This window comes from Petromyzon marinus, chromosome 62, assembly GCF_048934315.1.
Source record: "Petromyzon marinus isolate PM22_M1 ecotype Great Lakes invasive population chromosome 62, UKy_Petmar_22M1.pri1.0, whole genome shotgun sequence".
In the NCBI taxonomy this organism is placed as follows: domain Eukaryota; kingdom Metazoa; phylum Chordata; class Hyperoartia; order Petromyzontiformes; family Petromyzontidae; genus Petromyzon; species Petromyzon marinus.
The window spans coordinates 10,537,256-10,606,408 of record NC_133728.1 but is presented as its reverse complement, the minus strand read 5'-3'; the positions used below and the strand labels follow the sequence as shown (position 1 = coordinate 10,606,408).

At 52.0% G+C, this 69,153-nt stretch overlaps 3 protein-coding genes across 5 annotated transcripts in view; 1 reads left to right on the top strand and 2 right to left on the bottom strand.

The window, feature by feature from the left end:
• LOC142906267 (enteropeptidase-like) overlaps positions 1-6,038 on the top strand; it is a 38,278-nt gene extending 32,240 nt beyond the window's left edge. Inside the window, exons 12-13 of the mRNA XM_076053740.1 lie at positions 595-740; positions 1,715-6,038. Coding sequence (XP_075909855.1) covers positions 595-740; positions 1,715-1,876 — 308 coding nt within the window. The 3' untranslated portion in view covers positions 1,877-6,038. The remainder of the gene's footprint in view (positions 1-594; positions 741-1,714) is intronic.
• Positions 6,039-14,028: 7,990 nt separating this feature from the next.
• Positions 14,029-51,767, bottom strand: QTRT2 (queuine tRNA-ribosyltransferase accessory subunit 2). 2 transcript variants are annotated; one of them, XM_032977283.2, is made up of 10 exons: positions 51,680-51,767; positions 43,724-43,955; positions 38,271-38,326; positions 35,519-35,595; positions 33,757-33,849; positions 28,728-28,841; positions 22,670-22,884; positions 19,258-19,394; positions 17,358-17,505; positions 14,029-16,122 (listed from the first exon to the last, which is right to left on the bottom strand). In XM_032977283.2, the coding sequence occupies exons 2-10, from the start codon at positions 43,921-43,923 to the stop codon at positions 15,813-15,815; spliced, it is 1,350 nt and encodes a 449-aa protein (XP_032833174.2). In that variant the 5' UTR covers positions 43,924-43,955; positions 51,680-51,767; the 3' UTR covers positions 14,029-15,812. The 2 variants fall into 2 exon arrangements, with proteins under 2 accessions (XP_032833174.2, XP_075909854.1); XM_076053739.1 differs by having other exon boundaries at positions 43,724-43,946; positions 51,680-51,739.
• Positions 51,768-66,526: 14,759 nt separating this feature from the next.
• The window catches only part of LOC116955934 (F-box only protein 6-like), a 19,587-nt gene continuing 16,960 nt past the window's right edge, over positions 66,527-69,153 (bottom strand). For both annotated transcript variants that reach the window (XM_032977293.2, XM_032977294.2), the window contains exons 5-6: positions 69,047-69,153; positions 66,527-66,898 (exon numbers count right to left, since the gene is read on the bottom strand). The exon at positions 69,047-69,153 is cut by the window's right edge and continues 32 nt beyond it. In XM_032977293.2, coding sequence (XP_032833184.1) covers positions 66,761-66,898; positions 69,047-69,153 — 245 coding nt within the window. In that variant the 3' untranslated portion in view covers positions 66,527-66,760. The remainder of the gene's footprint in view (positions 66,899-69,046) is intronic.

Genomic DNA, 69,153 nt, shown 5'->3' with positions numbered 1-69,153 from the left:
TTCGGGGCTTCTGGATAAAAACCTGTCGGCCAGGTGACCTTCCCTCCCGGCTCTACGTGGGGTGTGCGTGCATTCATGTGGGGGGGGGGGGGGGGCGGCGAGGGGCGCGCCGCGTCGGTGCCATCACTCTCCGGTGTTGGCGTCACGGCGATGGGCACGGCCCCGGCAGAGCGGCTCCGCTGCGGCGGCCCCACAACTGTGTAGTGGGGAAAACGCGGACGTCTGAGAGAGCACCGGCCTCGGGAGAGTGGCGGGAAATCCGAGGCACCGGCGGCGGCGTCACGGCGGTGGGCACGGCCCCGATGGAGCGGCTCCGCTGCGGCGGCACCACATATTCACAAGTTAATCAATGTACGTGAGCATGCACACATCACGCTCGCACGTCGATCGTTTACTCGCAGGGATGCGGTCTTGGACTCCCGCAGCTTGAGCAACCCTCTCCGGTGGAATCTGTTGAGACGGGATCGAGCGTTCCTCCTCCACGTGGAATCAATCCGCCCCCCACCAACCCCCCCCCCACCAACCCCCCCCCCACCAACCCCCCCCCCCACCAACCCCCCCACCAACCCCCCCATTGCCTGCGTCCGCTGCCAGGCTCCCCCGCGGCCGTGCTGCAGGAGGCTGTCGTTCCGCTCCTCTCTAACGAGCACTGCCGGCCGCTGCTGCAAGACCGCTACGAAATCTCCGCCGACATGGTGTGTGCCGGCTACGAGGAGGAGGGCGGTGTCGACCACTGCCACGTGAGCCTCCCTCCCTCGCTCGCTCGCTCCCTCCACTCCCTCCCCCCCTCTCCCCCCCCTCCCTCCCCCCCTCCCATGCACGCGCGTGGTCAACTGACCCCGCGGCGTCACAACCACGGGGTTAGGCTGTTATGTGACCATCTGATGGAATCCGTGTTGCACGTATGCGTGTTGAACTGCGTGTATTAAACATCAGCATTGGAGGAGACAAAGGCGGCCGGGGCGTGGTGTTCGTGTGCCGTGCCGGTTTTAATCGCTGCAACTCGCTAACGGCACTTTGCCCCAACAGTCTGTTAGTGGTTATATGGGGGGGGGGGGGGTCTATGTGTATTTGTGTGGGGCTGTTATACTTCCACAGAGGGTGTTACTTATTTGATTGGCCTCAGCAGGTAGTGATGATGTATGTACGTTGAACTTCTTTTGCACCATACGTCGCCAACTGCGCTAAATCGGAGGTGCAGGTGAAGGCCAACAAACTTTGTCACTGTGTGACTCGATTGGTCCACGCGTGAGTCTCAAGACACGAAAAGCAGTCCTAGAGAAATTTATTTTCAATCGAGATGATTTAAAAAGGGCCTAACTCTCCATTGCCTGATGCGGCCGAAGAAATGCGGTTGTCCCTGCGGTGTGAGCGTGCGTGCGTGTCGATGCGTGTGGGGAGCGGCGGTGCAGCGGTTAGCGCGCTGCGCTGTGAACCCAGCGGCACGAGTTCGATTCCCGCTCGCGGCTAACACCGGTGACGTTTATCTGAACCGGTCGTTGGCCTCCCCTAGGTCGACTCTGCCTTAACATGAGTACCCGGTGCGGTGCATAAACGTCGCCACTGGGGAGACAAAGACGACCGAGCGTGGCGTTGACCACCCACCCCCCCCCCCCCCCGTGCCAGCCTTCTTAGGCGCTGCTCACTAACAGCACTCGCCGCAACAGTCTGCTAAGGCTACACGGGGGATCTTTGTCTTTGTGGGGGGCTGCAGGGTGACTCTGGGGGGCCCCTGTCGTGCGAGCGGGACGGGCGCTGGTTCCTGGAGGGCGTCGTCTCGTTCGGAGTCGGCTGCGGGAATCCCCGACGCCCGGGGGTCTACGCCCGCATCTCCACGCACGCCGCCTGGCTCTCGGACTTCCTCCACTACCACTGACTCGCTCACACATCATGCACTGACTCACACATCATACACTCACTCATCATACACTGACTCACACATCACACACTCACTCACACATCATACACTGACTCACTCACACATCATACACTGACTCACACATCATACACTCACACATTACACTGACTCACACATCACACACTCACTCATCATACACTGACTCACGCATACACTCACACATCATTCACTGACTCACACATCATACACTCACTCATCATACACTGACTCACACATCATACACTCACTCATCATACACTGACTCACACATCACACACTCACTCATCATACACTGACTCACACATACACTCACACATCATTCACTGACTCACACATCATACACTCACTCATCATACACTGACTCACACATCATACACTCACTCATCATACACTGACTCACACATCACACACTCACTCATCATACACTGACTCACACATACACTCACACATCATTCACTGACTCACACATCATACACTCACTCATCATACACTGACTCACTCACTCATAATACACTGACTCACTCACACATCATACATTGACTCACTCATTCATCATACACTGACTCACTCACACATCATACACTGACTCACTCACACATCATACACTGACTCACTCACTCATAATACACTGACTCAAACATCATACACTCACTCGTCATACACTGACTCACTCACTCATAATACACTGACTCACTCACACATCATACACTGACTCACTCACTCACACACTATACACTGACTGACTCACACACCATACACTGACTCACTCACACATCATACACTGACTCACACATCATACACTCACTCATCATACACTGACTCACACATCATACACTCACTTATCATACACTGACTCACTCACACATCATACATTGACTCACTCATTCATCATACACTGACTCACTCACTCATCATACACTCACTCATCATACACTGACTCGCTCACACATCATACACGGACTCACACATCATACACTCACTCATCATACACTGACTCACACATCATACACTCACTCATCATACACTGACTCACTCATTCATAATACACTGACTCACACATCATACACTCACTCATCATACACTGACTCACTCACACATCAAAAACTCACTTATCATACACTGACTCACTCACACCCCATCCACTCCCACCGACTCACTCACACATCATAAACCGACTCACTCACACCGCACGTCTGCTGTGTTGCTCCTCTACCCCTGCACGATGCTCGACCACGTGGAGTTGAGTCTAGGTGCTCTGTGCTTCGCATCCTTTCCTTGTTGTTGTTGTATATAATGCGCGTGACCCCCGCCTGCCCCTTGAAGCACTGCACTGACTACATTGTTAAAGTAGGCGTTCATTACACGATGTAACATAATTTTTGTTCCTGGGTCGTGAGTGTTCTTTCCTAATTGCTTATGCCTCAAAAGTACATAAAATGGCTATTATTCGGGACAGACTTTGCTTTTGTGACCAGGACAGTGATATTTTGAAATTTACCTATTTTCCATGAGAAAACGGGTGGATATGTGTCTTTTCGTTCACATAAAGTCAGCAAAAAAACAACATATGAATAAAAATTGGCGTTTTTATACTAAAGTAATACAAATATGACAACAAAAGATTTATAGGTGAGTAGTTTTTCGAGATTTTTGATTATGCTGTAAATCACTTTCACGAATCAACCCCCAAATGTAGTCTCCCATCGTGTTCTCGTTATACTGTCCTTGGTAGCGGCGTTCAACGTCCAGTATCCTGGTGGAAGCGCTCGCCTTGCTCCTCCGAGTACGCTCCCATGTTCTCCTTGAATTTATCAAGATGAGCATCAAGGGAATTGACTTTGAGGGACATCCTACAGCCCATTGTGCCGTAGTTCATCACCAGAGTCTCAACCAGCTCCACATAGTTTTCGACCTTGCGATTGCCCAGGAAGCCACGAACCACTTCAACAAAGCTGTTCCAAGCCGCTTTCTCCTTACTAGTGAGCTTCTTGGAGAATTCATTGCACTCCATGATCTTCTTCATCTGTGGTCCAATGACGACACCAGCTTTGACCTTTGCCTCAGACAGCTTAGGGAAGAAGTCTTGAAGGTACTTAAAGGCTGTCAACTCCTTATCTACAGCTCTGACAAATTATTTCAAAAGGCCCAATTTGATGTGCAGTGGTGGCATCAGCACCTTCCGGGGGTTCACCAGTGGCTCCCACTTGACGTTGTTCCTCCCCACAGAGAACTCGGTCCACTGTGGCCAGTCCCGCCTGTGGTAATGTGCCTTGGTGCTGTCCCAAAGGCAAAGACAGCAGGGAAACTTGGTAAAACCGCCTTGGAGACCCATCAGGAATTCCACCATGTATAAGTCTCCGATGACCTCCCAGCCGTACTCATCATACTTCAAGGCATCCAGCAAGGTCTTGATACTGTTGTAATCCTTTTTGAGGTGCACCAAGTGAGCCAGGGGAAGAGACGGGCACTTGTTACCATTATTGAGCAGCACGGCTTTGAGGCTCCTGGATGAGCTGTCAATGAAAAGGCGCCACTCAATCTGGTTACAGGCGATTCCGATTGCCTTGAACAGACTGGTCACATTGTGGCAGAAACAGAGCCCATCTTGACGGGTGAAGCTGCAAAATTGTTGGTGACGCCTCCTCTGAACTGCGACTTGCACACTTTCATCCAACAAGTTCCACTGCTTGAGCCTAGACGTCAAAAGCTAGGCATTGGAATTGGTGAGACCAAGATCTCGAGTCAAGTCGTTGAGGTATATTTGGTTGGGGTAATATGGGTTTCTTTCCTCAGCTCCACCTCTGAAATTGTCATCTGAATCTACGTCTTCCTCGCTCTCTGACTTGCCGCTCTCTTCTAAAGACGGCTGCTCTCTCTCCGGAGGAGTGGGTATGGGGAGCTTATGGCAGTGTGGCACCGGGGCAATGGATGAAGGAAGGTCCGGATACGTGATAGCAGATGCATTCTTGCCAGTCCGGCGTTTGGAAGGGTCCACCATGCCAAAGTAGCAGCTGCTTGAGTGATCAGTGGGTTTCCGCAGATTCTTGGGATAGCGAACTTCATGGATGTATTTTCCCCTCTGTACCATCCTACAAAAATACATTTATTTCACCCATGACTAATGTGTAAGAGATTCTTGCAACATTTTTCATATATGATGTATTTTTTCAATAACATTTTAAATTTTTAAATATTTTGAAATTTAAAACTTTTACAATTGAACAACATCAAATTCCGAGCAAAAATTGTCCATCTTACCTTTCTGAGTTTTTTTGCATTGCTCACAGGTGAAATGAAGTGCGCAGGGTTTGTCTTGATCCCAGAGAAGCATGGCGAAATATGCTTTGTAGGCCTCACACATCTTAGCAGATACTTTCACAGAGAACTTTTTCGCTCTTGTCTTGGCCGCAGACGTAGCAAAATGCTTCTGCCGAATGCTTGCAGACTCTTGATGCCATCTCAGAAAAATGCAGATATGTATCCACTTAGGCAGCTGGAACTAAACAGAACTGGTAGCCTTAAGGCCCTCTGATTTATACTACTATTTATATTACTGGAACGTTATAGAATGTTCGAGAAGTTAATGCAATATTACTCAGCACTGAATCTATCTGGAATGTTCTGTAAAATAGGTAAATTTCAAAATATCACTATCCTGGTCACAAAAGCAAAGTTTGTGGGGAATAACAGCCATTTTCTATACTTTTGAGGCATAAGCAATTAGGAAATCGCACTTACTACCCGGGAACAAAAAAAAATAACATTTTGTTACAAAGTGTTATTATTCAAGTAGCCTCTCGCAGTGCTGGATTAAGCTATTGCGGGGCCTGTAGCATCTTTTATCTCTTCTTTTCTTTATATATAAAAGTCTCTGCGTGCGCTTGCGAGGGATTTGGCTCTCGAACGGTGGGGTTCACGTAGAAAAAAAAATTGCCAGGCAGCACGCCCTAAGCCCCGTGGTGTTTAACACATTTGTGGCATTTTTTAAAAAATATTTACTTATTGCGCTACATCGACCGTACCAACTGACGGCAATTGCCTGGGGGGGACGGACCCTGCCAAGTGATGCGCGTTCGGTCGAGCTCACGGGGGACATTTTATTTTACGGGTTTAACATGCAATAAATATACAAATAACGCTGCCGATTTTTCTTCACAGTCTGATGTCCTCTTTGCCCCCCTCCCCCAACACGATGCGTCCAGTTTATACTACAGAGTCCGTAGATAATTCTATTATACTGCTTGCATAGCATTATTGTTGCACGGGCGGGGGGAGGCTGGGGGGCGGGGGGTCGTGCCACCTCTGCCGGCTCGCCAATGTAGGCCAGGACGGGGGCTGTGCACGAGACTAGGCCTCACCACGCCTATGGTAAGTACACATTTCCATGCTTCTTACGCTACAATCACGTACGTACAAAAGTGTTGTTTTATTAATCACCTTGGAAATATTCCATTACTTTTGTTTGAGTGCTCACAACATTTATTTTTCCTTTAACTTGCCCATTACCTTCAGCTTCTTTATTCTGTGAACTCGCGTTTAAATACACCTCTTTATGCAAATACCACCTTACTATTATTACATTACTTATCTTCACTTAAAACTTTCGTGACTGCACGAATTCATATTTTTTTTTGGCCTGTTTCGGTGATATCACGTAGCTACAAACATTTCAAAACATTTTCCTTTTGTGACTATGCCATACACACCATATAAATCGATCAACAAATCTTTTCGGTGTATTACTTGCCCATTACATCTTCATTATCTTGTGTGAACTCACGTTCAAATCTCATCTTTATTCTTGTGTTAACTCAAGTTCTAATACACCCATTTTTGTAAAGATCACCTTCCTGTTATTACATTATTTATCTTCACTTACAGCTTTCGTAACTGCACGATAACTTGCCCATTGCTTTAATCTTTATTCTTGTGTAAACTCACGTTCAAATGTGTTATTTATTATTGTGTCAACTCACATTCAAATACACCAATTGTTTCAAATCTCACCTTCCTATTCTTACATTACTTATCTTCAGTGACTGCAGGATTTCATATTCTTTGCCGACTGGATCAAACTACATGGCCGGGAGTCTGAGCCATTCCCTCTACACCTTCGGGTGCGACAGGGATGTCCTCTGGCTCCCATATTATTTTACATCTCTTTTTACCACTTACTTCGTGAAGCCTTCAATCTGCTACAGATACAATGGGAGGCTGATCGATGCCCGGGTGCGGTCAAGAGATGGCTCCCTATTGCTCAACCATGGTATGTATGCCCATGATCTGCTAATTGCTGCTCACTCAGAGGACGAGTTGGAGACATCGCTGCTGAACCTGGAGCTTGCCACTAGGAGGTGGGGCCTTGCCATCAGCCCCACCAAAACTAAGCACCTGCCTGGGTATTTTGTACCATCGGACACTCCACCCTCACAACTCACAATTGGTGATGGAGCAGTTGTTGAGAGAGTGGAGAGTTTCCCATACCTGGGCAGTGTGCTCATGACTGGCTCCGGTTTGACAGCAGAGGTCTCCGAATCAGTCGAGCGGTATTTTTTCATCGGTTGCGTAGCGCTGTGCGGAAGCTACCTGATCTGTTGCTCCAAAGGAAGCTTCAGGTCTTCTCGGCCACGGCCATGCCCTCCCTTCTCTATGCTTGCGAAACGTGGACCCCCCTAATGGAGCATCTTCGCCAGTTAGAAACATTTAGGCTGGCCTGCCTACGATCCATTCTGGGTTTAACCAGGCTGGATTGTGTGAGGAGCTCACAAATCCTTTAAAGATGTGGACAAAGTCCCATCCGTGAGCTCCTCCGGCAGCCAAGGCTGCGTTGGCTGGCCCATGTAGCCCGCATGCCCAGCCACCGCATGCCTAAACAGCTTTTGTTCGGCCGGATCATGGAGGCTAAACTCCTGCAGCACGGGCTACAGAGGAGATGGCGTGATGTGCTACAGGAGGATGTGCAGCTGAGCGGACTTCACGATGACTGGTACCAGTAGTCTCAAGATCGGCCTCTGTGGAGAAGGCTCGTGAACGATGCTACTGGCCACTTGGAGGCAGTCATCCTCCAACAACAATGGGGGCGGAGGAGCGACGCTCACAACAACGAGTGGTGCGCCGGGTGGCTAAAGCACAAAGTTACCACAGTAGAGGGCACAGGTGGTGCATCAGCCATACGTCTCAGTCGACCTGTGGCATCTGGGTCTGCCCCATCACCTCTTGCCAGCGGGCGTTTGACACTTCACATGCCCTCAAGGTGCACATAGCCTGGAACAAGCGTTGTGGTGACGTCACCGCCACTTAGTGCCAAATGGCGGTTGTTGTTGTTGTATGTGTGTGTATGTGTGTGTGTGTATGTGTCTGTATGTGTGTGGGGAGCGGTAGTGTAGCGGTTAGCGCGCTACGCTATGAACCTGGCAACACGGGTTCGATTCCCGCTCACGGCCAACACCAGTGACGTCACCGCCACTTAGTGCCGAATGGCGGTTGTTGTTGAGTCTATGTATGTATGTATGTTCAAGTCGATATGTGTGTGTAAGTCTATGTGTGTGTGAGTCGATTTGTGTGTGTTACATTGGGGAAAATAAGCGACATGTCTCGGACCATGTTCGTGAACATAAGGCAGATCTGAAACATGGTAGGACCAATACCTCGGCCGTGGCTGATCATTGTTTTAATGCGATGGGCTCACACGAAATTGATTTCTCTAAGACGAAGGTACTTTGCAAACCCACTGGCTATCAACAAATATTCGTTCATGAAGCCATCCATATATATAGACACAGACACAATTTCAATCGAGAAGATGGGTATAAACTGAGCAATAATTGGAAGGTAATTATCAACCAGTTAATCTCTCACATTATGCTAATCTCTCACTTGAACATGCTAATCTCTCACATTAACATGATAATCTATCACACTAACGTGCTAATCTCTCACATTAACATGCTAACCTCTCACATTAACGATCTTACATTATCATGCACATTTTTAGTGGGCAGCCCTTTGGTGGGAAAACCCACCACCATCGCGGCCGCTGCCCACCACTCACATTAACACATTAACCACCACTCACATTAACACATTAACCACCACTCACATTAACACATTAACCACCACTCACATTAACACATTAACCACCACTCACATTAACACATTAACCACCACTCACATTAACACATTAACCACCACTCACATTAACACATTAACCACCACTCACATTAACACATTAACCACCACTTACATTAACACATTAACCACCACTTACGTTAACACATTTCAAACCTCTATAAGCAGTTTACCTTTAGAAGCTCACCCCCTCTTCCTGATGACGAACGCTTGTGTTGCGATCGAAATGTCGTAGTTTTTTCTTATTTTTTGTTGTTTCTTGAACCTATCTACGTCACTTTACCGAAAGAACCAAAGAATATGAATTTGAAAGCTTTAAGTCAAGATGGATATTAGTCCGCAATTTTATAGGCCACCTTTTCCCGGAGAGCCAAGCTATACAGCTTCTCGATGGGAGGGTAATTGGAGCAGGTGTATATTAGTCCACAATTTGCTGGGCCACCTTCTCCTGGAGAGGCAGGGCTATGAGGCTCCTCCTCAACGCCCAAAGGGGTGTTTTGTAACCGTCTGCATGTGTCACCAACCCTCGCTGCTGCCTCCTTAGTGCTGAACCTTTCGTCTCGGGCTACAACCTCTCTTGCGACCAAATCGGGACATTTTTTGCTCAGTCGGCACAAAGTGTATTATCAACACTGCGAAGTCTCCTGTGATAAAGTTCAACACAATACCACCACCAGATCATTGTGTAATGACTCGGACGACAAAGTACTAGGAGCCACTTTATTAACACAGAACAATCAAGGTCCGGGCTTTGTACTTGAAGCTGTACTTTCCCTCGAACGTCCCCTCCCCTTGTGCTCTGCCATTTTATATCGTTCCAGTCCCTTTTCTCGATTGTTTCATCACTATATTTCCCTAAGCTAATCCCTGTCATTCCCCTCTAATGGCTCCCAACCGTCGCCTCTGGGTTCCACTCTGTTTCCCGCCTATTCTCATGCAAACCCATTTCTCCAATAACTTCAAAAGCCCTGCATCCCGACCAATACCAGTGGAGGCCTATTTCCACCAATTGGAGACCTTGGTTTATCTTTGAATAGCCGTTAGGCTGCACAATGTATTGGGGCAATTTTTCGGTCATTACAATTGTACACAAATCCTTCTTGTCATTTGGCTGCTGATGTAGATGCAGAGCAACAACTTACAATTTCACATTCGGGTGGTCAAGCCAGACAACCACGTTAGCGGTAAACGCATTGCCCTACAAACCCGACGACCCGAGATAGATTCCCGCTCACGGCCAACACCAGTAACGGTTGTCTGAACCGTTCCTGGACCTCTCCTAGGTCAACTCAGCCTCAAATAAATACCTGGTTTGGGGTGTGTTAACATCGTCCCTTGGGAGACAAAGGTGGCCGGGCGAGGTGCTGGTCACCCACCCCTTCGTGTCCCGTGCCGGCCATCATAGATGCTCGCTAACATCACTTGCCCCAACAATCTGTTAAGGCTATAAGGGGGATCTTTTTCTTTCGGATTGGTGACCTACAGCTGCCACTAATTTTACCAATAACCATAAAAAATCGACCCTGTACCCCAGAGTTACAGGCGTTTATGATGCTTTCTGGGCTGTACCCCTCCAGTAACAGGAAACCGCTGTGGTTGTCCACGTGGAATTTTCTGAAAACTCACTACAGAGGAAAGGCTGCCATTCCTTTGACGGGAACTGGACCAGACCTCTGTGCAATATAGCAGGTCCAGTGGACTGGTTCTGGCTCCAGCATTCATGAAGGCTGGACAGTCCTCCACTAGGGGCAAGAAAGTTGAAGAAACTGCTAAATAACAAAGAGTGGCTCTGCTTATGAACAAAATAAGCGTGGAGGTGAGATGTGGTTGTGGCTTACACTCTCACGGAAGATGAACTTCAGTGGAGGTATGCAGACAAGTCCGATGAGTCAGATGCCATCTATGACTTGTCCTGTGTGCTGGCTAAATTGCCCCCTCAGGATAGAGTCATCATTTTATGTTCGAGTGGGTCATAACGGAGGCACCTGAGCTGGAGAGATTGGAAGGCATGGGCTAGATCAGCTCAATAATAACGGGAGGTTGCTCGACTTTTGTGCAGCCCATGGGCTCGTAATCACTAACACGCTGTTCGGGCATCGGTGCATCCACACAACATTATGGATGCACGCCGGGTCCAAGCCAGAACATATGCTGAACTACGTCGTGACGGAACGGAGAATGCACTCCCATTTCCTTCGCACCAAGACCTCCTTTTGGAGCCGATTTTCCCATTGGCCATCTGATCCATCACCTGTAAGATGCGCCTGCCATTTTACCACTGTGGTGGTGGGCGTCCACTTAAGACTGCATTCAAACCCACAATAGCCATGCGCTCGGCTTGCTGATGAAGGCTGCGAGTGTGAATGTCATCATCGCTTGCAGCGGGCATTGGCATCAGCATCGTCCATAAGAGGGTTTTTTTTGGCTTGGATTGCGTAAATATGAACGTGTTTGTTAAAGCCGCCACCACCACCACCAACCGACAGCCAATCAGTAAGGTTTGTCATGTAAACAAAAGATGCCAATTCGTTACTCGTGCAGCGAACCGGTGTGTTGGAGAGTAAACCCACAGCATTTACGATTCGAGTACGACGTTTCGTCGGTAGTTACAACCAGCATCATCAGGCGACAGCCAGAATTGTGGAGAAATCCTCCTCCTGTTTCAGTCTTAGAGGTGGGGGTAAATGTGATGTCATCACTCGTGAGCCAAACAGGTGCGAAGGCCAGAGGTGGGGGCCATATAAATTACACTTTCAAGCACGGGGCCCTTGAAAGTGCGGGGCCCGTAGTTACGACTACACGTGTAGTAGTGGCTACGACTCTACGTGTATAGTAGCTACGACTACATGTGAAGTCATAACTACGGGCCCCGCACTTTCAAGGGCCCCGCGCTAAATGCTTTCAAGCTATCAACTCCGGTTCAGTGATTCTGCACTTTTGCCCCAAGGGGTTTGATGAAACAAAGTAAGTTGCACTCACGTGCCCCGTGCTTAATTTGTGTTGTTTATATTTAAAGTTGCGCATTTTGATGTGACGTCACATTTCTCAAACCCCACCCCCCCCTTGTCACACATCGTCACAAATGACTGACTCCCCTCCCCCCCCTAGGTGTGTGACGTCATTTATGGACGGCCCCTTACGTGCCCCTGTGTTTTCCATTTACCTTCTAATAGAACCTGGCCATGTGTCGCGCACCCAGCGGATGCGTGCAGCCCACGTGAAGAAGAATCACTGGACGTGATCCACGTGATGGGGGTTCTGCAGGATTAGAAGGGGGACAACACCGATTGTAGGGGGGTGTGGGGGGGGGGACCACACCAAATAGGGTGTGGGGGGACCACACGACTTGTAGGGGGGAGGGGGACCACACTAATTGGAGGTGTGGGGGGGACCACACCGATTGGGGGGTGGGGGGACCACACCAATTGTAGGGGGACCACACCGATTGGGGGGTGGGGGGCAGGACCACACTGATTGGGGGGTGGGGGGCAGGACCACACTGATTGGGGGGGGGCACCCTGTGGCCATGTGTGTAACAGCAAGACACAGCAACGACGAGTTCATCCGATGACTTTTATAAAGAGTAGAAAAACGCCACGCCCACGCAAAGCGAAGCTAATCCGAGTGTCATTTAAAACCACCTCAAGTCGCACACGAAATATGAAGATTCCTACCCCCGTATAACCGAATCAGCCTGTGTGGGGCCTAGTTCCGCGAGGTACCCAGCCACCTTTGTCTTCCCAGCAGTGTTGGTTATTTACACCTCGCACCTGGTACTCATTTATGGCCGAGTTGACCTACAGGAGGTGGTGGCCCAAATCCGGTTTCAATATTTGCCCCCTTGGATGGATACTGGGCCCTGAGTGGGAATCGATCTTGGTTCGGGTTCGTAGCGGAGTGTGCTAACCACTGCGCCACCGGTCCATAAAACAAAGACCCCCATATAGCCTGTAACAGACTGTAGGGGCAAGTGCTGTTTGCGAGCAGCAGCTATGAAGGCCGGCACGGCACACGATGGGGTGGGTGGCCAGCACCACGCCCGGCCGCCTTTGTCTCCCTAGTGGCGATGCTTCCACACCGCACCAGTTACTCATTTGAGGCTGAGCCGACCTATGGGAGGCCCATAACTGGTTCAGATAATCGTCACTGGTGATGGCCGTGAGCGGAAATCGAACTCGGGTCGCCAGGTTCGCAGCGGAGTGTGCTAACCCCTGCGCCACCGCTCCGTAGCAACCCCCGCCATTCGCCACGAAGTGGTTGGTGATGTCTCAAGGGCGCCTGTGCCAGGCTAGGTGCACTTTGAAGCCACGTGGAGTGTCGAAGGCTCGCTGGCAAGGGTCAGGGGAAAAACCCTGCAGGTGCCATGTGTTGACTGAGATGACTGGCAGATGCACCCCCTGTTGCCCCCAACTGTGCCCACCGTCCATACACACACAGACACGCGCGCACAGACACACACACACACGCACATTGTACTTCTGTCTCTAAGCTCAACGTGGTCCCACAAATTGGTCCTCTGATCAACCCAGGTCGTTATGAACACCGGCGTGACGTCAACTCCTCAAAGCACGTCACTTCCCTTCGTATTAAAACTCACGCACACACTCGCACGCAAGGAGCTGCTAGACTGGTCTAAAAGCAAGGGTCTCACACAATGGAGTGTGGGGTATAAGAGGCCTGTGAGTCCTCGTGCTCACGCGTGGGTTTGTCTGTTGAGCCGCAGTCACCACTGCAGGCAGCAGCAGCAGCTACTGAAGGGGCGTCTAGAGAGGTGCGCGCCAGAGTGTGCACCTCAACCTGAATGACCACATCTTTAAAAAAATGATCGTCAACTTGCAATGCGGTGCCACTGCCGCTCGCTCAATGGCTCGCGTGCCCGATCGCCTGCCCGCCCGCCTGCCCGCCCGATCGCCCGCCCCATTGATCGCCTGCCCGCCCGATCGCCCGCCCCATTGATCGCCTGCCCGCCCGCCTACCCGCCCGATCGCCCGCCCCATCGATCGATCGCCCGCCCGATCGCTCGCCCGATCACTCGCCCGCCCGATTGCTCGATCGCTCGCCCGCCCAATCTGTCGCTCGCCCGCATCCGGAAGAAACCAGGAAGGGCAGCCGCAGCAGCCACACGGTGGTGAGCAGACGCCGTTACGAATTGCCCCAAGCTCTGCGGTCCTCTATATATATATAAAGGTGTTATCGACCGATTAATGGCGACTGTTCACACGTGATAGGAGAAAAAAACCCGTTGCGTGCAAAGGGGGGAACTCTCTATCCCGCACAGATTGAACAGGTGGGAGTTCACGCTTTTGCCACACTTGCCTTCACCTGGCAAGCCAGGGTTCGGCTCCTCCTCGTCGCCCACGGCGGAGGAAGGGGGTGGGGTTTCGCAACATCTGTGTGCGTGCGACCCACCAACTCCTCCCTGCTGCTGCCTCCAGTGCTGGATGACAACATGCCACGTGCGACATCATTTTTTCCATCAGGATGATCGATATTTTCAAGTGTTAAATTATAAGTTGTACGGTAAATGTATAGAATGGAAAAAAATAAAATACAAAATCCTCGACTTACAGACTTTCAGAGATATACGAAAAAATCGTCCGGGTGGCCAGTTGCCTGTTTGGACCGAGAGTCGTGAGTTCAACCACCGTGCAACAGATGGCGGTGGGAGCATCTACATCTGCAGAACGTGAAGAACCAGTGGCATCTATATCTGCAGAACATGAAGAACCAGTGGCATCTACATCTGCAGAACGTGAGGAACCAGTGGCATCTATATCTGCAGAACATGAAGAACCAGTGGCATCTACATCTGCAGAACGTGAAGAACCAGTGGCATCCATATCTGCAAAAAATGAAGAACCAGTGGCATTTACATCTGCAGAACGTGAAGAACCAGTGTCATGTACATCTACAGAACGTGAAGAAGCAGTGGCATCTACATCTGCAGAATATGAAGAACCAGTGGCATCTACATCTGCAGGAGATTATACAACTTTTAAAGCCATTCCCTGTGTTTAGTGGACACGCCGTACAACTCGTTTGGAATTGACAGGGGTAATAAAGTTGGACTTAAGAACAAATCGACTTACGAACAGACCTCTGGTACCCAACTCGTCCATACGTAGAGGAGTCCCTGTAATGTATTGTGCAATATTGTATGCGTATCCGTGTACAGTCGTGTGCACGACAGAAAGAAAAATCGTGCAGCTGAACCTCACTGCCTGCTGGGGGGCTGGGAAAAAAAAACGTTATTTTAATTTTACCAGGTAAGGTCAACTGAGCTGTGTAGCTCTTTGTCAGAAGAGGCCTGTCCACAAACGATAGCTCAACCAAGTGGCTTGTCATCATCGTGTGGCAATGTATCGCAGCCAGGTACTCAAAACGCACTTTTCTAATGCGGAGGGAAAAAAACTGGAGAAAAAAATCCACGCGACCAGGAGGACAGAGATAACGCGCAAACTCCAAATATACAGCAGCAGCAGCAGGCGTCAGGGTCGGGATCGAACCCACGACCTCCTGTACGCCAGGCGAGGCAGTTAACATCTCCTAAACACCGCGGCGCCTAGCTTACATAACCAATCTCACACTCTCACACTCGCCCACCCACTCTCACCCATCCACTCACTCTCACACTCATACACACCTCCCGCATACCGGACGAGGTAGTCAACATCTCCCAAGCCAGCGCGGCAGCCTTTCGCCCCACGCAGGCCTCTAACCCCACTCCCAACCCCCTGCCCCTTACCGCCCCCCCTCCACCCCCGCCGCGAGTGGAGGCAGCGGTGAGTCAACCGTGAGAGGTGGCGGGGGGCACGGGGGAAAGGGAGGGGGGGGCTCCGGGGGAGGAGGAGAGGGGGGGGGGAGGGGCGGCGGCGAGGACGGCCCCCCGGAGGCGTGCAAGAGCGGCGGGCCCCCGTCGCAGAGCCCCCCTGAGGGCCGCGAAGAATCCGTGGTAGCGCGTCACGTTGTGGATGGAAAGCAGCACCCCGGCCAGCAGCTCCCTGGTGGCCAACAGGTGGTGCAGGTAGGCGCGCGAGTGGTGGGCGCACGTGTAGCAGGGGCAGCCGGGCAGCAGTGGGCTCAGGTCGCCACGGAACCTGAACCGAAGGTGGGGGGGGGAGGGGGGGAGGGTTACGGCAGAGACACGGCAGTCGCCATCGGTGGTCGCGATCGGGAGGACCCGGAGAAAAATCCAAGCGACCATCACGAGGAGAGAGTGACCGATAGATGACACGCCCCCGAGCAATCTTCAAGGCCACGGGCCCCCCCAGGATTTTGTTCGTCTGCTGTTCCAGTGAAGCAGCACAAATATCGAGAGAGTCCCTTCAAAAATATAACCGGTGTCTCTAAAAGGAACAACACTTCACCCTCAAGCTTTGTCCTCATCGGACTGCGCACGAGCGTCACCGTGACACCACGCGGCAGACGGACGCTCGTTGCAGAGATGTTCGTGGCTTGAACCCGGCAGGCCACCCCTGGTTAATACTCCAGCTGCATATTGCCCCGTCCACTCCACGCCTGTCGCGACGCTCACAAAGGCCGGCGGGAAGCCATCGTGTGTCGCTAATCCAGAGTCGCCCAAATTGTATTAATATATTTAATTACCACAAACTACTGAATTGGGATTTCACACACACACACACACAGCAACCACATCGCCCCCGGACCCCCCCGACCCCGCTACTGGTAGCAGACGAACATCATGCCCCGCTTGCAGTGCCCTCGTCACCTTGTGCCACACAGGGACAGCTGCCACTGGGCGTGCCCGAGGCTAGACCACAGAGCGATCATCCCCCATCACGCTCCTACCGGTAGAATAATGCCAGACTGCAGGCTCAGTTGCCCGAGTAAACTTTTGACAGCTGCAACTGGGGGTGCCCCCTTTCAAATCTTTACTCCCTCATCGTGGGTTCGATCCGGACCCTGATGCCTGCTGTGGTTGCGAGGATTTTTTCCTCCGGGTCCTCCGGTTTTTACCCTTCACATTTTGCATCAATTTGGCTGCTATAAATTCCCACGTGATGATCTGCCACTTTGTTGAGCTATCGTTTGCGGTAAGGTCACTTCTGAAAAATAGTTACATAGGCTCAGAGGGCTCCACCTGGTAAGATTTAAAAAAAAAAGTTTAGTTTTAGTCGTAGATTTTTTTTAAAGTAACTTCATTACTTTGCACTCCTATCGTGTTTTTGCGTCGTGTTTGTTGTTGTAGCGTTCTGACCTCCGTGCCCCTAATGGAACATTTGTGAAAAAAGAGCTTAATAGTTATCCGATTCCCCCTCCTGCAGTCTAAATAACGATTCTGATTTTAGGAAAAGGAAGGCGCTGTAATTGCCTCTCTTCACGCAGGTTCATCTCGAATCGCGTGGGGATGCGGACATCCTCCTCCTCTTCATCCTCCTCCTCCTCCTGCGTCACCTCGGGGATCACGCTCCCCCCGGCGTCGTCGCCCTCCTCGCCCGCAGCGTCCCCAAGCGCTGCCCCTGTGCACGGTAAAAGCCGACATCAGTTCACCAAGGCAACTCCGGCCGTCATCATCGCAGCAGCAGCGGCGGCGGCAGCTTTTGGCTCGGCCGTCGAACAAAGACGCAGTCGCGCTTTCAGATGCGCTTATGCGACCGTCTGGAATGCTCTTTCCTTCAAATAGTAGGAAGCCACTGGAGCTGTGCGCTTTTAGATCATCATCGTCTAGATTGACAAACTCATTTCTTCAGAAGTTTATTTTTGTGTGTTAATTTGTTGACCTTCCACCCCGCACTTCCGCTTAGCACGGTAGGCTACGTGAGGTGCAAAAAACGTTCAGCATACAGACACACACATATACACATACACACATACACACACACATACCCACACATACACATACATACACACTCATACACACGCAAACATACACACACATACACACACACGTACACACATACATACACACACACATACACAACAACAACCGCCATTCGCCACTAAGTGGCGGTGACGTCACCACAACGCTTGTGGCAGGCCACACACATACACACACATACACACAAATGTAAAAAAGATCCCCCATATAGCCTTAACAGACTGTAGGGGCAAGTGCTGTTAGCGAGCACCTATGAAGGCCGGTAATGGTACACGAGGGGGTGGGTGGCCAGCTCCACGCCCGACCACCTTTGTCTCCCTAGTGGCGATGTTTGCACACTGTACCAGGTACTCATTTGAGGTTGAGTCGACCTAGGGGAGGCCCGGGACCGGTTAAAATAATCGTCACTGGTGTTGGCCGTGAGAGGGAATCGAACCCGTGTCGCCGGGTTCATAGCGCAGCGCGCTAACCGCTACACTATCGCTCCCCACACACATACAGACACATACACACACACACGTACACACATACATACACACACACATAGGACACACAAACACATACATACACACATACAGACACCCACGTACGACTGAGATCACACAGCAGCAGCAGCAGCAACTTTGCCCACGACTGCACGGTGAGCCGTGGTGATGTGACGTGACAGTGTGACGTGACGGTGTGACGTGACAGTGTGCCGTGATGGTGTGACGTGACAGTGTGACGTGACAGTGAGCCGTGATGATGTGACGTGACAGTGTGACGTGACAGTGTGACGTGACGGTGTGACGTGACAGTGTGACGTGACGGTGTGACGTGACAGTGTGCCGTGATGGTGTGACGTGACAGTGTGACGTGACAGTGAGCCGTGATGATGTGACGTGACAGTGTGACGTGATGGTGTGACGTGACAGTGTGACGTGACGGTGTGACGTGACAGTGTGCCGTGATGGTGTGTGGTGTGCCGTAACAGTGTGTACCATGACAGTATGTCGTGACGGTGAGTACCGTGACGGTGTGACGGTGAGTACCGTGACGGTGTGACGGTGAGTGACGTGACGGTGTGACGGTGAGTGACGTGACGGTGTGACGGTGAGTGACGTGACGGTGTGACGGTGAGTGACGTGACGGTGTGACGGTGAGTGACGTGACGGTGTGACGGTGAGTGACGTGACGGTGTGACGGTGAGTGACGTGACGGTGTGACGGTGAGTGACGTGACGGTGTGACGGTGAGTGACGTGACGGTGTGACGGTGAGTGACGTGACGGTGTGACGGTGAGTGACGTGACGGTGTGACGGTGAGTGCCGTGACGGTGTGACGGTGAGTGCCGTGACGGTGTGACGGTGGGTGCCGTTACGGTGAGTGCCGTGACGGTGAGTGCCACTCCTCACCCGTCTCCCACTCGTAGGAGAAGTGGAGAGCTCCGCCGCGCTCCGTCACCAGGAAGGGGAAGTGGCTCTCAAAGAGGTCCACGCCGAGCGCGGCACAGCGGAGCACTTGGTCCGGACGTCCCACCCCACACACCATGCTGCTCACCACGACACCACACACACACCATGCTGCTCACCACGACACCACACACACACCACGCTGCTCACCACGACACCATCACCACACACATACCATGCTGCTCACCACGACACCACACACACCACGCTGCTCACCACGACACCACACACACACCACGCTGCTCACCACGACACCACACACACCACGCCGCTCACCACGACACCATCACCACACACACACCATGCTGCTCACCACGACACCACACACACCACGCTGCTCACCACGACACCACACACACACCACGCTACTCACCACGACACCACACACACACCACGCTACTCACCACGACACCATCACCACACACACACCATGCTGCTCACCACGACACCACACACACACCACGCTACTCACCACGACACCATCACCACACACACACCACGCTACTCACCACGACACCACACACACACCACGCTACTCACCACGACACCACACACACACCACGCTGCTCACCACGACACCACACACACACCACGCTACTCACCACGACACCACACACACACCACGCTGCTCACCACGACACCACACACACACCATGCTGCTCACCACGACACCACACACACCACGCTGCTCACCACAACACCACACATACACCATGCTGCTCACCACGACACCACACACACACCACGCTGCTCACCACGACACCACACACACACCACGCTGCTCACCACGACACCACACACACCATGCTGCTCACCACGACACCACACACACACCACGCTGCTCACCACGACACCACACACACACCACGCTGCTCACCACAACACCATCACCACACACACACCACGCTGCTCACCACGACACCACACACACACCACAACACCATCACCACACACACACCATGCTGCTCACCACGACACCATCACCACACACCACGCTGCTCACCACGACACCACACACACACCACGCTGCTCACCACGACACCATCACCACACACACACCATGCTGCTCACAACGACACCACACACCACGCTACTCACCACGACACCATCACCACACACACCACGCTGCTCACCACGACACCACACACACCACGCTGCTCACCACGACACCACACACACACCACGCTGCTCACCACGACACCATCACCACACACACACCACGCTGCTCACCACGACACCACACACACACCACGCTACTCACCACGACACCACACACACACCATGCTGCTCACAACGACACCACACACACACCACGCTGCTCACCACGACACCATCACCACACACACACCACGCTGCTCACCACGACACCACACACACACCACGCTGCTCACCACGACACCATCACCACACACACACCATGCTGCTCACCACAACAACCGCCATTCGCCACTAAGTGGCTGTGACGTCACCATGACGCTTGTGCCAGGCTATGTGCACATTGGTGTCGAACGCCCGCCGGCAGGAGGTCACGGGGCAGACCCAGGTGCCACGGGTCGACTGACTGAGACGACTGGCTGATGCACCACCTGTGCCCCAAACTGTGCCAACTTGCTGTGCTTTAGCCACCCGGCGCTCCGCTTGTTGTTGTGAGCGTCGCTCCTCCGCCCTCCGTTGTTGTTGGAGGGCGACTGCCTCCAACTGCCCAGTAGCGTCCTTCACAAGCCTCCTTGACCGAGGCCGATCTTGACACCGCTGGTACCCGTCATCGGCAAGTCCACTCAGCTCAATGTCCTCCTGTACCACATCAGCTCCATCTCTTCTCTAGCCCGTGCTGCGCCCGTTTAGCCCCCTCTATCCGGCCAAACAAAAGCTGTTTAGGCATGCGGTGACTGGGCATGCGGGCTACATGGCCCAGCCAATGCAGCCTTGCCTGCCGGAGCTCACCAATGGAACTTTGTCTAGATCTTTCAAGGATTTGTGAGCTCCTCACACAATCCAGCCTGGTTAAACCCAGGATGGATCGTAGGCAGGCCAGCCTAAATGTTTCTAACCGGCGAAGATGTTCCATTAGGGGGGGTCCACGTTTCACAAGCGTAGAGAAGGGAGGGAATGACCATGGCTGAGAAGACCTGAAGCTTCGTGCGGAGCAACAGACCAGGTAGCTTCCACACAGCGTTATGCAACCGATGAAAAGATAATGCCGCTCGACTGATTCGGTTGAGACCTCTGCTGTCAAACCAGAGCCGGTCATGAGCACACTGCCCAGGTATGGGAATCTCTCCACTCTCCCCACAATTGCCCCATCATCAATTGGGAGTTGTGGGGGTGGAGTATCCGATGGTACAAAATACCCAGGCAGGTGCTTAGTTTTGGTGGGGCTGATGGTAAGGCCCCACCTCTTAGTGGCAAGCTCCAGGTTCAGCAGCAGCGCCTCCAACTCCTCCTCTGAGTGACCAGCAATTACCAGATCATCGGCACACAAAACGTGGTTGACCAATAGGGAGGCATCCCTTGACCGCAACCGGGCATCGATCAGCCTCCCATTGTATCTGTACACACACCATGGTGCTCACCACGACACCACCACACACACCATGCTGCTCACCACGACACTACCACACATCGTCCTGGGCCTCTGCTAGGTAGACTCAGCCCTAAATGAGTGCATGGTGTGATGTGTAAAAACACTGCCACAAGGAAGCCCATGGTGGCCTGGCGTGGTGCTTGTGTTTGCGTGCGTCACCGTGGTCTGTGTGTGTGCAGCGTGCGTGTGTGCGTGTTTGCTGAGCGGTGGTGCAGTGGATAGCGCACGCCGCTACGAACCAGGCGACCCGAGTCCGATTCCCGCTCGCGGCCAACACCAGCGACGATTATTTGAACTGGTTCCTGAGTCTCCCCTAGGTCGACTCAGCCTCAAACGAGTACCTGGTGCGGTGTGCAAACATCGCCACTGGAGAGACGAAGGCGGAAGGGTGTGGAGCCGGCCACCCACCGCCTCGTGTGCCGTGCCGGCCTTCATTGGCGCTACTCGCTCACAGCACTTGCCCCAACAGTCTCTTAAGGCTACAAATAGGATCTTTGTGTGCGTGCATACGCGCGTGTGTATGTGCGTGTGCAGCTCACGTGTCTGTGCGTGTGTGCGTGTGCGTGTGCGCGCGTGTGCGTGTGTGCGTGTGTGCGTGTGTGCGTGTGTGCGTGTGTGCGTGTGTGCGTGTGTGCGTGTGTGCGTGTGTATGTGTGTGTGCAGCTCACGTGTCTGTGCGTGTGTGCGTGTGCGCGCGTGTGCGTGTGTGCGTGTGTGCGTGTGTGCGTGTGTGCACACGCGCGTGTGTGCGTGTGTGTGTGTGTGCGTCACCGCGGCTTGTCTGGCGGCAGCTCGGCGATGACGGCGCGCAGGATGCGGCTCCGCGTGGCGGCGCCGGGCCCACCTTCCCCGCCCTGCCGCTGGAAGAGTCCCGACACGAGGAAGCCAGCGACCGCGCGGGTGGCGGTGCAGCGCGCCGAGCGCACGCGCTCCGACATCAGCGCACCGCCCTGCACCGTGCCCAGCACGCCCACGCCGCTCAGCTCCTGCACCGCACGCACCGCAAACATCACGATCACACGCAGCGCCACACACACACACACACAGCATCACACACACACACACAGCATCACACACACACACAGCATCACACACACACAGCATCACACACACACACAGCATCACACACAGCGCCACACACACACACAGCATCACACACACACACACAGCATCACACACAGCGCCAGACACACGCACACAGCATCACACACACACACACAGCATCACACACAGCATCACACACACACAGCATCACACACAGCGCCACACACACACAGCATCACACGCAGCGCCACACACACACACACAGCATCACACACAGCGCCACACACACACACACAGCATCACACGCAGTGCCACACACACACACACAGCATCACACACAGCGCCACACACACACACACACAGCATCACACGCAGCACCACACACGCACAGCGCCACACACACGCAGCACCACACATGCACAGCGCCACACACACACAGCACCAGACACGCACAGCACCGCACTCACGCACACAGCATCACACACAGCACCAGACACGCACAGCGCCACACACACACGCAGTACCAGACACACACACAGCATCACACGCAGCACCACACACACACAGCATCACACACAGCACCAGACACGCACAGCGCCACACTCACGGCACCGCACGCACTGCATGGATGATGATGACGCACGCACCATACACAACAACAACAACCGCCATTCGCCACTAACTGACGGTGACATCACCACGGCGCTTGTGCCAGGCTATGTGCACGTTGAGGCCACGTGAAGTGTCGAATGCCCACTAGCAGTAGGTCACGGGGCAGACCCAGGTGCCACGGGTCGACTGACTGAGATGACTGAGATGACTGGCTGATGCACCACCTGTGCCCCCTATGATGTTGTGAGCGTCGCTCCTCCACCCTCCTTTCTTGCTGGAGGACGACTGCCTCCAACTCCCCAGTAGCGTCCTTTACGAGCCTCCTCCACAGAGGCCGATCTTGACACCGCTGGTAACGGTCATCGGCAAGTCCACTCAGCTCCACATCCTCTTGTACCACATCACTCCATCTCTTCTCTAGCCCGTGCCACGCCCGTTGAGCCCCCTCTATACGGCCGAACAAAAGTTGTTTAGGCATTCGGTGGCTGGGCATGCAGGCTACATGACCCAGCCAAAAAAGCCTTCCCTGCCAGATGGACTCACCGACGGGACTTTGTCCAGATCTTTCAAGGATTTGTGAGCTCCTCACACAAGCCAGCCTGGTTAAACCCAGAATGGATCGTAGGCAGGCCAGCCTAAATGTTTCTAACCGGCGAAGATGCTTCATTAGGGGGGTCCACGTTTCGCAAGCATAGAGAAGGGAGGGCATGGCCGTGGCCGAGAAGACCTGAAGCTTCCTTTGGAGCAACAGGTCAGGTAGCTTCCGCACAGCGCTACGCAACCGATGAAAAAATGCCGCTCGACTGATTCGGAGACCTCTGCTGTCAAACCGGAGCCAGTCATGAGCACACTGCCCAGGTATGGGAAACTCTCCACTCTCTCAACAACTGCCCCATCACCAATTGGGAGTTGTGGGGGTGGAGTGTCTAATGGTACAAAATACCCAGGCAGGTGCTTAGTTTTGGTGGGGCTGATGATAAGGCCCCACCTCTTAGTGGCACGTTCCAGGTTCAGCAGCAGCACCTCCAACTCCTCTGAGTGAGCGGCAATTACCAGATCATCGGCATACATAACATGGTTGAGCAATAGGGAGCCATCCCTTGACCGCACCTGGGTGTCGATCAGTCTTGCATTGTATCTGTACCAGATGGAAATTCCTCCGATACAGCCATCACAAACTACGTGATTGAAATATATGTTGAATAATGTTAAATAATGTGGGAGCCAGAGGACATCCCTGTCGCACCCCAAGGTGAACAGGGAATGGTGCCGACTCCCGGCCACGTAGATTTACCCGGGCCCAGTCACCATCATAAAGGTCCTTAATGATCGTGAGCAGAGAGTCAGGGACTCCAAAAGCACAAAGAACAACCCAGAGCCCAGGCCTACTGATGGTATCATAGGCCTTGACCAAGTCAATTAAGCAGAGATGCAGGTCTTGTTGGAATTCCTTACACCGCTGCTGTAGAAGACGGATGTAAAATATGGCATCTGTGCAGGACCGCCCTTTCCTGAAACCGCATTGGGGCTACGCAAGCCTCTCCTGAGCGTGCCTGGCAAGGCAATGTTGAATAATCATTGCCAGGACCTTTCCTGGCACACTGAGGAGTGAGATGCCCCTGTAGTTGTTACAGTCTGTGCGGTCCCCCTTCTTAAAGAGGGAGAACCACCAGGGAATCCTACCAATCCTGGGGAACCCATCCAGTGGTCCAGACTGTTGTTATATGTAGGGCATTCTGTGCACAAACGCCACCCTCCCTCAGGATTTTGCTGCCCGGTGCCTTTCCTGGTCTCAGACTCTGGATCGTCTTCAGTACATCCTCAACAGATGGCACCTCAGCCAACCACTCACAGGGGGTGACTACTTCTTCCGATATTTGATGCACGGCAGCCTCAGCAGGGTCATCCCCACTTTGCCCCATGATGTTTTCCAGGCATCTCACATACACACACAGCACCACACACACACAGCACCACACACACACTCACCACACACTCTCACCACACACACTCACCACACACACTCACCACACACACTCACCAGACACACTCACCACACAATCTCACCACACACACTCACCAAACAATCTCACCACACACACTCACCACACACACTCACCACACACTAGCCACACACACTCACCACACACACTCACCACACACACCACACACTCTCACCACACACACTCACCACACACACTCGCCACGCACACACCACACAGCAACAGCACACACAACACCGTATACATCAACTGCACAGTTAATGAGTGGTGATCGCTCAACGGGTGAGTGGATTGTGTGGTGTGTGGTGTGTAGTGAGTGGTGTAGTGAGTGGTGTAGTGAGTGGTGTAGTGAGTGGTGTAGTGAGTGGTGTAGTGGTGTAGTGAGTGGTGCAGTGGGTGGTGTAGTGAGTGGTGTAGTGGGTGGTGTAGTGAGTGGATTGTGTGGTGTGTAGTGAGTGGATTGCGTGGTGTGAAGTGGGTGGTGTAGTGAGTGGTGTAGTGAGTGGTGTAGTGGGTGGTGTAGTGAGTGGTGTAGTGGGTGGTGTAGTGAGTGGTGTGTGGTGTGTAGTGAGTGGTGTAGTGAGTGGTGTAGTGAGTGGCTTGCATGGTGTGTAGTGGGTGGTGTAGTGAGTGGATTGTGTGGTGTGTAGTGGGTGGTGTAGTGAGTGGATTGTGTGGTGTGTAGTGAGTGGTGTAGTGAGTGGTGTAGTGGGTGGTGTAGTGAGTGGATTGTGTGGTGTGTAGTGAGTGGTGTGGTGAGTGGTGTAGTGGGTGGTGTAGTGAGTGGATTGTGTGGTGTGTAGTGAGTGGTGTAGTGAGTGGATTGTGTGGTGTGTAGTGAGTGGTGTAGTGAGTGGTGTAGTGGGTGGTGTAGTGAGTGGATTGTGTGGTGTGTAGTGGGTGGTGTAGTGAGTGGTGTAGTGAGTGGTGTACTGAGTGGATTGCGTGGTGTGTAGTGGGTGGTGTGTAGTGGGTGGTGTAGTGAGTGGTGTAGTGAGTGGTGTAGTGAGTGGATTGTGTGGTGTGTAGTGAGTGGTGTAGTGAGTGGATTGTGTGGTGTAGTGAGTGGTGTAGTGAGTGGATTGTGTGGTGTGTAGTGGGTGGTGTAGTGAGTGGATTGTGTGGTGTGTAGTGAGGGTGTAGTGAGTGGTGTAGTGGTGTGTAGTGAGTGGTGTAGTCAGTGGATTGTGTGGTGTAGTGAGTGGTGTAGTGGTGTGTAGTGAGTGGTGTAGTGAGTGGATTGTGTGGTGTGTAGTGAGTGGTGTAGTGAGTGGATTGCGTGGTGTGTAGTGGGTGGTGTAGTGAGTGGATTATGTGGTGTGTAGTGGGTGGTGTAGTGAGTGGATTGTGTGGTGTGTAGTGAGTGGTGTAGTGGGTGGTGTAGTGAGTGGATTGTGTGGTGTGTAGTGAGTGGTGTAGTGAGTGGTGTAGTGAGTGGTGTGGTGAGTAGATTGTGTGGTGTGTAGTGGGTGGGGTAGTGAGTGGATTGTGTTGTGTGTAGTGAGTGGTGTAGTGAGTGGTGTAGTGGGTGGTGTAGTGAGTGGATTGTGTGGTGTGTAGTGAGTGGTGTAGTGAGTGGTGTAGTGAGTGGTGTGGTGAGTGGATTGTGTGGTGTGTAGTGGGTGGGGTAGTGAGTGGATTGTGTGGTGTGTAGTGAGTGGTGTAGTGAGTGGATTGCGTGGTGTGTAGTGGGTGGTGTAGTGAGTGGATTGTGTGGTGTGTAGTGAGTGGTGTAGTGAGTGGTGTAGTGAGTGGATTGTGTGGTGTGTAGTGAGTGGTGTAGTGAGTGGAGTAGTGGATGGTGTAGCGAGTGGATTGTGTGGTGTGTAGTGAGTGGTGTAGTGGGTGGTGTAGTGAGTGGTGTAGTGAGTGGATTGTGTGGTGTGTAGTGAGTGGATTGTGTGGTGTGTAGTGGGTGGTGTAGTGAGTGGTGTAGTGAGTGGATTGTGTGGTGTAGTGAGTGGTGTAGTGAGTGGATTGTGTGGTGTGTAGTGGGTGGTGTAGTGGGTGGTGTAGTGAGTGGATTGTGTGGTGTGTAGTGAGTGGTGTAGTGAGTGGATTGTGTGGTGTGTAGTGGGTGGTATAGTGAGTGGATTGTGTGGTGTGTGGTGAATGGTGAAGTGGGTGGTGTAGTGAGTGGATTGTGTGGTGTGTAATGAGTGGTGTAGTGAGTGGATTGTGTGGTGTGTAGTGAGTGGTATAGTGAGTGGATTGTGTGGTGTGTAGTGGGTGGTGTAGTGAGTGGATTGTGTGGTGTGTGGTGAGTGGTGAAGTGGGTGGTGTAGTGAGTGGATTGTGTGGTGTGTGGTGAGTGGTGTAGTGAGTGGATTGCGTGGTGTGTAGTGAGTGGGGTAGTGAGTGGTGTAGTGAGTGGATTGTGTGGTGTGTAGTGGGTGGTGTAGTGGGTGGTGTAGTGAGTGGTGTAGTGAGTGGTGTAGTGAGTGGTGTAGTGGGTGGTGTAGTGAGTGGTGTAGCGAGTGGATTGTGTGGTGTAATGAGTGGTGTAGTGAGTGGTGTAGTGAGTGGATTGTGTGGTGTGTAGTGAGTGGTGTAGTGAGTGGTGTAGTGAGTGGATTGTGTGGTGTGTAGTAGGTGGTGTAGTGAGTGGTGTAGTGAGTGGAGTAGTGAGTGGATTGTGTGTTGTGTAGTGGGTGGTGTGGTGAGTGGTGTAGTGAGTGGATTGTGTGGTGAGTGGTGAAGTGGGTGGTGTAGTAAGTGGATTGTCTGGTGTGTAGTGAGTGGTGTAGTGATTGGATTGTGTGGTGTGTAGTGAGTGGTGTAGTGGGTGGTGTAGTCAGTGGTGTAGTGAGTGGTGTAGTGAGTGGTGTAGTGTGTGGTGTAGTGAGTGGTGTAGTGAGTGGTGTGTAGTGAGTAGAGTAGTGAGTGGTGTAGTGAGTGGTGTGTAGTGAGTAGAGTAGTGAGTGGTGTGTAGTGAGTGGTGTGTAGTGAGTGGTGTAGTGAGTGATGTAGTGAGTGGTGTAGTGAGTGATGTAGTGAGTGGTGTAGTGAGTGGTGTAGTGGGTGGTGTAGTGAGTGGTGTAGTAAGTAGAGTAGTGAGTGGTGTAGTGAGTGGTGTGTAGTGAGTAGAGTAGCGAGTGGTGTGTAGTGAGTGGTGTGTAGTGAGTGGTGTAGTAAGTAGAGTGGTGGAGTAGCGAGCAACGAATGCTCACCGGGTGAGTGTGGTGAGCGAGCAGGCACGCGTCCAGGAAGGCGAGCGTTCGATCCACGCCACGCCGCTCACGCTTACTCGACGCTGTGGGGCCTTCGTCATCAGCTGCCGGGGCCTGCGTCACAACCACCACCACGCGTCACAACAACCACCACCACACGTCACAACAACCACCACCACACGTCACAACCACCACCACCACACGTCACAACAACCACCACCACACGTCACAACAACCACCACCACGCGTCACAACAACCACCACCACACGTCACAACAACCACCACCACACGTCACAACAACTACAACCACCACCACACGTCACAACAACCACCACCACACGTCACAACAACTACAACCACCACCACCACACGTCACAACAACTACAACCAACACCACACGTCACAACAACCACCACCACACGTCACAACAACTACAACCACCACCACACGTCACAACAACTACAACCACCACCACACATCACAACAACCACCACCACACGTCACAACAACCACCACCACACGTCACAACAACTACAACCACCACCACACGTCACAACAACCACCACCACACGTCACAACAACCACCACCACACGTCACAACAACTACAACCACCACCACACGTCACAACAACCACCACCACACGTCACAACAACTACAACCACCACCACACGTCACAACAACCACCACCACACGTCACAACAACCACCACCACACGTCACAACAACTACAACCACCAGCACACGTCACAACAACCACTACCACACCTCACAACAACTACAACCACCACCACACATCACAACAACTACAACCAACACCACATGTCACAACAACTACAACCACCACCACACGTCACAACAACTACAACCAACACCACACGTCACAACAACCACCACCACACGTCACAACAACTACTACCACCACCACACGTCACAACAACTACAACCAACACCACACGTCACAACAACCACCACCACACGTCACAACAACTACAACCACCACCACACGTCACAACAACCACCACCACACGTCACAACAACCACAACCACACGTCACAACTACTACAACCACCACCACACGTCACAACAACTACAACCACCACCACACATCACAACAACCAACACCACACGTCACAACAACCACTACCACACCTCACAACAACTACAACTACCACCAGACGTCACAACAACCACCACCACACGTCACAACAACCACCACCACACGTCACAACAACTACAACCACCACCACACGTCACAACAACTACAACCACCACCACACGTCACAACAACCACCACCACACGTCACAACAACCACCACCACACGTCACAACAACTACAACCACCACCACACGTCACAACAACTACAACCACCACCACACGTCACAACAACCACCACCACATGTCACAACAACTACAACCACTACCACACGTCACAACAACTACAACCAACACCACACGTCACAACAACCACCACCACACGTCACAACAACTACTACCACCACCACACGTCACAACAACTACAACCACCACCACATGTCACAACAACCACCACCATACGTCACAACAACTACAACCACTACCACACGTCACAACAACTACAACCAACACCACACGTCACAACAACCACCACCACACGTCACAACAACTACTACCACCACCACACCTCACAACAACTACAACCACCACCACGCGTCACAACTACTACAACCAACACCACACGTCACAACAACTACAACCACCACCACACGTCACAACAACTACTACCACCACCACACCTCACAACAACTACAACCACCACCACGCGTCACAACTACTACAACCACTACCACACGTCACAACAACTACAACCACTACCACACGTCACAACAACTACAACCAACACCACACGTCACAACAACTACAACCACCACCACACGTCATAACAACTACAACCACCACCACGCGTCACAACAACTACAACCACCACCACACCTCACAACAACTACAACCACCACCACACATCACAACAACTACAACCAACACCACATGTCACAACAACTACAACCACCACCACACGTCACAACAACTACAACCAACACCACACGTCACAACAACCACCACCACACGTCACAACAACTACTACCACCACCACACGTCACAACAACTACAACCAACACCACACGTCACAACAACCACCACCACACGTCACAACAACTACAACCACCACCACACGTCACAACAACCACCACCACACGTCACAACAACCACAACCACACGTCACAACTACTACAACCACCACCACACGTCACAACAACTACAACCACCACCACACATCACAACAACCAACACCACACGTCACAACAACCACTACCACACCTCACAACAACTACAACTACCACCAGACGTCACAACAACCACCACCACACGTCACAACAACTACAACCACCACCACACGTCACAACAACCACCACCACACGTCACAACAACCACCACCACACGTCACAACAACTACAACCACCACCACACGTCACAACAACTACAACCACCACCACACGTCACAACAACCACCACCACATGTCACAACAACTACAACCACTACCACACGTCACAACAACTACAACCAACACCACACGTCACAACAACCACCACCACACGTCACAACAACTACTACCACCACCACACGTCACAACAACTACAACCACCACCACATGTCACAACAACCACCACCATACGTCACAACAACTACAACCACTACCACACGTCACAACAACTACAACCAACACCACACGTCACAACAACCACCACCACACGTCACAACAACTACTACCACCACCACACCTCACAACAACTACAACCACCACCACGCGTCACAACTACTACAACCAACACCACACGTCACAACAACTACAACCACCACCACACGTCACAACAACTACTACCACCACCACACCTCACAACAACTACAACCACCACCACGCGTCACAACTACTACAACCACTACCACACGTCACAACAACTACAACCACTACCACACGTCACAACAACTACAACCAACACCACACGTCACAACAACTACAACCACCACCACACGTCATAACAACTACAACCACCACCACGCGTCACAACAACTACAACCACCACCACACGTCACAACAACTACAACCACCACCACACGTCACAACAACTACAACCAACACCACACGTCACAACAACCACTACCACCACCACACGTCACAACAACCACTACCACCACCACACGTCACAACAACTACAACCACCACACGTCACAACAACTACAACCACCACCACACGTCACAACAACTACAACCACCACCACACGTCACAACAACTACAACCACCACCACACGTCACAACAACTACAACCAACACCACACCTCACAACTACAACCACCACCACACGTCACAACAACCACTACCACCACCACACGTCACAACAACTACAACCAACACCACACGTCACAACAACTACAACCACCACCACACGTCACAACTACTACAACCACCACCACACGTCACAACAACTACAACCAACACCACACGTCACAACAACTACAACCACCACCACACGTCACAACTACTACAACCACCACCACACGTCACAACAACTACAACCAACACCACACGTCACAACAACTACAACCACCACCACACGTCACAACAACTACAACCACCACCACACGTCACAACAACTACAACCACCACCACACGTCACAACAACTACAACCACCACCACACGTCACAACAACTACAACCAACACCACACGTCACAACTACTACAACCACCACCACACGTCACAACAACTACAACCAACACCACGCGTCACAACAACTACAACCACTACCACACGTCACAACCACCACAACCACCACCACACGTCACAACAACTACAACCAACACCACACGTCACAACCACCACAATCACCACCACACGTCACAACAACTACAACCACCACCATGCGTCACAACAACTACAACCACCACCACACGTCACAACAACTACAACCACGCATTACAACCACTACCATCACAACCACCACTATGCGTCACAACCACCACCACCATGCATCACAACCACCATCACCACCTGTCAGCCACCACCACAACCACGACTCACTACCACCACGCGTCACAAGCACCACGCGTCACAATCACCACCATCACGCGTCACAAACACCACCACAACCACGACTCACTACCATCACGCGTCACAACCACCACCACAACCATGACTCACTACCACCACGCGTCACAACCAGCACGCGTCACAACCACCACCATCACGCGTCACAAACACCACCACAACCACGACTCACTACCACCACAACCACGACTCACTACCACCACGCGTCACAATCACCATCACCACCATGCGTCACAATCACCATCACCACCATGCGTCACAATCACCTAGACTGGCCCAAACGCCGTGGTGATGTCACCGCCAGTTCATGGCGAATGGGGGCTCTTGTGTGTGTGTGTAGTGTTGTGGTTGCTGAACTGCGCTACAAAGCTGGCAACCCAAGTTCGATTCCCTCTCACAACCAACACCAGTGACGAATATCTAAACTATCCTGGGCCTCCCCTAGGTCGACTCAGCCTCGAACGAGTACCTGGTGCAGTGTGTGAACATCGTCACTGGGGAGACAAAGGCGGCCGGGCGTGGTGCTGGCCACCCACCCCTCGTGTGCCGTGGCGGGCTTCATAGGTGCCGCTCGCTAACAGCACTTGCCCCAACAGTCTGTTAAGGCTACACGGGGGGATCTTTGTCTTTGTGAGTAGTCCTGAGCTTCCCCTAGGTTGACCCGACCTGAAATTAGTACTTGCCGCAGAGCACAAACGTCGCCGCTAGGGAGACAAAAACGGCCAAGCGCGGTGCCGGCCACCCACCCCCTCCCCCGTTGTGTACCGTGTCCGGCCTTCGTAGGCACTGCTACTAACAAGAAAAATGTGGGGGGGGGGGGGGGGTTGTGGGGGTGGGGTAGCGGCGGGGGGGGGGGGGGGGGGAGCAGGCAGTGAGCGTGCGTCGCACCTGGTAGCACGCGGGCCGCACTGCTCGCTGCAGCTCCACGTAGCGCGATGGGGTGAGCTCCACGCGGCCCCCGCTGCCCCAGACGGACACGGTCTGGCACGGACATGGGGGGGGAGGTGACGCAGGCAGCTCGGCTGCCGCTCGCGCAGTCCCCTCGGAGTCATCGGTGCCGAGAGGCCCCGCGGGACGCAAGGCTCCCTCGCGGGAGGGGGTCCTGGCGAGTTCTTGGTTTCGGGCGCGGGGCAACGCCGCTGCTGCGCGCGATCCCAATTGAGTCGTTTGCGGCGACTTTTTTCGGCACTCGGGACGTTTAGGCAATGTCAGCTACACCGTGTGTGTATTGCGTCTATCTCTGGAAGGAAACCCCGTGCAGAGCAAGAGCGGGGGGGGGGGGGAAATAGAAACTCCACTCACTCTGCTCAACAGGGGGAGGACATACAAACTGCACGCACTCACTCTGTAGAACAGGGGGAGATCACACAAACTCCACTCACTCACTCTGTAGAACAGGGGGAGAACACACAAACTCCACTCACTCACTCTGTAGAACAGGGGGAGATCACACAAACTCCACTCACTCACTCTGTAGAACAGGGTGAGATCATACAAACTCCACTCACTCTGTAGAACAGGGGGAGATCATACAAACTCCACTCACTCTGTAGAACAGGGGGAGATCACACAAACTCCACTCACTCACTCTGTAGAACAGGGGGAGAACACACAAACTCCACTCACTCACTCTGTAGAACAGGGGGAGAACACACAAACTCCACTCACTCATCTGTAGAACAGGGGGAGAACACACAAACTCCACTCACTCACTCTGTAGAACAGGGGGAGATCATACAAACTCCACTCACTCACTCTGTAGAACAGGGTGAGATCATACAAACTCCACTCACTCTGTAGAACAGGGGGAGATCACACAAACTCCACTCACTCACTGTGTAGTACAGAGGGAGAACACACAAACTCCACTCACTCTGTAGAACAGGGGTGAACACACAAACTCCACTCACTCACTGTGTAGTACAGGGGGAGATCACACAAACTCCACTCACTCTGTAGAACAGGGGGAGATCACACAAACTCCACTCACTCACTCTGTAGAACAGCGGGAGAACACACAAACTCCACTCACTCACTGTGTAGTACAGGGGGAGAACACACAAACTCCACTCACTCACTCTGTAGAACAGGGGGACATCATATAAACTCCACTCACTCACTCTGTAGAACAGGGGGAGAACACAAACTCCACTCACTCACTGTGTAGTACAGAGGGAGAACACACAAACTCCACTCACTCTGTAGAACAGGGGTGAACACACAAACTCCACTCACTCACTCTGCAGAACAGGGGGAGAACACACAAACTCCATTCACTCACTCTGTAGAACAGGGGGAGAACACACAAACTCCACTCACTCACTCTGTAGAACAGGGGTGAACATACAAACTCCACTCACTCACTCTGCAGAACAGGGGGAGATCACACAAACTCCGCTCACTCACTCTCACTCTGCAGAACAGGGGGACATCACACAAACTCCACTCACTCACTCTGCAGAACAGGGGGTGAACACACAAACTCCACGCAGAAAGGCATCTGAGTCACAAATAGAATCTCCAGGCCCCTGGTTGCTGGGCCACAAGCCTGCCGCCCTATGGAAAGCATTACAGAATCCATGCACGCGTCTGATTATTCTTCCTGGTCGACTGCGTTATGGAGTGGGGGGTGTTGGGGGGGGGGGGGTACCTTGCTGGTGGTGAACCCCTGTGGAGTGGGGGTTGCCGGGTCGTACTGCGTGCACACCAGCAGCATGTCCGGCAGACCTGCGCCGAACAGCGGAGGAGAATGCACACACGCAAAGACAGAGGTCACCCCGTGTAGCCTTTTAATAGAGTGACACGTCTCGGACCGGGGTTCGTGAACATAAGGCAGATCTGAAACACGGTAGGACCAATACCTCAGCCGTGGCTGATCATTGTTTTAACGCAGTGGGCACACACGAAATAGATTTTTCCAAGACGAAGGTACTCTGCAAACCCACTGGCTATCAACAAAAGATTTGTTTATGAAGCTATCCAGATATATAAACACAGACACAATTTCAACCGAGAAGATGGGTACAAACTGAGCATACATTGGAAGGACGTTATTAACCAGTTTAAGTCATAACTGGCTGTGATGTTTCCATCCTACCTGCCGATGCCAGTAGTTATTTTCGACTTTCTGGTGTTACATTAACAGGTTAAATATCTTCACATTAGCAGGTTAAATGTCTGTACACTAACAGGTTAAATGTCTTTACATTAACAGGTTAAATGTCTTCACATTAACAGGTTGAATGTCTTTACATTAACAGGTTAAAAGTCTTCACATTAACAGGTTAAATGTCTTCACATTAACAGGTTAAATGTCTTCACATTAGCAGGTTAAATGTCTTCACATTAACAGGTTACATGTCTCACACTAACACAGCCACCGTTGCTCGTTTTCCTCGATGTGGCCGTGGCTCTACGATCTTACATTGGCATGCTAACCTCTCACAATACAATGGCCACCTCTGTAGCTTCGTCATCGTGGATGTGGCTCTCCGATTGACCCGATCTGACATTGACATGCAAATTTCATCACTAGCCCCGCCCACTTCGCTTATGAGCCTTGGGCTACGCCCATCTCAAACCTTTATAACATCCTGCATCAGCAGCTCTCCCGCTATTTTTTCACCCGATGACGATTGCTCCTGTTGCGATCGAAACGTTACAATATTTTTTATTGTTTTTTCTATCTACGTGGCTTTACCGACAGAATATTTTAACAGAGTGTTGGGGCAAGCGCTGCGAGCAAGAGGGTGGGTGGCCAGCACCACGCCCCCAGTGGCGATGTTCACACGAAGCACCAGGTACTCATTTGAGGGCGAGTCAACCTAAGGAAGGCCCAGGTCCGATTCAGATTCATTACGTCACTGGTGTTGGCCGTGAGCGGGTGATAGTTTAAAATAAGCACAAAGACTTAAGACGGACGAGTACAAAACCCACTGAAAATGATGAAACGGCAAAGCGGAGGACTGCCCACCCCTCACGGTGACTGAATCCAGAACCAATGCACCGGGCCTCCTGTGTTCCACGGGGGTCTAGACGGTACTGGTCCAGCTCCCGACAGCCTCTGCTCAACAGTTTGCGTTCGGCTATCCCTCGTGGCCAACCGCAATTATTTTCTTCTGGTATTCCTGAAGGAACAACTATTTTTTTTTTTACAACGCTATACAGTAGAACCTCGGAAATCAAACGCACCAGAACTGGAACAAATCGGTGTTCGAACGATAATTCCCAACATTTTTTTGCCCCGGAAACCGAACGAAATTCGGAGGTCGAACGGCAATCGCGACTTCAAAGAACCTGTACGCGGCTGAGACGCGTGTGGCCAGCAGCGTGCATGACGCATGCCCAGACAAAGGTTTTACCACCTCCTCCTCATCACCACCTTCCACTCAAGCCATCAACTCTCCTTACTACAGGTAAAGTGAAGGTCAATGATTAAATTTATTCCATATATTTATTAATTTATTCATTGTGTTTCTTGGTTGTTTTTTTGAGTGATTTTATGCATTTAATTACTGTAAACTTCGTGTAAAAATGCTTTATAATGAGAGACTTCTTGTGTCTGGAACCAATTAATGTCATTTACATTAATTCTTATGGGGAAAATTAATTCGGTGTTCGAACAAATCGGTGTTCGAATGGCCTTCGGGAACGAATTAAGTTCGATCTCCGGGGAACCACCGTATAACTTCTTTTTAAAAGCGGCCTGGCCACAAATGATAGCTCAACGAAGTGGCTTATCATCGTGGAAACTTATAGCAGCAGGCAAATACTCTAAACGCGCATTGATTTTGATTCTAAACATGGAGCCGGAGGACCCGGAAAAAAATCTGAGCAACCACGAGGAGATGAACACGTATGAGGCTTTCGCGACCAATATTATTCATAATAAAGGTTTTTTGGGTTAGATCGCGTTATTTATAAATTGCCCGATGATGCTGGATGTATTTACCAGCGAAACGGCGTACTCAAAATTGTAAATGATGTTGATTCACTCTTCAACACACCGGTGGGCTGAAGTAGTGAACTATTTTGTCTTTTGTCAACGTGACGCATTTTTTACTGTTTGGCCGTGTCGGGTGGTGGAGGGTTACGACACATTTATAAATAACGCGATCTAACCCAAAAACCTTTATTATGAACCACGGGGAGAGACAGCGCAAACTCCAAATATACAGCAGCAGGTGTCAGGTTGGGGATAGAGACCACAAACTCCTGTATACCAGGCGAGGTAGTTAACATCTCACTACCGTGGCACCCAACGTGGAACATGAGGGGAGTAGTCAGTCTCCTGGCCCTGGCAAATTGAGTTCGGCATGCACACGCAATGAGTGAATCAGTGAGTGAATTGGAGTGATTGAATCCGCGAGAGTTACGCTACTTATCCCTTGTTCGCTTCTCACCGATGAACTTTGCGAACCCCTCCCCGTATTCCTCCAGCACCTCCTGCTGCTCCACCCTGCAGCAGGAGCAGTGGCAACAGCAGCAACAGCAGCAGGGCAAAAGTGATGGGAGCTATAATCATGAGATAGAACCAGCAGCTGGAACCTGGTCTTGATCACTCAGAGGAGACCTGTGCTGTTACTCACGGCGAGTGTCCCTCATGGCGAGTGTCCCTCATGGCGAGTGTCTCTCACGGTGAGTGTCCCTCATGGTGAGTGTCCCTCACGGTGAGTGTCCCTCACGGTGAGTGTCCCTCATGGTGAGTGTCCCTCACGGTGAGTGTCCCTCATGGTGAGTGTCCCTCACTGTGAGTGTCCCTCACGGTGAGGGTCCCTCACTGTGAGTGTCCCTCATGGTGAGTGTCCCTCATGGTGAGTGTCCCTCATGGCGAGTGTCCCTCACGGTGAGTGTCCCTCACTGTGAGTGTCCCTCACTGTGAGTGTCCCTCATGGCGAGTGTCCCTCACTGTGAGTGTCCCTCACGGTGAGTGTCCCTCACGGTGAGTGTCCCTCACGGTGAGTGTCCCTCATGGCGAGTGTCCTTCACTGTGAGTGTCCCTCAAGGGAGTGTCCCTCATGGCGAGTGTCCCTCACTGTGAGTGTCCCTCATGGTGAGTGTCCCTCACTGTGAGTGTCCCTCACTGCGAGTGTCCCTCACGGTGAGGGTCCCTCACTGTGAGTGTCCCTCATGGCGAGTGTCCCTCATGGCGAGTGTCCCTCACGGTGAGTGTCCCTCATGGTGAGTGTCCCTCATGGCGAGTGTCCCTCACGGTGAGTGTCCCTCACTGTGAGTGTCCCTCACGGTGAGTGTCCCTCACGGTGAGTGTCCCTCACGGTGAGTGTCCCTCATGGCGAGTGTCCTTCACTGTGAGTGTCCCTCACGGTGAGTGTCCCTCACGGTGAGTGTCCCTCACGGTGAGTGTCCCTCATGGCGAGTGTCCTTCACTGTGAGTGTCCCTCAAGGGAGTGTCCCTCATGGCGAGTGTCCCTCACTGTGAGTGTCCCTCGCGGTGAGTGTCCCTCACTGTGAGTGTCCCTCATGGCGAGTGTCCCTCACTGTGAGTGTCCCTCATGGTGAGTGTCCCTCACGGTGAGTGTCCCTCACGGTGAGTGTCCCTCATGGCGAGTGTCCCTCATGGTGAGTGTCCCTCACTGTGAGTGTCCCTCATGGTGAGTGTCCCTCACTGTGAGTGTCCCTCACGGTGAGTGTCCCTCACGGTGAGTGTCCCTCATGGCGAGTGTCCCTCATGGTGAGTGTCCCTCATGGTGAGTGTCCCTCACGGTGAGTGTCCCTCACGGTGAGTGTCCCTCACTGTGAGTGTCCCTCACTGTGAGTGTCCCTCATGGCGAGTGTCCCTCATGGTGAGTGTCCCTCACGGTGAGTGTCCCTCACGGTGAGTGTCCCTCATGGCGAGTGTCCCTCATGGTGAGTGTCCCTCACGGTGAGTGTCCCTCACGGTGAGTGTCCCTCATGGCGAGTGTCCCTCATGGCGAGTGTCCCTCATGGTGAGTGTCCCTCATGGTGAGTGTCCCTCACTGTGAGTGTCCCTCACTGTGAGTGTCCCTCACGGTGAGTGTCCCTCATGGCGAGTGTCCTTCACTGTGAGTGTCCCTCACGGTGAGTGTCCCTCACGGTGAGTGTCCCTCACGGTGAGTGTCCCTCATGGCGAGTGTCCCTCACTGTGAGTGTCCCTCAAGGGAGTGTCCCTCATGGCGAGTGTCCCTCACTGTGAGTGTCCCTCATGGTGAGTGTCCCTCACGGTGAGTGTCCCTCACTGTGAGTGTCCCTCATGGCGAGTGTCCCTCACTGTGAGTGTCCCTCACAGTGAGTGTCCCTCATGGTGAGTGTCCCTCACAGTGAGTGTCCCTCACTGTGAGTGTCCCTCACTGCGAGTGTCCCTCACTGTGAATGTCCCTCACTGTGAGTGTCCCTCACTGTGAGTGTCCCTCACGGTGAGTGTCCCTCACGGTGAGTGTCCCTCATGGCGAGTGTCCCTCACGGTGAGTGTCCCTCACGGTGAGTGTCCCTCATGGCGAGTGTCCCTCACGGTGAGTGTCCCTCATGGTGAGTGTCCCTCATGGCGAGTGTCCCTCATGGCGAGTGTCCCTCATGGCGAGTGTCCCTCACTGTGAGTGTCCCTCACGGTGAGTGTCCCTCACTGTGAGTGTCCCTCACAGTGAGTGTCCCTCACTGTGAGTGTCCCTCACGGTGAGTGTCCCTCACTGTGAGTGTCCCTCACGGTGAGTGTCCCTCACTGTGAGTGTCCCTCACTGTGAGTGTCCCTCACTGTGAGTGTCCCTCACTGTGAGTGTCCCTCACGGTGAGTGTCCCTCACGGTGAGTGTCCCTCACGGTGAGTGTCCCTCACTGCGAGTGTCCCTCACTGCGAGTGTCCCTCATGGCGAGTGTCTCTCACTGTGAGTGTCCCTCACTGCGAGTGTCCCTCACTGTGAGTGTCCCTCACTGTGAGTGTCCCTCACTGCGAGTGTCCCTCACTGCGAGTGTCCCTCACTGTGAGTGTCCCTCACTGCGAGTGTCCCTCACTGTGAGTGTCCCTCATGGTGAGTGTCCCTCACTGTGAGTGTCCCTCATGGTGAGTGTCCCTCACTGCGAGTGTCCCTCACTGTGAGTGTCCCTCACTGTGAGTGTCCCTCACTGCGAGTGTCCCTCACTGCGAGTGTCCCTCACTGTGAGTGTCCCTCACTGTGAGTGTCCCTCACTGCGAGTGTCCCTCACTGTGAGTGTCCCTCACTGCGAGTGTCTCTCACTGTGAGTGTCCCTCACTGCGAGTGTCCCTCACTGTGAGTGTCCCTCACTGTGAGTGTCCCTCATGGCGAGTGTCCCTCACTGCGAGTGTCCATCATGGCGAGTGTCCCTCATGGCGAGTGTCCATCATGGCGAGTGTCCCTCACTGTGAGTGTCCCTCACTGCGAGTGTCCCTCACTGCGAGTGTCCCTCACTGCGAGTGTCCCTCACTGCGAGTGTCCATCATGGCGAGTGTCCCTCATGGCGAGTGTCCATCATGGCGAGTGTCCCTCACTGTGAGTGTCCCTCACTGCGAGTGTCCCTCATGGTGAGTGTCCCTCATGGTGAGTGTCCCTCACGGTGAGTGTCCCTCATGGCGAGTGTCCCTCACGGTGAGTGTCCCTCATGGCGAGTGTCCCTCACTGTGAGTGTCCCTCACTGTGAGTGTCCCTCACTGTGAGTGTCCCTCACTGTGAGTGTCCCTCATGGTGAGTGTCCCTCATGGCGAGTGTCCATCATGGCGAGTGTCCCTCACTGTGAGTGTCCCTCACTGTGAGTGTCCCTCATGGTGAGTGTCCCTCACTGTGAGTGTCCCTCACTGCGAGTGTCCCTCACTGCGAGTGTCCCTCACTGCGAGTGTCCCTCACGGTGAGTGTCCCTCACTGTGAGTGTCCCTCACTGTGAGTGTCCCTCACGGTGAGTGTCCCTCACGGCGAGTGTCCCTCACTGCGAGTGTCCCTCACTGTGAGTGTCCCTCACTGTGAGTGTCCCTCACGGTGAGTGTCCCTCACGGTGAGTGTCCCTCATGGCGAGTGTCCCTCACGGTGAGTGTCCCTCACGGTGAGTGTCCCTCATGGCGAGTGTCCCTCACGGTGAGTGTCCCTCATGGTGAGTGTCCCTCATGGCGAGTGTCCCTCATGGCGAGTGTCCCTCATGGCGAGTGTCCCTCACTGTGAGTGTCCCTCACGGTGAGTGTCCCTCACTGTGAGTGTCCCTCACAGTGAGTGTCCCTCACTGTGAGTGTCCCTCACGGTGAGTGTCCCTCACGGTGAGTGTCCCTCACGGTGAGTGTCCCTCACGGTGAGTGTCCCTCACTGTGAGTGTCCCTCACTGCGAGTGTCCCTCACTGCGAGTGTCCCTCATGGCGAGTGTCTCTCACTGTGAGTGTCCCTCACTGTGAGTGTCCCTCACTGTGAGTGTCCCTCACTGCGAGTGTCCCTCACTGCGAGTGTCCCTCACTGTGAGTGTCCCTCACTGCGAGTGTCCCTCACTGTGAGTGTCCCTCATGGTGAGTGTCCCTCACTGTGAGTGTCCCTCATGGTGAGTGTCCCTCACTGCGAGTGTCCCTCACTGTGAGTGTCCCTCACTGCGAGTGTCCCTCACTGCGAGTGTCCCTCACTGTGAGTGTCCCTCACTGTGAGTGTCCCTCACTGCGAGTGTCCCTCACTGTGAGTGTCCCTCACTGCGAGTGTCTCTCACTGTGAGTGTCCCTCACTGCGAGTGTCCCTCACTGTGAGTGTCCCTCACTGCGAGTGTCCCTCACTGTGAGTGTCCCTCACTGTGAGTGTCCCTCACTGCGAGTGTCCCTCACTGTGAGTGTCCCTCACTGTGAGTGTCCCTCATGGCGAGTGTCCCTCACTGCGAGTGTCCCTCACTGTGAGTGTCCATCATGGCGAGTGTCCCTCATGGCGAGTGTCCATCATGGCGAGTGTCCCTCACTGTGAGTGTCCCTCACTGCGAGTGTCCCTCATGGTGAGTGTCCCTCATGGTGAGTGTCCCTCACGGTGAGTGTCCCTCATGGCGAGTGTCCCTCACGGTGAGTGTCCCTCATGGCGAGTGTCCCTCACTGTGAGTGTCCCTCACTGTGAGTGTCCCTCATGGTGAGTGTCTCTCACTGTGAGTGTCCCTCACTGTGAGTGTCCCTCATGGTGAGTGTCCCTCATGGCGAGTGTCCATCATGGCGAGTGTCCCTCACTGTGAGTGTCCCTCACTGTGAGTGTCCCTCATGGTGAGTGTCCCTCACTGTGAGTGTCCCTCACTGCGAGTGTCCCTCACTGCGAGTGTCCCTCACTGCGAGTGTCCCTCACGGTGAGTGTCCCTCACTGTGAGTGTCCCTCACTGTGAGTGTCCCTCACGGTGAGTGTCCCTCACGGCGAGTGTCCCTCACTGCGAGTGTCCCTCACTGTGAGTGTCCCTCACGGTGAGTGTCCCTCACTGCGAGTGTCCCTCACTGCGAGTGTCCCTCACTGCGAGTGTCCCTCACTGCGAGTGTCCCTCACTGTGAGTGTCCCTCACGGTGAGTGTCCCTCACTGCGAGTGTCCCTCACTGCGAGTGTCCCTCACTGCGAGTGTCCCTCACTGCGAGTGTCCCTCACTGTGAGTGTCCCTCACGGTGAGTGTCCCTCACTGCGAGTGTCCCTCACTGCGAGTGTCCCTCACTGCGAGTGTCCCTCACTGCGAGTGTCCCTCACTGCGAGTGTCCCTCACTGCGAGTGTCCCTCACTGTGAGTGTCCCTCACTGCGAGTGTCCCTCACTGCGAGTGTCCCTCACTGCGAGTGTCCCTCACTGTGAGTGTCCCTCACTGTGAGTGTCCCTCATGGCGAGTGTCCCGTCACTGTGAGTGTCCCTCACTGCGAGTGTCCTTCACTGCGAGTGTCCCGTCACTCACAGTGAGGCGAGGGGGACCTGGGCTGCGAGCGGCGGCGGCTCCACCAGCTCCAGGTTGTCGTGCGTGAGGTTGGGCGCCGTGCCGCCGCGTGTGTACAGGAGGCACGCGGGGAGCTCCAAGCTCCTCCCTCCCAACAGGAGCTCCCCGACGCGGCAACCCGCCACGGCGCTCGACAGCTTCAGCCGCATCGCCATCGCCATCGCCACCGCCGCCACCGCCGCCACTGCCGCCACTGCCGCCACAAGGCAAAACGGGAGACAAGAAGGAAGGGGTGGGAGATGTTAGAGAAGCGCTTTCAGCTGGAGCTTCCGCGGACGTCTGGAACACCGCTGCACTCAATTGGCAAACTAATTCGTGTAGAACTGATTTTCGTGTTTAGTTTGCCGTCCGTCGCTCCCGCACATTCCGCTCGGCACGACTGGCTGGGTACGGTGCGAAAGAAGTTCAGCACACGTCCGTACGAGTCTCCGGTTTTCTGTGGGTCTCTGTGAGTTTCTTGCTTCCAGTATCAGGACGTCACTGGAGCGAAGCACTTTTGAACCACCTAGATTGAAAGCTCATTTCTTTAGAACTGCTTTGTGCGTGTCAGTTGGTGGTCATTCCGCGCCGCACCTGCGATTAGCGCGGTTGGCTACGTACGGTGCGAAAGAAGTTGAAGATAAATGCATCATCACTCCCTGCTGGGTACAATAAAATAGCCACTAACAGACTGTTGGAGGCAAGTGCCGTTAGCGAGTTGCAGAGATTAAAACCGGCACGGCACACAACCACCACGCCCAGGGCCGCCTTTGTCTCCTCCAATGCTGGTGTTTAATACACGCAGCAGCAGCAGGCACTCACTTAAGGCTGAGTCGACCTAAGAGGAAGTCTGTCGAGGAATAGTTCAGATTTTCGCTGTCGCTATGATTGGTCGTGATCGGCAATGGAACTCTGTTTTGCCAGGTTCGTAGGGCAGTGCAGCGCGAACCACTGCACCACCGAAGACAGAAAGATACACACACACACATATAGAGACCCAGACACACAGACATATAGAGACCCAGACACACAAACATATAGAGACCCAGACACACAGACATATAGAGACCCAGACACAAACATATAGACCCCGACACACAAACATATAGACCCAGACACACAGACATATAGAGACCCAGACAGACAAACATATAGAGACCCAGACACACAGACATATAGAGACCCAGACACACAGACATATAGAGACCCAGACACACAACCATATAGAGACCCAGACACACAGACATATAGAGACCCAGACACACAGACATATAGAGACCCAGACACACAAACATATAGAGACCCAGACACACAGACATATAGAGACCCAGACACAAACATATAGACCCCGACACACAAACATATAGACCCAGACACACATACATATAGAGACCCAGACAGACAAACATATAGAGACCCAGACACACAGACATATAGAGACCCAGACACACAGACATATAGAGACCCAGACACACAACCATATAGAGACCCAGACACACAGACATATAGAGACCCAGACACACAAACATATAGAGAACCTGACACACAGACATATAGAGACCCAGACACACAGATATATAGAGACCCAGACACACAGACATATAGAGACCCAGACACACAAACATATAGAGACCCAGACACACAAACATATAGAGACCCAGACACACAGACATATAGAGACCCAGACACACAGACACACAAACATATAGAGACCCAGACACACAGATATATAGAGACCCAGACACACAGACATATAGAGACCCAGACACACAGACATATAGAGACCCAGACACACAGACATAGAGAGACCCAGACACACAGACATAGAGACCCAGACACACAAACATATAGACCCAGACACACAAACATATAGAGACCCAGACACACAGACATATAGAGATCCAGACACACAGACAAATAGAGACCCAGATACACAAACATATAGAGACCCAGACACACAAACATATAGAGACCCAGACACACAGAAATATAGAGACCCAGACACACAAACATATAGAGACCCAGACACACAAACATATAGAGACCCAGACACACAGACATATAGACCCAGACAAACAGACATAGAGACCCAGACACACAAACATATAGAGACCCAGACACACAAACATATAGACCCAGACACACAGAGACCCAGACACGCAGACCCAGACACACACAAACATATAGAGACCCAGACACACAAACATATAGAGACCCAGACACACGAACATATAGAGACCCAGACACACAAACATATAGACCCAGACACACAGAGACCCAGACACGCAGACCCAGACACACACAGACATATAGAGACCCAGACACACGGACATATAGAGACCCAGACACACAAACATATAGAGACCCAGACACACAGACATATAGACACCCAGACACACAAACATATAGAGACCCAGACACACAAACATATAGAGACCCAGACACACAGACATATAGAGACCCAGAAACACAAACATATAGAGACCCAGACACACAGACATATAGAGACCCAGACACACAGACATATAGAGACCCAGACACACAGACATATAGCGACCCAGACACACAGACATATAGAGACCCAGACACACAGACATATAGAGACCCAGACACACAGACATATAGAGACCCAGACACACAGACATATAGAGACCCAGACACACAAACATATAGAGACCCAGACACACAGACATATAGGGACCCAGACACACAGACATATAGAGACCCAGACACACAAACATATAGACCCAGACAGAGACCCAGACACGCAGACCCAGACACACACACACATATAGAGACCCAGACACACAGACATATAGAGACCCAGACACACGGACATATAGAGACCCAGACACACAAACATATAGAGACCCAGACACACAAACATATAGAGACCCAGACACACAAACATATAGAGACCCAGACACACAAACATATAGAGACCCAGACACACAGACCCAGACACACAGATATATAGAGACCCAGACACACAAACATATAGAGACCCAGACACACAGACATAGAGACCCAGACACACAGACATATAGAGACCCAGACACACAAACATATAGAGACTCAGACACACAAACATATAGAGACCCAGACACACAGACATATAGAGACCCAGACACACAAACATATAGAGACCCAGACACACAGACATATAGAGACCCAGACACACAGACATATAGAAACCCAGACACACAAACATATAGAGACCCAGACACACAGACCCAGACACAGAGCCAAACACGCAGACACACAGACCCAGACACACAGAGACTCAGACACACAGAGACTCGCAGAGACCCAGACACGCAGCCCAGACACGCAGACACACAGACCCAGACACAGACCCAGACACACAGAGACTCGCACAGAGACCCAGACACACAGGGACCCAGACACACAGAGACCCAGACACACAGATATATAGAGACCCAGACACACAGACATATAGAGACCCAGACACACAGACATAGAGACCCAGACACACAAACATATAGACCCAGACACACAAACATCTAGAGACCCAGACACACACACATATAGAGATCCAGACACACAGACATATAGAGACCCAGACACACAAACATATAGAGACCCAGACACACAGAAATATAGAGACCCAGGCACACAAACATATAGAGACCCAGACACACAAACATATAGAGACCCAGACACACAGACATATAGACCCAGACAAACAGACATAGAGACCCAGACACACAAACATATAGAGACCCAGACACACAAACATATAGACCCAGACACACAGAGACCCAGACACACACACACATATGGAGACCCAGACACACAAACATATAGAGACCCAGACACATAAACATATAGAGACCCAGACACACAAACATATAGACCCAGACACACAGAGACCCAGACACGCAGACCCAGACACACACAGACATATAGAGACCCAGACACACGGACATATAGAGACCCAGACACACAAACATATAGAGACCCAGACACACAGACATATAGACACCCAGACACACAAACATATAGAGACCCAGACACACAAACATATAGAGACCCAGACACACAGACATATAGAGACCCAGACACACAAACATATAGAGACCCAGACACACAGACATATAGAGACCCAGACACACAGACATATAGAGACCCAGACACACAAACATATAGAGACCCAGACACACAGACATATAGAGACCCAGACACACAGACATATAGAGACCCAGACACACAGACATATAGAGACCCAAACACACAGACATATAGAGACCCAGACACACAAACATATAGAGACCCAGACACACAGACAAATAGAGACCCAGACACACAGACATATAGAGACCCAGACACACAGACATATAGAGACCCAGACACACAAACATATAGACCCAGACACACAGAGACCCAGACACGCAGACCCGGACACACACACACACATATAGAGACCCAGACACACAAACATATAGAGACCCAGACACACAAACATATAGAGACCCAGACACACAAACATATAGAGACCCAGACACACAAACATATAGAGACCCAGACACACAGACCCAGACACACATACATATAGAGACCCAGACATATAGAGACCCAGACACACAAACATATAGAGACCCAGACACACAGACATAGAGACCCAGACACACAGACATATAGAGACCCAGACACACAAACATATAGAGACCCAGACACACAGACATAGAGACCCAGACACACAGACATATAGAGACCCAGACACACAAACATATAGAGACCCAGACACACAGACCCAGACACAGAGCCAAACACGCAGACACACAGACCCAGACACACAGAGACTCAGACACAGAGACTCGCAGAGACCCAGACACGCAGACCCAGACACGCAGACACACAGACCCAGACACACAGAGACTCGCACAGAGACCCAGACACACAGGGACCCAGACACACAGAGACCCAGACACACAGAGACCCAGACACACAGAGACTTGCACAGAGACCCACACAGAGACCCAGACACACAGACCCAGACACACAGAGACTCGCACAGGGACCCAGACACAGGGACCCAGACACACAGAGACCCAGACACACTGAGACTCAGACACACTGAGACTCAGACACACAGAGACCCAGACACACAGGGACCCAGACACACAGAGACCCAGACACACAGGGACCCAGACACACAGAGACTCAGACACACAGAGACTCAGACACACAGGGACCCAGACACACAGGGACCCAGACACACATGGACCCAGACACACAGAGACCCAGACACACAGGGACCCAGACACACAGGGACCCAGACACACAGAGACCCAGACACACAGGGACCCAAACACACAGAGACCCAGACACACAGGGACCCAGACACACAGAGACTCAGACACACAGAGACCCAAACACACAGAGACCCAGACACACAGGGACCCAGACACACAGAGACCCAGACACACAGCGACCCAGACACACAGGGACCCACACAGGGACCCATACACACAGAGACCCAGACACACAGCGACCCAGACACACAGAGACCCAGACACACAGGGACCCACAAAGGGACCCATACACACAGAGACCCAGACACACAGAGACCCAGACACACAGAGACCCAGACACAGAGACTCGCACAGAGACACACACAGAGACCCACACAGGGACCCAGACACACAGAGACTCAGACACACAGAGACCCAGACACACAGAGACCCAGACACACAGAGACTCAGACACACAGAGACCCAGACACACAGGGACCCAGACACAAAGAGACTCAGACACACAGAGACCCAGCCACACAGAGACCCACACAGAGACCCAGACACACACATACCCAGACACACAGAGACCCAGACACACACAGACCCAGACACACACAGAGACCCAGGCACACAGAGACTCAGACACACAGAGACCCAGGCACACAGAGACTCAGACACACAAGAGACCCAGACACACTGAGACCCAGACACACAGGAACCCAGACAGTTGCCGCGCCTGGAGGTGAGACTCGAACCAGCAAGTCCATCGCTGCTTGCTGACCACTGTGCCAAGGCAGAATCTCTACACGTGTACAGTAGAGTACCCAATGCGTGTACAGTACCCCATGCATGTACAGTACTCCACGTGTAGTCTTCCACGCATGTACAGTACCCCATGCGTGTACAGTACTCCACGTGTCTTCCACGCATGTACAGTACAGTACCCCATGCGTGTACAGTACTCCACGTGTAGTCTTCCACGCATGTACAGTACCCCATGTGTGTACAGTACTCCACGTGTAGTATTCCACGCATGTACAGTACCCCATGTGTGTACAGTACCCCATGTGTGTACAGTACTCCACGTGTGTACAGTACTCCACGTGTGTACAGTATTCTACGTGTGTACAGTATTCTACGTGGGTACCGTCCAGTCGGTGACAGGCAGTGGGAATCGAACTCGGGTAGCTGAGTTAGTGGCGAGGCGCGCTCCTACCGCTTACACGACTGCTCTCCATGGAGACTCACACACACAGAGACTGAGACTCACACACACAGAGGCTGAGACTCACACAGAGACTGAGACTCACACACAGAGACTGAGACTCACACACAGAGACTGAGACTCACACACACAGAGGCTGAGACTCACATACACAGAGGCTGAGACTCACAGAGACTGAGACTCACACACACAGAGGCTGAGACTCACACTCACAGAGACTGAGACTCACAGACAGACTGAGACTCACAAACACAGACTGAGACTCACACACACATAGACTGAGACTCACAGACAGACTGAGACTCACACACACAGAGACTGAGACTCACAGACAGACTGAGACTCACACACACAGAGACTGAGACTCACAGACAGACTGAGACTCACACACACAGAGACTGAGACTCACAGACAGACTGAGACTCACAAACACAGACTGAGACTCACACACACATAGACTGAGACTCACAGACAGACTGAGACTCACACACACAGAGACTGAGACTCACAGACAGACTGAGACTCACACACGCAGAGACTGAGACTCACAGACACATAGACTGAGACTCACAGACACAGACTGAGACTCACACACACATAGACTGAGACTCACAGACACATAGACTGAGACTCACAGACACAGACTGAGACTCACACACACAGAGACTGAGACTCACAGACAGACTGAGACTCACAAACACAGACTGAGACTCACACACACAGAGACTGAGACTCACACACACAGAGACTGAGACTCACAAACACAGACTAAGACTCACAGACACAGACTGAGACTCACAGACACAGAGACTGAGACTCACAGACACAGACTAAGACTCACAGACACAGACTGAGACTCACACACACATAGACTGAGACTCACAGACACAGACTGAGACTCACACACACAGAGACTGAGACTCACAGACAGACTGAGACTCACACACACATAGACTGAGACTCACAGAGACTGAGACTCACAGACACACAGACTGAGACTCACAGACATAGACTGAGACTCACAGACACAGACTGAGACTCACACACACAGAGACTGAGACTCACACACACAGAGACTGAGACTCACAGACACAGAGGCTGAGACTCACAGACACAGAGACTGAGACTCACAGACACAGAGGCTGAGACTCGCACTCACAGAGACTGAGACTCACAGACACAGACTGAGACTCACAAACACAGACTGAGACTCACACTCACATAGACTGAGACTCACAGACACAGAGACTGAGACTTACAGACACAGAGGCTGAGACTCGCACTCACAGAGACTGAGACTCACAAACACAGACTGAGACTCACAAACACAGACTGAGACTCACAGACACACAGACTGAGACTCACACACACAGACTGAGACTCACACTCACATAGACTGAGACTCACAGACAGAGACTGAGACTCACACTCACAGAGGCTGAGACTCGCACTCACAGAGACGCCGCCACCGCGAGCCAGGGCAGAGACGCACGCGCCCGTGACGTCACGCAGCGGGCCCCTCCCCCCCCCCCCTGAACTGAGCCGCCAGAGATGGTATCGCCCGCTTGGGGGGAGGGGGAGGCAGCCCCCGCACTGCACTCCCCCCCACCTGCACTGCGCCCCCCGCTGCACTTCGCTCCTCCCCACCTGCAGCGCGCCCCCCCCCCTGAACTGAACCCCCAGCGATGGTATCGCCCGCTTGGGTGGGGGGGGTAGCCCGGAGCGGGCCCTCTCGCTCACAGCCACAGAGCCGCGCAGAGTCGCAGATTCACTTCGCTTCGGTGACCCGCTCGCGTCACGCCGGCGAATGAGACGCAAGCTTCACCCGTGTGGTGAAATACTCTCCACATTCACTCACTCACTCCTCCACTCGTGTCCAGGGGTCGAACTACCCGACTACTGATCGAGTCCTATCCACTCACTCAACCAGACACTCGCCCAGCCACTCGCCCAGCCACTCGCCCAGTCACTCGCCCAGTCACTCGCCCAGCCACTCACCCAGACACTCACCCACCCACTCACGCACCCAGACACTCGCCCAGCCACTCGCCCAGACACTCACCCAGTCACTCACCCACCCACTCACGCACCCAGACACTCACCCACCCACTCACGCACCCAGACACTCGCCCAGCCACTCGCCCAGACACTCGCCCAGACACCCAGTCACTCACCTAGACACTCACCCAGTCACTCACCCAGACACTCACCCAGTCACTCACCCAGTCACTCACCCAGACACTCACCCAGTCACTCGCCCAGACAGTCACCCAGACACTCACCCAGTCACTCGCCCAGACACTCACCCAGACACTCACCCAGTCACTCGCCCAGACACTCGCCCAGACACTCACCCAGACACTCACTCAGTCACTCACCCAGACACTCACCCAGTCACTCCCCCAGACACTCACCCACTCACCCAGTCACTCGCCCAGACACTCGCCCAGACACTCACCCAGTCACTCACCCAGACACTCACCCAGTCACTCACCCAGACACTCACCCAGTCACTCACCCACCCACTCACCGACACACCCACTCACTCAACTCACCCACTCAACTCACCCACTCAACTCACCCACTCAACGACTCACCCACCCACACACTGACCCACTCACAAACTCAACCATTATACTCCCCTTCTAAACTATCCATACTGTGTTCAACCACCAAACTGCAGGTCACAACACACTCACAAATTCAACTACTCATCCATTCACTCACCTACTCACCCACCCACTCACTCACCCACCCACTCACCCACCCACTTACTCACCCAGCCACTCACCCACCCACCCACTCACTCACCCACCCACTCACTCACCCAGCCACTCACCCACCCACTTACCCAGCCACTCACCCACCCACTCACTCACCCAGCCACTCACCCACCCAGCCGCTCACCCACCCACTCACCCACCCAGCCACTCACCCACCCACCCACTCACCCACCCAGCCACTCACTCACCCAGCCACTCACCCACCCAGCCACTCACCCACTCACCCACCCACTCACCCACCCAGCCACTCACCCAGCCACTCACCCACCCAGCCACTCACCCACCCACCCACTCACCCACCCAATCACCCACCCACCCACTCACCCACCCACTCACCCACCCACCCACTCACCCACCCACTTACCCACCCAGCTACTCACCCAGCCACTCTGCAGGTCAGAACACGCTTTCTGCTTCTTCTCTCGAACTGCTGCACTTTGGGATTCCTTCCTCCCACCGTCTCTCTGCAGTTCTGTGAAAGGGGCCGTCCATAAATGACGTCACGCGATTTTGGATGATTTTTGACTCCCCCTCATCGTCACACGGCGTCACAAAAAGTCAGACCCCCCTCAAATATGACGTCACAAAGCTCTGCCCCACCCCCCCCCAAAAAAAATATATAAAACATGCTTCATATTGCTTTAAACTATTGTGATTGTAGTGCGTATTTAATGGGGCGCTGCACTCTGATATTGTAGAAAACATTTATTAAAAAGTCTTTAATTAAGTAGAACGTGTTTTGCGCATTTTGATGTGACGTCACATTTCTCAACCCCCCCCCCTCGTCACACATCGTCACAAATGTCTGACCCCCCCCCCACACCCCCCAGGTGCGTGACGTCATTTATGGACGTCCCCAGAGCTACTTCCGCGGACTGGTTCTCTTGCCAATGGCGCCTCTGATGGGCTGCGGCTGCATGTTCAGCGTGTCCCCTCTCACGGTCTCAGTCCCGTCGTAGGCGCGCGTTGGGCATCCGTAACTCCGTTCCCCCGGGCGGTGACGGTGGCTGCCTGTAGCAGCAGCGTCGTTGAGGCAGCAGCGCGGGTTGGATCACCGCACCGGGTATATTATTTGAGTCTGAGTCGACCTAGGGGAGACCCAGGACCGGTTGAGACAGTTGTCGCTGGCATGGAATTCGGGTCGTTGGTTTCTCAGCGCAGTGCGCTAACCGCTACGCTACCGCTCCCCATAACCGCTCCGCTACCGCTCCCCATTGCCGCTACGCTACCGCTCCCCATAACCGCTACGCTACCCCTCCCCATAACCGCTACACTACCGCTCCCCATAACCGCTACGCTACCGCTCCCCATAACAGCTACGCTACCCCTCCCCATAACCGCTACGCTACCGCTCCCGATTACCGCTACGCTACCGCTCCCCATTACCGCTACGCTACCACTCCCCATAACCGCTACGCTACCCCTCCCGATAACCGCTACACTACTGCTCCCCATAACCGCTACACTACCGCTCCCCATACAGTGAGGGAAAAAAAGTATTTGATCCCCTGCTGATTTTGTACGTTTGCCCACTGACAAAGAAATGACCAGTCTATAATTTTAATGGTGGATTTATTTGAACAGTGAGAGACAGAATGACAACTAAAAAAATCCAGAAAAACGCATGTCAAAAATGTTATAAATTGATATGCATTTTAATGAGGGAAATAAGTATTTGACCCCTCTGCAAAACAGGACTTAGTACTTGGTGGCAAAACCCTTGTTGGCAATCACAGAGGTCAGACGTTTATTGTAGTTGGCCACCAGGTTTGCACACATCTCAGGAGGGATTTTGTCCCACTCCTCTTTGCAGATCTTCTCCAAGTCATTAAGGTTTCGAGGCTGACGTTTGGCAACTCGAACCTTCAGCTCCCTCCACAGATTTTCTATGGGATTAAGGTCTGGAGACTGGCTAGGCCACTCCAGGACCTTAATGTGCTTCTTCTTGAGCAACTCCTTTGTTGCCTTGGCCGTGTGTTTTGGGTCATTGTCATGCTGGAATACCCATCCACGACCCATTTTCAATGCCCTGGCTGAGGGAAGGAGGTTCTCACCCAAGATTTGACGGTACATGGCCCCGTCCATCGTCCCTTTGATGCGATGAAGTTGTCCTGTCTCTTTAGCAAAAAAACACCCCCAAAGCATGTTTCCACCTCCATGTTTTACGGTGGGGATGGTGTTCTTGGGGTCATAGGCAGCATTCCTCCTCCAAACACGGTGAGTTGAGTTGATGCCAAAGAGCTACATTTTGGTCTCATCTGACCACAACACTTTCACCCCGTTGTTCTCTGAATCATTCAGATGTTCATTGGCAAACTTCAGACGGGCATGTATATGTGCTTTCTTGAGCAGGGGGACCTTGCGGGCGCTGCAGGATTTCAGTCCTTCACGGCGTAGTGTGTTACCAATTGTTTTCTTGGTGACTATGGTCCCAGCTGCCTTGAGATCATTGACAAGATCCTCCCGTGTAGTTCTGGGCTGATTCCTCACCGTTCTCATGACCATTGCAACTCCACGAGGTGAGATCTTGCATAGAGCCCCAGGCCGAGGGAGATTGACAGTTCTTTTTTGTTTCTTTCATTTGCGAATAATCACACCAACTGTTGTCACCTTCTCACCAAGCTGCTTGGCAATGGATGGTCTTGTAGCCCATTCCAGTCTTGTGTAGGTCTACAATCTTGTCCCTGACATCCTTGGAGAGCTCTTTGATCTTGGCCATGGTGGAGAGTTTGGAATCTGATTGATTGATTGCTTCTGTGGACAGGTGTCTTTTATACAGGTAACAAGCTGAGATTAGGAGCACTCCCTTTAAGAGTGTGCTCCTAATCTCAGCTCGTTACCTGTATAAAAGACACCTGGGAGCCAGAAATCTTTCTGATTGAGAGGGGGTCAAATACTTATTTCCCTCATTAAAATGCAAATTAATTTATAATATTTTTGACATGAGTTTTTCTGGATTTTCTTTTTGTTATTGTCTCTCACTGTTCAAATAAACCTACCATTAAAATTATAGACTGATCATTTCTTTGTCAGTGTGCAAACGTACAAAATCATCAGGGGATCAAATACTTTTTCCCTCACTGTAACAGCTACGCTACCGCTCCCCATAACCGCTACGCTACCGCTCCCCATAACCGCTACGCTACCCCTCCACATTACCGCTGCACTAACGCTCCCCATTACCGCTACACTACCGCTCCCCATAACCGCTACGCTACCCCTCCACATTACCGCTGCACTAACGCTCCCCATTACCGCTACACTACCGCTCCCCATAACCACTACACTACCGCTCCCCATAACCGCTACACTACCGCTCCCCATAACCACTACACTACCACTCCCCATAACCGCTACACTACCGCTCCCCATAACCGCTACACTCCCAGCCAACAGCTGTACCCCCCCCCCCCTCCTGCCAGATGTTCGCCCAACCCCCCACGCTCCCTTCCCCCTCCACTCCACGCGTGTTAAATTTCCGATAAGAACAGCCGACGCTGCACCAGCAACATCACGGATGGGGCCTCTCTCTGTGTAAGAACGCGCACGATCTGGAAGCGCCGGGGCGGCGTTGCTTGTCGAGAAAATGTGAATTTAAAAAAATAAAAATAAATCGTATATTCGCGACTTATGTTTTATTAAAACCGCGAATCTCGACGGAGAGTTTAGCCCCCCCCCTCCCCCCCCGTTGTATATGTCGGTTATGAAAATTTTGATGAAAATAATAAAAATGAAATGAAATTTGGGAAGTAACGTAATTATTCCAAATTATGTTAATTGCTGCAATTATGCGCATAAATTATGCTAATTCGAGAGGTAATCGTATTGATTTATGCGAGTGTTGGTGCTTATGCTAATACGAGCCGTTATGATAATTAGGCCCCGCCTCGCTGACGAGGGTCGGGTTATCAATCGGGATCATACAATTAATCGTATGAAGTTATACCAGTGTGATGCGGGTATGCCAGTGTAAGCTCCGCTTTATTGTTTAGGTCCGTATTAACGCTCGGCAATACAATTATTCTCGCTTTAACATTTACTGAGTGTATTAGTGTATTCATGTCAGGGCTCCAAATTCAGATCTCAACGCAGAATACAGTTCTCGTAAATAAGATTATTACGCATGAAACAGGAAGGAAAGACACCAAACTTCTGTGCTTAAGCAATTTATTCTAAATGAAACCTTAACTCTAATATAACATGTGAACTCTCAATCTTGGAATTTTCAACACAGTATCGATACAGTAACCATCGACGATTGCGTTGTTTCACTTTGGTAACGACACGTGTGATTAATTCCACCGCGTAACGCGAGCTCAGTTGGTGAGAGAGAGAGGGTCGTTAACACACGCATGCTATTCTACACAAAAACCTTAACGCTATAATATGCAAATTCGTATACTTAAAATTGGCCACACAGTACCGCGCTCATTCATGAATCCATATGCAACCCTCAATGCAAATTCTTATCACATTGTTACTGGGTCTCAGAGTAATTGATTCTTATGCAGTGTAAGACGAGCACGTGCGGCGATTATGAACGAAAGGTCCTTAACAATTATGCGACGATATTCATACGAAAATGCAATCAAAACAGTTATTATTCCCAAAGGTACAAATATACGTCAATAGATTCATCATGCTCATTCATATGATTTAAAAAAATGGCTTGGAGTAAAGGCGTGCGATGGTGTGCGTGCTCTCCCCTGGGCTTCTTAAGTTAGGCCAACTTTAATTAATTGTGGACAGATCGCCTGATAACGAAACTGGTTTGGCACGCTATTCCCCCCCCCCACCACCGTGGCGAAGGTGTCAAGGATTAATTCGTATTGATGAATCTATTGGTATTTTATGCGATTAGACGTACAACACAAAACAAAGGAATTAATAAGAAATAAAAATTATTAATGTACTTATAAACGACGGATTGTTATCACCCGGTCTGCCGCGATGCCTTCACGGCCACTGATTGTTCACGTATTTGATGATCAGGCTTCTTGCTAATGACTCGATATGGATTATGTTGAGTAGGCCAGTGTTCGGAATTAATTATTTGCGTCAAGCAGACGTTAGGTTTGTCGTGTGGTGGGGGGGGGCAGAGTGCGTCATACGTATGGTTGATTTCTTCTTTCACAGCAGCCGAGTTCGGCCCACACTGGGTGATGAGTTGACACGGTGCGCTGTAGGCGCGGTGTTCCCACGGTAGATGGCGCTCACAGCTCGTGTTGCGGCTGTTGGCGATGGTGTTCGCCGTTGACTCTCTCTGGTGGCTGATGCTGGGATTCTCGTCAGCTACTTATGATGTTGAATTCGCACCGCATAGCATGTAGCTAAGTAGCGAGTCTCGCGAGCCATTCTGGCGAGTTGTAGAAACTTCTTCTGCGTCGGTGGTGGCTGGTCTTCTGACGGTCGTTCTCTTCTTCTGCTGGCTGATGATGAGCTGGTCCGCCGGTCGATGATCTTTTTTGCTCACGGGCGGCTGGTCAGGCTCTCTCCGCTGCTGGATGAGCCAAGTCGCACGCGCTCTCGCTGGCAGCTGGCACTCGATGTAGAATAAAAGTCTTTTAGAGATACTTATTCTTTCGGCTCTGAACTCACACTCGGTGGCACCTCGCTACCCTGCGAGCCTCGCCATCCTTAGTTGATCGCGGGGCTCCTAGGAGCCAGCCGCCCACCGCCCTCTTCAGTAGCTCGTCGGGCTGACTGACTTGTTGACCTCGCTGTGCCTTGTTGAACTGGTCTGTCGAGATGCTGGTTGAGCTGTTACATTCGAGAAAAAAGTCTCCGCTCTGCGCAGTGGGGGGGGCTGTTTGTGTGTGTGCGTCCGTGTGTGTCATCCCAGTTAAGGCTATATGGGGGATCTTTGATCTTTGTGTCATCCAATCAAGACATCTGCGTCCCTCCATTGATCACCGTCCCCTCCCCAAGGTATCCCTTCATCCGTGGGGTACGGATGGCTCCCTCTTTGCAACAACAAGCGATGTCCTCGCTCTGGTGTTAAATTCCTGTTCTCCCGCGCTGCGGGAAGACAAAGGCGGCCGGGAGGCTCTCTTCCTCTCTCTGGCCTCGCAAGCCTGACCCGTCTGCCTCACCTCCTCTGGACAACCCCCGATTCAACACTGCACACATATTTCCTTTGATTTATGTTCCCAAGATTTCTGATTCAACAGTTCATCATTAGTTCATCATTAGACGTTCCCTCCGATATTCCAAAGGGGTGTATTCCTTTGCTCACACAGTCCGCACACAGGGATACATGCCTTCCACTCTCGAGGTCAGAGATATGCGTTTGTCCTCACTTCCTTGACTGCCCGATTTCACATTCCTTGGCCTTGTAAGGTTATGTAACGGCGAGGTGTGATGTAATATTAAGGTGCGCAACGTCCGTGTTAATACTACGTATGCGAAGCAACACCCCGCCATGTGGATTGCAGCCTGGCCCCAGTAAAGTGTGTGGACTCCCTATGATGCTGACTCATTGTTGCCAAGCTCTACATTTTTAACGTTACCCCAATAACAATGAAGGGGAAAATTGTTTGAATCTGTGTGCAGGCGTCCTATGTCTGCGGCTGACGGAAGGGGGGGGGCGAAATCCCAGCTTGGAATTTCCCCTCCCCTCTTGGTGACCTATGCGGCTGTTTCATCAAATTGGTTGTTTGTCTTTTGGCAAGCTGTAGATTTTTCAGATAGTCGCTAACCCCTCTTTGGCCCCGGAGTTTATTATACTTTTTTAATGGCCTTTTTACGATCGCTATCTGCTGTTTACTGGGATGAGGTAGCTTGCCGGTTCGAGGGTGCTATTATTTATTTATCGACTATTAAAAATATATATCGGCAAATATTATTGATATTAATTGTGGAAAAATGGCCGTATACACCCCCCCCCCCCGCCATCTCTTCAGCATTATTCCACTGCGAGGATAGACACCTGAAGATATTCTTGGGGAGGGAAAAAAAAATTGTAGCCAAAGCCGCCATCCACACCGACGGAAACTCAAGGTCGCCGGGTCCGTAGCGCAGCGCGCTGACCCCTGCACCGTAGATAAAGATCCCCCCCCCCCGGTACATCCTCAACAGACTTCTGGGGGGCGAGTGGTGTTCGCGAGGACGATGAAGGCCGGTACGGGTACACGAAGGGGGTGGCCAGCACCACGCCCGGCCGCCCATTGAGCACCTCGAGGCCGAGTCGCCCTAGGGGGAGGCCCAGGACCGGTTCTGATAACCGTCGGTGGTGCTGGCCGTGAGCGGGAATCGAACCCGGATGGCCGGGTTCGTAGCGCAGAGATCCCCCGTATAGCCTCAACAGACTTGGGGTGCTGTTTGCGAGAAGCGCCAGATAATACGACAAATCGCTAGCTTTAAACACCCAGTCGGTCGTAAAAATTTAAGGCGGTATAGTACTATAGTAATAGAGCAAGTGCAGAATCACTGAACTGAAATTGATAGCTTGAAAGTGCGGGGCCCTTGAAAGTGTGGGCCCCGTAGCTACTACTACATGTGTAGCCACTTTTGCTGCTAGGATAATCCGGCACTGCGTAGGTGACACAGACTTATTTCATGTGTGCGCACAGCATTGCTTGTACAAGAGGCTCTTCTCAGCCTTGTCCAGACCACCAGCTCACAAGAACTGAATGTGGCCACTTGTTTGGTTTAGAGCCCCCTCCGTCAACTCAAAGAGTCGAGAAAACGTGACCATCCCCTATCAGGCAGCGGTGCAACAGAGACACACAACAAGAGCTGTGTATCGGTGGTCGTTATCCTCATTTGGGAGTCACCGGGACACAGAGGCCCAACCGTGGGGGGGGGGAGGGGGGGGCAGCGTAATGCGACGCATGGGGAGCCAGGTCAGCCACAAGGGGGACGCAGATACACACACAAGGACAAACATGTTAAGAAAAATGATGAAAATTTTACGGAAAAAAAAATTCCCTGCGGCCTACCATGGAGCAAGCCCGATGATGAACGCATCTGGCTATCGCCGTGTCAATCGAGCAGCATCAAGTTGCGTGATGCACCCGCTTTGAGGAAGTCCTAGACCGATGGGACCGATGGAACCGGCATGAAATCAAGACGCACGAGAACTTAATTGAGCATTGTTACCTCGATATCTTTTATTAATACTGTCCCTGTGAGACCGTCTTCCTCTAAACCCAATACACGGTGCAGCAACTCAACAAGATATACAGTAGACTCTCGATTGTCCGCGTGCAGTTTATCCAATGTGCGGATTAACCGCACGCCACCTGAGATTATGACATCAATTAACAACTCGTGGATTTCCCCTTGAGCCTATACTAATACCGACTATAATCACCCAAGAATGTCTGTCCTGAACGCTCGTGACGTCACTCCGTCGACCAGACCTCCATTAATAATCATGAACAGGTTACATCCTGCACATGGACCCGATCCTCATTAATAATGAGCAGGTGACGTCACTCTAAATCGAACAGCCCCCCTCATGAATAATCATGACCAGGTGACGTCCTTCAAATGGACACCCCCCCCCTCCATTCATAATAATTAGCGGCTGACGTCACTCCACATGGGGGTCCGAGGCGCCTGCTCCCCCCTCCTTAGCATCAACTTACAACCCTCACTGCGAAGGCAGAACCCTCACGTCTCACGATCTCCGTCACGCTATTGAGACATAGAAGTAAAAAGGACGTCGTGACGAACCAGGGATTATAACCTCTAAATGAAATAGGTCTGTGTCACAGCGCCCTTACAAATTGCACTGAATAATGCAATATCACGTCACGCTCTGCTTTTCGTTTGCAAGTTTCAGATTTACTGCAATACACCCGTCCTTGGACGGGCAAAAGGCGAGTAATCTCATAACAGTTATACATGATCTTTGTTTTTTTTTCCGGTAAAGTCACATAGGTAAAATTAAATTTAAAATAAAATAACTAAATTAAATCACGACGTTTCGGAGGCAACAAAAGCTTGTGTTGCCTCCGAAACGTCGTGATTTAATTTAAGCTTGTGTTGCCTCCGAAACGTCGTGATTTAATTTAGTTTTCTTTATTATTATTATTTTTATTTTACCTACGTGACTTTACCGAAAAAAACAAAGAGTATGAATCCTTGCAGTCACGAAAGCTTCAAATCTAGTTATACATTGTTACTCTTGGGAATGTTTATTACAAGCCACATGGTGCTTAAACCGAACAAATGTGTGATCCGGCTCAGTTGAAATCCACATGATCGCCTCTACAGTACAGCAGTTGCAATATCTTTACAACAGTGAGGTGGAGTTTGATTGATGGTGATTGGCGTGCTGTCACCAACTTCGTGGGCCGAGTCTTCTGCGCGGGAGCAGGAAAGTGTCATCACTGAGCAAGCGCATCAATCGGTCAACCATTCGTTTTTGGCATAGAGACCCGTGGAAAAATGATTATTTTTCTGAACTATATCCGCGACTTTGAATTATCCGCGGCCGTCCTGCCCGCCATTAGCGCGGATCATCGAGAGTCTACTGAAAGTTACAGCCCAGATTGTTGTATATACGGGATTACAAAAAAATTACATCCATTGCCATTTGAGTAAGACTGAGTCGGGGTGAAATGAGTGGGTCGCCCACAAGTCAGATGTTGCCATACCCACCACCACCGCCACTGAAATTGGCTGTCGCTCACCTGTCGGAGGACAGCGTTGTCATCAAACATTCGGTGCCGACACAGAAACACGTCACGGCTCTGTCGCCCGTTATGCTTTGGCTCAGAGAGGGCCCCCTTGGCCAATACCGACACGGCGCCTGTGCCAGGCCAAGTGCACTTTGAGGCCACGTGAAGTGTCGAAGGCCCGGCGGCAGGAGGTATCGGGACAGACCCGGCAGGTGCCATGGGTCGGCCGACTGAGATGGCCCGTTAGATGCACCAGCAGTAACTCCCCCCCCCCCCCCCGTGCCAACTTGCTGAGTTTTAGCCACCCAACGCTCCACACAACCCAACACATTGGACCCACGAACTCTGCGGGCGGGGGGGGAGGGGAAGGAGAGAAAAAAACCCAAAACCTCAGCGAATGGACCAAGTTGAGATTTTATAATCTCCCCCCGGAATTCACGCCTTTATAATCCAACCACAACCCTTGATATTTCCCATAAATGCATTCAACTAGCTAATCACGTCTCATAATAGCGAGTGAAATAGCGAGTGAAATATATAATGTACGCAAACCTGTCAACCCCTTATCAGTGCCAACCTTACTACAGACCAATTCAGACCTTATTGGTCACCCCGTGCCCTTATAAATCTCAACGTTCATCACACAAAGCCCGTCATTGAAACGGCTGTACGCCGCGTGGACATGAAACACTCAAATTTCCCTGCACAAGAATACAGGGTAAACCGTATGGGCTGACAGGTCTGTGTACGCATGTATGTACAGTGGACATGCACAAACTCTTTATAATAGTTAACTTCGGCGGGTGCCTAATTCACCTGGGGAAAGGGCGGGGCCACGCTATGGGGGAGGGGCTTTGGGGGATAGCTCACGGAGGGGCCGGGTCCACGGACTGCACGCCCCATTACATTGAAACTACGTAGCTAAAACTACGTTTTATTTGAGCAGGTAAGGCCCAACTGAGCTACAGAGCTCTTATTCAGAAGTGACCTGGCCATCACAAATTATCGCTCAACGAGGTGGCTCATCATCATCGTCGTCGTCGTCATTACCATCACCGCGTGGACATGAATAGCAGCGGCCAAACACTCTCGAAGCGCCTGACACCTATTCTAAATGTGTGGAGGGAAAAACCGGGGAGAGAGAGAGACGCTGCAAACGCCAAATATACAGCAGCAGGCGTCAGGGTCGGGATCGAACCCCACGACCTCCTGCATACCAGGTGAGGAAGTTAACATCTCCTAGCCACCGTGATGATAATGCTGAGAGACGCTGCAAACTCCAAATATATAGCAGCAGGCGTCAGGGTCGGGATCGAACGCACGACCTCCTGCATACCAGGTGAGGAGGTTAACATCTCACGAGTGGAGAACGTGTCACTCTGCAGCTGGTCACTTTACTACTCTTGCCACAATCTTATACTGGAACCACCGACAGTAATCTTCCTTTTTATGTCGTAATAAAATGCCAAGATAATAACTATTGCGAGGTTTTTTGTTTGTTTGTTATATCTATATTCTCCAGGATTTAAAGAGAATTCTGGAGAAAGAATTACCTTAACCCCTTTCCCGCTCCGAGACGTCTGCAAGTTGCGGGGTGCGGCGGGTCATCCCGTTCACCGCCGAGTCTTGGAACGCACGAGCGGGTTCAGCGTTAACTTCACTTAGGAGACGTGTAGTCGTAGCAGCGCCTTTGTTTTTACAGACGTTGTAGCCACCGCAGAGAACCGTGGCGACATTACCGCCACCACTCTACGACAGCCGCCAAACCGTACCACAAACGCCCTCTCGCATGGCCTTGTACTTCTGATTACGTTCTGTGACGTACGTCATCCGAATGGGAAAGGGTTGAGAAGTCCGGGCGACTTTAAATAACCTGCCATGGGCAGCCTTCTGTATTCGTGACTCCTGCCTCTTCAGCGTCGCTATCGAGTACTGTCCCGCCTCTCCTCCCAACTTCTCCCGTACTTTCCGAATTGATTTAATCCCCGGTAGCCAGTTACACGGCCCGTGGCCACGAACAATAAAGTTATTGTTGGGGTGCAGAGGAGCTCAGCCAGCAGCCGACCAGGAGTATTGAGGCATAGATAATTTTAAAAAAATGTTTCATACGAGCATGATTATTCCGCTCGATTACCCAGGTAAGTCGCATCGAGAATTTTTTTTCAGGAGGCTTTTGCCGAGTTATCACAGTTATGGCGGGGGCGGGGGGGGGAGTGACGCTGCCGCTGCTGCGTGTGACCCCAGTTGAATGATTTTTGTTGAGATTTTTTTGTTGTATTTTCTTCATAATTGTGAATGTTTGGCCAATGCCCGTTACAGCACCCACAACAGGTTGTTATTTTATGGGGGGTTACATCGCGTAGATATCAATGTGTCGTTAAAAACCCACCACCGCCCAACACAGCCAATTAGTCAAGGTTTGTCACGTAAACAAAACGTGGCAATTCGTGACTCTCCAACACACCGGTTGTAGCTGGAGAGTAATTAGTGCTGAACTAGTAACGAATTGGCACGTTTCGTTCACGTGACAAATCTTACTAATTGGCTGTGTCGGATGGTGGCGGGTTTATTGACACATTTATATTTGTGGTCTAACCCCAAAAGGTCTAACCCCAAAAAAACTATTATAGATAATATTGGTCGTGAAAACCTCCTACTACTACGTGTTTAACTGACCTGTTACATTGTGTATTTTGTTTTAGCTGTGGGAAGAAACTGGAAAACCCAGTGGAAACAAATCGCAGAACATGGAGAGAAACGTTGTAACTCTACGTACACTCGCACAGAGACAAGGACACCCCACCACTCCGTATAACATTTAACAGACTGCAGGGGGCAAGTGTTGTTTGCAAGCAGTACCAATGAAAAACAAAACTCTTATGGATGAGTATCAATGAAGGTCAGCACGGCACACGAGGGAGGGGGTGGTTTGCCAGCACCACAGCAGGTCACCTTCGTCTGCCAAGTGCTGATGTTTATGTACCTTTCATTTACATACCGCGCCAGGTACTCATTTGAGACAGAGTCGACCCAGCGAGGCCCAAGCTACTCCAAATATTGGCCACCGATATTGGTCGTGAGCGGAAATCGAACCAGTGTAGCCAGGTTCGTAGCACAGTGCGCTAACCACTGCTACACCGCTCCCCTTAAACACACTCGCGCACACTCTGCATGTATGTACAGTATTCCATCGTTATTCACGAACTCGCTATTCGCAATTGTGGCTATTAGCGAATTGCATCTGGAGCTCCACACGACTGCTGCGTCGAGAGAGAGAGCGATGAGAGATAAAGCGGTGAGAGACAAAGTGATGATTGATAAAGTGATGATTGATAAAGTGATAAGAGATGAAGTGATTAGAGATAAACTGATGAGAGATAAAGCGGTGAGAGACAAAGTGATGATTGATAAAGTGATGATTGATAAAGTGATAAGAGCTGAAGTGATTAGAGATAAAGCGATGAGAGATAAAGTCACGAGAGATAAAGTGATGAGAGATAAAATGAAATAAAGTGATGAGTGATAAAGTGATGAGTGATAAAGTGATGATTGATAAAGTGATGATTGATAAAGTGATGAGAGATAAAGCGATGAGAGATAAAGTCACGAGAGATAAAGTGATGAGAGATACAATGAAATAAAGTGATGAGTGATAAAGTGGAGAGATAAAGTGATGAAAGTAACGAGATAAAGTGATGAGATGACTGTCATAGTTATTCGCTTATTTACGTATTTATATAAGGTAATTGATTAAAGGATAGTTTTTTCGTAGGCCAATATCATTATCCGCGCAATGTGCCATTCACGAGCACCTCCAGAACGTATCCCTCATGAACAACGCTGGAATATTGTCATGTATGTTGAACTTCCTTCGCACCGTACGTAGCCAAGAATACTAAATCGGAGGTGGTACATTCTCTCTCCCAGCAGAAGAGCGGGGAGAGAGAACGTACAACGTCCAATAAAAACTGAAAAGCGTGCGAGTTGGGAATCGAAGCCAGGCGCTTCTTGCTGCACGGCTCCAGTGTCGGGATTGTGGTGCCGCCTTTGCAGCGCTCCGCTTCCGCACACACTCTGGAGGTTCGCATCCGGGCGCGTTGCAGCAGGAGGCTGCCGTGAGCCTCTCAGTGCATGCCCACGGTGACACTGCTGTTGGTCATCCTGGCCCCGTACCAGCCGGCCCAGAACTGCGTGTCCTTGCCCGAGTGCTCGAAGCGCAGGTAGCGCACGCCGGGCCCGTAGTCGCGGAACACGTGGCTCACCTGCGCAGGACACAGCCACTGGCTAACCCACCCACCGACTCACTCACGCACCTACTCACCCCCATTCAACCACCCACTCGCTCAGCCATTCATTCACTCACCCACCCCACCGGCCGGCTCGCCCATTCATCCACCCACTCACTCAGCAATTCACCCACCCACCCGCCGGCTCACTCACTCACTCACCTACCCAACCAATCGACTCGCCCATTCATCCACCCACTCACTCAGCCATTCATCCACCCACCCACCTATCCACTCACTCACCCACCCATCCACTCACTCACCCATCTCCTCATCCATTAATTCACCCACTCACTGAGCCATTCATCCACCCACCCCACCCACCCACTGACCCATTTATCCACCCACTCATGCATTCACTCAAAAAAATCCCGTGCAGCCTTAACAGATTCTTGGGGCTGTTCGTGAGCACATGGCTCACCTGCACAGGACACACCCACTCATTCAGCCATTCACTTAGCCACTCACTCACCCATCCACCCAACCACCGGCCGACTCACCTCCTCAGTCTTCATCCACGCACTCACTCAGTCATTCACTTAGCCACTCGCCCACCTGCCCATGACTCACTCACCCATTCATCCACCCACTCACCAACCCACCCACCCACTCACTCACCCACCCACCGACCGACTCACTCACCCACTCACCCATTCACCCACTCACCCACCACAACCCACCCACCCACCTAGTCATCCATTCACCCACTCATCCATTCATTCACCCACTCACTCACCTACCCACCCACCCATTGACCCACCCACCGACTTACCCATTCATCCACCCACTCATCCGTTCACTCGCAAAGATCCCCCGGATAGCCTTAACAGACTCTTGGTACAAGTGCCGTTTGCGAGCAGCTATTCAGGCCAGCACGACACACGAGGGGGGCGTGGCCAGCGCCACGCCTGTGTATGTCATCGGTATTTCTTACAAACGGAACCGGAAGAAAACAAAGAAAAATAACCTCCATCGGTAACGAGGCTCCCACAAGGCCATGCGGTAGGGCGCGTGTATGGCGCCGGCTATGGTAGTGGCGGCGGTCGTGCCGCTCCATTTCTCTGCGTTGTGTGAGGAACAACGTCTTTCGGAAAGCAACGTTGCTGCTGCTGCTGCTTCTACGCCTCTAAATAAAAAAAATAACGCCGAAATCGGCTTGGTGAATGGGACGACCCGCCGCCACCACCACCACCACCACCACCGCCAGCTCCACCACCACCCTGCTGCCTTCTCGCAACCTCCGAGTCGGACTCTCTCTCTCGCTCTCTCTTTCTCTCTCTCTCTCTCGCTCACTCTCTCGGTCACTCTTTCTCGCTCACTCTCTCGCTCACTCTATCTTTCGCTCTCTCGCTCACTCTCTCGGTCACTCTTTCTCTCTCGCTCACTCTTTCTCGCTCTCTCTTTCCCTCTCTCTTTCTCTCTCTCGCTCTCTCTTTCCCTCTCTCTTTCCCTCTTTCGCTCTTTTTCTCTCTCACTCTTTCTCTCTCCCTCTCTCGCTCACTCTTTCTCTCGCGCTCTCTTTCACTCTCTCTCTCGCTCACTCTATCTTTCTCTCTCGCTCACTCTCTCGCTCACTCTCTTTCGCTCTCTCGCTCACTCTCTCGGTCACTCTCTCGGTCACTCTCTCTCTCTCGCTCACTCTTTCGGTCACTCTTTCTCTCTCGCTCACTCTATCTTTCTCGCTCACTCTTTCTCACTCTCTCTTTCCCTCTCTCTTTCCCTCTCTCTTTCTCGCTCTCTCTTTCTCTCGCTCTCTCTTTCGCTCTCGCTCTCTCGCTCACTCTATCTTTCTCTCGCTCTCTCACTCTATCTTTCTCTCTCTCTCGCTCACTCTATCTTTCGCTCTCTCGCTCACTATCTTTCTCTCTCTCTCTCGCTCACTCTATCTTTCTCTCTCTCACTCCCTCTCTCACTATCTTTCGCTCTCTCTTTCGCTAACTCTATCTTTCTCTCTTGCTACCTCTCTCGCTCTCTCTTTCACTAACGCTATCTTTCTCACTCACTCTTTCTCTCTTTCGCTCTGTCGCTCACTCTCTCTCTGTTTCGCTCTGTCGCTCTACCTCGCTCTTGGAGAGCGAGCGACTGCCGTGCGGTGGCGACGGGTTACAGGCTGCGGGCCCTCACCTGGTTCCAGCAAGCGTCACTCCACTGCGGGATGGGCTTGGGTTTGTGGTCGAAGCGCGCGAGGACTCGGCTCTTGTCCTCGGCGAGCAGCGTCACACTCAGCTCGT

Bases quoted from the DNA above. Each gene is read 5' to 3' on its own strand.
- QTRT2 (XM_032977283.2), bottom strand. From the start codon at position 43,923: ATGGCGATGGCGATGCGGCTGAAGCTGTCGAGCGCCGTGGCGGGTTGC. The intron at 33,850-35,518 runs GTACCCCCCCCC...TGTCCGTGCCAG, and splicing joins AGGGGTTCACCACCAGCAAG to ACCGTGTCCGTCTGGGGCAG. The intron at 28,842-33,756 runs GTGCGACGCACG...GTTGTGACGCAG, and splicing joins TGCGGCCCGCGTGCTACCAG to GCCCCGGCAGCTGATGACGA.